Source organism: Thermobia domestica, unplaced genomic scaffold, assembly GCF_964235325.1.
Source record: "Thermobia domestica unplaced genomic scaffold, izTheDome1.hap1.1 HAP1_SCAFFOLD_755, whole genome shotgun sequence".
In the NCBI taxonomy this organism is placed as follows: domain Eukaryota; kingdom Metazoa; phylum Arthropoda; class Insecta; order Zygentoma; family Lepismatidae; genus Thermobia; species Thermobia domestica.
The window spans coordinates 25,445-88,012 of NW_027656465.1; the positions used below are offsets into that span (position 1 = coordinate 25,445).

Here is a 62,568-nt window from a genome sequence, read left to right on the forward strand (position 1 = left end):
CTTCTTTTTCTTTTATTTTGTGTAGAAAGAAAAGGTTGAAGAACGAAGAAAAGAATTTGGAATCGAATAAGGAAACTGAATAAGCATTACATTAGCTTTTCTTCCCTTTTCCTTTCTTCATATTTCCGTTTCCATTTTTATCACAAGTCGTTAGTTCTTTTGGTATTCTTTAGAATAAAGAAGAAATAAAATTGAGTAGAAATGGTGAGAACAATCAGTTTTTACCAGAATTTTTATTAAGGAAAAGGAAAAAAGGAGTAAGAATTGAGAGAAAAAGAAGAAAAGTTGTGAATATAACAGTTAGAAAATGTTCTAACGGAAGTGTGAACGTAGTTGCCAACTGAGATTACTAAAATAGAAATACTAGTATGTTTTTTGGAAAAATGCTCTATTTGAATGCATAATAAAATGTCACAAAGATTGGTGACAAAAGAGGAACAGTTATGGAATAAATATAAGATCTACATAAAGTTTGTGAAAGGTTTCAAAATGCAAATTAATTAGGCCTCATAAAGATTTTTGCTAAAATTATGATTGAAATTAAAGGTTTTACAAATCCTTGTGTAGCGATGCGGGTAATTATTTCTATAGCTCAGATGTGTTAGTCTATAATTTATTAATACAGTATCATACATTCTTAAACAAGGGAATGTAGATGGGAATTAGGACTGACAACTCATACGCAACTGTTATAATGAAAGGTTATGCTTTAATGCATGAATGAAACTCAACCATTTCAAATTGATAAAATAGCGACTAGATTAGGTGGAAGATATAAGAGACAGAGAAGAAGGGATTTAACTGAAGCAATTGGAATGATCACTTGCCTTAGTTATTCTTGGTCGTTGATGACATCATAATCACGATGAACGATGAGTAGGCTCGTTGAAATATTGTTTCACTACCTGGCTTGTAATTGAAGAAACCAAATGGATTTGTCGACTACTTAAATACGGATACTTGATTTATCCCGTTAAATCTATCAGGGCTATGAATGGTTCACTAGAGTAGCTCGATGATAATCGCTAGGTTTTGGCCTGGTTTCTCTCATGGACTGTTTCTGCTGCGTTGAGCTCTCAGCGCTTCAGGGTCCGGGATGGTGGCCTGGAGATGGTCTTCTGCCTCCAATTGGAACTGGACTGTTCTTCTGCTTCTAAAGGAATGTGGTGTGATGGGAAAGGAATACTAGTCTTTCGTTTATTGGCTAATTTCCTTAATGACGAAGTGAATATATGATTGTACGAATATTTGGCTGATAATGTGCATCTATAATCAAATGTTTTATGAAGCTGAATTAATAAATGAGATTTAAAATGATTCGATTTTAACAATGATTAGTCTATTAAAATGTGATTGTAATAGCTTTAAGTTATTTCACAATATAGCATGTACAGCACATCCTTGTGAGGTACTGCACACTTGTAACTCTGAAATGTAAAGAAGATAAAATGAAGGTTTATAAGCAGAAATCCATTTCGAACACAATATGCCGCAGATTAAGCAAGAAATATACGCATTTGGTTTCTTGTGTCCTTATGAAACAACAAGATTCAGTTACGTTCTTATACAGCTCCGAGGTTATAAAGGGTGGGATCTACTATTACCATGTCACTAAACCATGACCGTTACTTGAAGTTAGTACAGTTGGTGGGTGAACAAACTATAATAGAAAATGAGCTTTTACAAGATAGGACGTTTCTTACTCACTATTTCGCTTCCAAGGAAACTGTGCTACAGAATTACAGTACTAACTTTGGCTATACGCATTTGGGATGAAAGATTAAGCTGAACGAGCGAGATCTGGTTACCACTATTACGATGATCATCAAAGCTTAAACCATCCTGTCTAGTTCGCTAAGAAATTGCTAAAAATGAAGTTTATCTGGTAATGCTGAGTCTATGGGGCAATTTTCAGATAGGTTTTAGACATTCTTCAAGGACAAAACCAATTTGCCCCAAGTTCGTGTCCTTCATAATCACAATTACAGTGCAAATTTCGTTTTGTATAATTCAAACAGTTTCAGACTAAGAATGGAAACATCTTCAGTATAATAATGCTTATGTGCGACAAAGTTTCTTGGGCACTGGTCATCAAAACCACAACCAATAATCTACATTATGACCATTATTACATTTTCAACGTGCAAAGATTAATGACTGTAGCTCAAATTATCTCGGACTAATTGAAGCTTGAGCTCTACGCCAATCGCAAAAATAGGAAGAAAATGGGGAACAGTTCTACACTATTTACACAGGATAATTTCGTTTGAATTCATAAAGGCACTTTCATACTCGTGCCGATAAAGTTGAAAAGCTGACGAGTTTCTAAAAGCAACGGTTGCTAATATTTGGTAAACACGATGACTCATGAACACTGGAAAGGCAAGAAAGAATTTACTGCTGTCTGGCAGTTCGTGCTTGTTTGTTATCACCCTATGGGCTTTATAGCATCGTTCAGTACAAGGACTGATTCGGTCCTTCATGACTTCGCTGTTACATACGAACTTACAACATATCAGATTATATTTCTTACAGTTCTAAATTTATAACAAGTATCCAGGTGTGTCCACATGTGAGTTGTATGTATAATAAAAAAATATAACTTCTAGTGTAATAAGTAATAATGTAGGTAACAACTCTTAATATTGTTCGGTCACATCGAAAATGTTTAAACAACAGAGGATTTGTATGTCCTGTGGAACGTTCCGTGTGAGATTCCATTATAACTCTCTGAGGGGAACCCAAAGTATACAAAACTATGGGAGAATTTGGACATGTGTATGTAAATTCAAGAGAAACAATTGAATCATTCGGATGAATTAAGCGATTAAGAGAGGTTTGAATGGGTTATGATAGTGGCTGGTAGTGCTTGTGGTCGGCAGTCCACTATACTAGTTTAAGTTCCGTTAAAAAATAATCTTTATACACAGAGGGTATGCAATACAGCACACAAAGTGCAGCAAATATACGGTATAACCGTGCTTTGAATTGCTATGAATTCACGCAGAAGTCGCTTGTTTCATGTGGAGATGTATGTGTCCATGTGTGTGAATGTGTGTGTGCGTGCGTGTGTGCATGAGGAGAGAGAAGAGAGAATTTGTGTATGGGAGTATGTGCGCTCGTGCATAGCAAGAGAGAACAACCAAGCCTGGATTACTTGTTTCGGTAAGCATCCTACATGAGTGCCTGCGTTATGTGTATTCGTTTGTCCAATCAAAACGTATTAATGAATAGTTTATGTAAACAAAGACATATATATATTTAAATAATTCAAATTTTAAAAAAGCCTCTTATAATAACAACAAAATATTGAAATTAATTGAAGTATATAATTTCAAACAAAGTCCGCGAAGCTTTATGAACAATATAGTACTTCAGGCATTAAGTTTTTTTTTTGTCATTTAATTTGATTGCATTCATACTTTGTTTATTTAGCAAAGAAACGAATACTATTTTTCACTGTATACATACACACACACACACACACACACACACACGCATATATATATATATATATATATATATATATATATATAATATAATATAATATAAGGTACTTGCGGCAAATAAGTCTCACCTAAGTATAAATGCTTTATTACTTAAATACATATGATGTAGTAGACAAAAAATTTATTTGCACTTTATTTGTCAATGTTTCTTGTATCTTATGGTATATTTACTTTAACTTAAACATTGAGCTAAATGTATGGAGAACGCATTGAAAGAGAAACGTACAAAATGGCCTTATTATCCGCACGGTAGGTAAATAAGGCCCACCATTTGAAAAGGAAAAGTTTACAACCTGAGAGACCACTGGAACTCAATTAACACCTAACAGTTTTATAGTATTTCAAATACTAATAATAAAACGATATTTAGTAGCAATATGGATATGAAATATTAAGGATATAGGTAATCTCACTTGTGTTCTGCAGTTGTTAGTTAAGTTGCAACTTACTTAAATTTAAAGAATAAGCTTGGACACATAATAAACCAATATCCATGCGAAACAGATTTGACACTAACTTTCAACAATGTTTACACTTGATAACACTTGTAGCAAATGAATTCTTCATCATTGGTGTCGACTAAGCCAATCCATTCGCCGTGTACCCGTACATCGCACCCTTTACAGCTTCGCATGTCACCGATCCATTCTTTGTCGCATAATGAACAATACCACGATACCTCGAATGCTCAGAACCGCACTAAAATGTGCTTAGAATATATATATATATATATATATATATATATATATATATATATATATATATATATATATATATATATATATATATATAACAGTCGTATGAGCCATTCGCATGCATTAAAAATAGAGATTTACATTATGAAAGATACCAACGTAGAACTCGAACCTACAAACTCCCATAGTCAACAACTAGGCTCAAACACGATAGATTGCCCTACTACTGAGGCTAGCACTGCCCAGAAAGAATATCAAACTAACACACATTCAAGTTGCCAGTTTATAAATATTTAACAATGCATACACGTTTAGTAGGGTAATGAGGGCCAGTAGATTTTTGATGGGCCTTACTTACCGAGCATGTACTCGTCATTTTATAAATCATTATCTGCAAGTATGTTTCAAACTAAAACAAAGTAACTACTATCTCAAATACTTAACACTATGATTCTCACAAATATACAAGATGTTTCGTGTTAGCTTTATTATACACAGAAAAAATGAACTTACTTTGCTCCCCTAAATTATATCAACACATAGAAACTGGCACCTCGATGCTTCAACACTGCTAGTGTTCCGCCTAACCATGCACAAGAAGACGAACTCTCTCAAGCAGGTATTGTGTGTGTAATTGCTACTTATGATGTTAGATTTCTCCTACAGTGATTCTAACCTATGAAAGTGTGCATTGGGCCTTATTTCCCTCCGGACCTTATTTGCTGCAAGTATCTTATAGGGAGGCCAGATTACAGATCTAGAAAAAAAAGAGTACATTATTTTCTTTGTAGATTGAAAATATACCTTTCCCTTAAAAAAAAAAGCTTGCGAATCAAAAAAAAAAATTCGTACCAATCTCCAAACTAATATTTGTATTAATGGTGACTCTTGAGGAAAGTTATATTGCTAAAAATTATTCTTTTCGCTACAAGTCAAAGGGAGAATGGAAAGTTTGAAGAGAACTACTTACTGAAAATAAAATTAAAACTAACTCTTTTAAATCAAAACTGTTAGTTTCTAATAGCAATGTAATATAACATAATACAATATCAATATAATACCTTCGTTCGAGATTGCTCCGTTGTTCGGGATAATCCCGAATATATTTTTCAAGACAAACACCACTTTTATAAACTAGAAGTAATATTTTAATTTATTATATGAACAAGCTCATCTATTGTCTTCGGATTTATTTCAAAGAAAAGCTATTCATAAGCTAAACAAAAGCTACTCTATTGAAGCAAATAAATAAATATGAATTTAAGAAAACTTCCTTAAAAAATGAAGATATATCATTAGATCTAATTGCAGAAATCAAAGATATGCATTAGCCTTTAGCTTCCCAGAACTGGAATCTTCATGACTCCAATCCGTATATTCGACATTTGACTCCGGGATAATAAAGAACTTTTGGTGCAGAATTGCCCTGTAACATGCCGTTTTATGATTAGAAAAACTTTTAAAGATTAGAACTACTTGTTGAGTGCATTACAGCTAGTGATATTACACAAAACTACTGCTGAAATAGGGCATGAAATATATCCTGATCTGTAACATTCTATATATAATAAAGTAAACTTACTTTGGTCAAATGTAGACCCAACGTTATAAGGTAATCGGATAGACAACAAAATATGCGATTGTCACCAATCCGCTCAACAACTGTCACCAAGCTGTGAGCTACGGGTTCCCAAGTGTAGTGCAGTATCATCTCCGATAGAATGCAGTGTTATGGACTGATTTTTAAAGATCGTTCTTGGATCAAAACTGGATGTTCGGTATTACCCCGTTCTCCGGCAATACCGCGGTTTCCCTTATATATATTTACCGATGTCACTGCTTTCAAGTTTAGCTACTAAGTTGTACGCTATTAGTTTGTATTAAAAAGGCACTGAGTGGATTTTAATAGTTATTAATAGAGTTTTTACAAGAGTATAAAATTAACTTCTAAATTCTTAAGCATGATAGATAACTGCATGTTATCATTTTCATTCTGCTTTACATTGTTGTTTCATCGTCTTCTCGCTCTATCCGAAAGTCCCTTTCGTATCTACTTTTTCATTGTAACTCTATACACTGAACGCATATTTTCCATTCTAGCGTCTTTTAAGGCAAATTCACACATAGTTCGTCGTACCCATGCCATACTCCGTCCGTGCCACGGCGAGGGGCGCGGTGGCTCAATGGTAGAGCGTTCACCTCCAGTGTTTGGGGGTCCCTGGTTCGATACCAGCTCGCGCCGTGTGGACTTTGTGACGGAGAAACACCGTGTGCGTGGGTTTTCTCGGGGTTCTTCCGTTTCCTTCCATTTTCTTCATTCCACCATTTCATTCATTTCTTATCACCACCGTCTCCTTTAGCCTAACCGGCATAACCGTGAGACGTAAAACTTAAAGATTTCATTTCATTTTTCCGTGCCACGGCCGCGACCATTCACACATATACCATTCTGTGCTTTCTACACCATTTCTCAAGATGGATTGTAAGGAGGAATCTTTCGTGTCGTTTCATGTTTTCCGAAGAAAGCCGAAGGATCGCTGCTCACGAGCCACAACCGGCTGGTTTCTCTACACGGTCTGTCGGGGCACGACATATTAATGACACAGGTACAGCACATCATGTGTGAATTAAACAATCCAATTAATATTCCATGTCAAAGTTTGAAGAGAAACTTTGTGAATCACGGCATGGATGGGGGAAAGGCACACTATGTGTGAATTAACCTTTAAATGTCTCAATAGTATTATTCGGTGACTTGTAATAGCTGAAGGAGCCAGGGGAAGTACATGCTAACTCACACAAGTTGTATGTATGCTATTATTACCAGAAGATGATAAACAACAGTAGATATAATTCGCTGTTTAACAGAATATGTTATATATAGCTATTTCTTTACTTTTGTGGTATATAAATAAACAGTCTGTTCCAGCAGAAAAAAAAAACAAACAGAACAAAACGAAGGACATAATTTTTGTTTAGCGTCATACAATTTTTTTCGTGGATTTTGTGGAGAAGCACGCTTGTGGTTACGAATGTGACTCAACATGTCATTTGATGTTATCTACCGACTGATATTTATTTATACATATTTCTGTGTATTACTGTCATCTATGACCTTAAACCCGTCACATATGAGGAATGATGTTCCTTGGCGAGGATACTATCCGGAGAAGGGAGAAGAAATACAGGAATAGGGAAGGAAGGAAGAAGTCTGGAACCTGTGTATTAGAAACCTTCCCGCTAATTTACCTGGTATGAGCGAAGAGAAACCAGGAAAAACCTCACTCAGGATGGTTGATCTGAAAAACTGTTAAACTTTTCGACTGGGAATCGAGTCCGGGACCGCTCCATCAAAGGGGAAAGCGTTAGCGACTACACTACCCGAGGCCACAGTGTTATAACCAAACGAAAATTGAAGTTCAAAGAGAAAAAAATAGCTACATCTCATAAATATGTTGACACCTTAGTGTATACTGGGTGTATTTCTCAGTTGTAAACATTTTCTGAAAAGTTCCAGATCTATATTTTCCAGATTGCAATTACCTTGGTTTCTTGCTTGTTCTAGTCAACAAAAATATGACAATAATGGAATTTCACTGTATTAACATTCTTTTTAGAGTTAACGTAGAATGTTAATGCACAGTAGAATGTTAAAAGAATACATTAGTGGCTACTCGAATGCTGCCACGGTTACAAAAAAAAAAAAAAAAAAAGTTAATCTATTTCCATTGTGCACAGAAAATACAAGAGAGACTGTTAGCACCTTCCTTTGAATAATTGTACTCTTATATCTTTACCTTCAAGGGAGCAAGAAGTCATTTGGGAAGGGCAGGGAACGTACATACTTCTTAATCAATACTACAATAATATACTCTTGAAAAACTTGAAACTCTATGTATATCGGAGAGTCTTGTCCCCTTCCCTTTTCCCAAGCAAAACCTGAAATCACGCTACTGTCGATAAGTAATGTGATTCGCTGGTACATGTTTTAATAAATTTGCGCAAGTGTTAATCAACAGACTTAAAGCTCACTCCTACTTTTTCAACGTTACTGAATTCTCTGTGTCTGTTCGTCTGTCTGTTACTTGCGATTTTTTTTTTCAATTATGAGCCTGCCATTCGATAGATCATCAAAAATTATGTGGGAAAGTGATAGAATGTTTCGCGTCACTCTTACCGTTTCCGAGATATTGACCAAAAAATGGCCGATTTCGGGAGATTTAAGGAGCCTTATCTCGGGAACCATAAGTCCTAGAAAAATGATATTGGTGTTGCTCACTACCTAAGAGACTGGTGAATAGTTTGGTACCAAATAGTAACTGGTGGCCACTGGCCAACTGGCCAGCATTTCTCAGATATTGGCCAAAAAAAGTTCAAATTTCGGGAGATTTAAGGAGCCATATCTCATGAACCGTAAGTCATAGGGAGATGATATTTTGGGAATTTTTGCGAGAAACAAAAGAAGGTGCGGATAAAAAGATTTACTTTTACATGTAGGAACATTCACAGTTATCCTTCCCGCTCCCTCTCTCCGTTCCTTTAAGTTCGTTCTGGTAGTGCTCTTAAAGCATTCTCAACTTTTTTTTTTTTTTTTTTTAAGTGAATAGATTGAAGGCCATGAAAAATATCAAAATATTGTATATATAGAAAATAAACCGGGAAGTATCTACAAAATGTTACTGAATAAAATAACGGTTTCCAAACCTTTCCATATAGACCAAAAAATTTGGGTGCGTAGTTTACAGCATCACAATTGTTGGGCATCCAAAATATATCTCGAAAAAATTTACTAGCTCATATAATAGTGTTTTGTAAAGGCTTTGTTGCTTACTTTCTACGTTTTTGATATTCTTTGTTGTCTGTTGTACACTAGTGTAAAAAAAAAGTGGGAAAGAGTTTAGCTTAGGGATTAGAAGTTAGATTTCTGTGCTTTTTGCATCTATGGTCATGTTACCCTGTCAGTATGACGGATGATGTCCCTCGGTGATCACACTATCCGAGGAAAGGGAAGAAAAGAAAGATTGGAGAAGGAAGGAAGTGGCCTGGGATGAGTGAAGAAAACCCAGGAAAACCTCGCCCAGGATGGCTGACCTGAAAAAACTTCTACACTTTCTCAATTGAATGTACCCACCGGGAATCGAACCCGGGACGACTCGCGCCAAAGGCGAGAGCATTAGCGACTACGCTACGCGGGACCACCTACAAGGAGTGAGTTTATCGAAGAGACTTAAGTGTTAATGAAAAATTCAGTGTTCCCTAAATTTTCTTGTAACGTTTTATAACATAGTAAATGGACTTTCAACTTTACGTATGTGCTATTCGTCCTCTTTGAATGCGTACCTGGGGCAACCTGGCAAGGTAAAGGAGACCGAAGCGATGGTTCTGACTATATCATCTCCCTGAGTGCTGAAGTCAAGGAAGTATGCAGCCATTGCTTTCACACGCTGTCCTTCATGTCCGGTCCTCAAAGGGAGGCGACTTTTACTTCTTAAGAGGTGTTGTTTTACCAAAAACCCTTTGCATATTTTTCTCTATCTCTGCGTGTGTCCGTCAATCCGGGAGAAAGAAAATCTCAAGAACTTCTCGATGAATGTCCAGCATTTTTGGTCAGGATGTCAAAAGTTAGGAATCAGGTTCGTTGATGGAGGTAATATTTAAACCGGAAGTGGTAGAAAATCAACCATTTCCGGTTTTGACGATCATTATAGGGTAAATGTGGTAACAGGTAGTGAAAAGCGGTTTCCAGCAACCGATTAAGCGTTCCAGAAATGCATTTAATCTCCATCTTAAATTCCCTCTGTAAGTCCGAAAGTGTTACAAATCCAGAGCAACTTTTGATTTCAGTTTGATCAACACAGAGTAAAACCGATAAGAGACAGTGGCGTTTTATGGAAATCGCTTTAACATTCTAAGAATAGGCGTCCTCATCTCTCTCAACCTTCTATTCAAATCAAAAATGGCAGAAATCAACCACTTCAGTTTTTAACTTTGATCGCTGTACAGTAAACTGATCATAGATAACGAGAATCGGTTTTCTCCTACTAATTAATCGTCCAAAGAATATATAAATTAACTTAACTCCCGAATAAATTACCACCACTTCCGGCTTCAGTATTAATTGAGAAAATATCTGCTATACAAATCTAACTCCTTCATATGGTGTACACGTGACGCTTTTACTTGTTTTGGTCTGCTATTGGTAATTCAATGTATCTGATTTTTAACTTCGAATATTGTAATTTGCCATTTTGGTATTCAAATTGTGACTTTTTGTGTGACTAAGCGGTTAGTGTACACGCCTTTAGCGTGGGAGACCCAGGTTCGATTCCCAGCGAGAGCTCTTGTGGTTCGGATTTCACGTTAAACAGTAGGTCCTGTCTCATATAGCCTCACTGGTGAAAGGGACGTTAAACTCAAAATCAACTCAACTCAAATCGTGACTTGGAAACTAACTACTTCAGGAACATCAAAATAGAATATCTCTGACTTGATTTTCCCTGAAAAATAACATTTTTCTTCAACTTAAAGAATTGAAGCATACTTGTCTTTCTTTTATTTATTTATTATTTTAGTATTAGTGTTATTATTGAAAAAGTTATATTGTTGTTACACTGAATCTGTAAATTCATTTTTCCTCTTTTATTGTAATTCTAGGCACTTGTGTATAGAGATGGCAACCTTGTTTCCGGTTCTTTGGAAGCTCTGATCCAGCATATGGTCCCAACGGCGGACTACTACCCCGATCGAGCCTACCTCTTCGCATTCCTTTTGAGCTCCCGCTTGTTCATCAAACCTCACGAACTCCTTGGAGAAGTCTGCCAGCTTTGTGACAGCCAACAGAAACTCGGGGAGAAACAGCTCTCCAAGGTAAGAACATTTTCAGTTTTTTCTTCTTTTTTTTTAATTTTTAATCACAAATCTCTAGTGCTGCCACAGCAAAAGAAAATAGATTTTTCTTCAGTAAACTTGTGTGTTGTGGTAAGTTCTGTTCATACATATCATAAGGAAAACTCACTTTTCTCTTAAAATTTTGTTCTTCGTCTATAGAAAAAAATGTAACGTATTGAAGGTAAATTTTGTAGTATCTACAGGGAGTTTACCTAAATATCCTATCTACAAGCAGTGGTATACCTAGGATTTTCGAACATGGTAATGATTGTGCTGAAAGGGAGCTTCAATACTCCTCTCCTCCCCCTACTACTACTACTATTAACACTAATACTAGAAAATTTACCTATGTTGTATCAGTCTTATTAATTTTTACATAAAACAGTTTCATGAACAAATATTTAAACTAAAATTACTATAGTAGGCAGCTGAAAAGATGGTATTTTTTTTCCATTGGTCAGCGTTGTCTTCTTCCTCAACCTTCTGAAATCAGAGGTGGACTTTAAAAAAAAAGTAGTAGCCTTTCTTTCTCAAGGACGTTGAAGAGAGCAAGAAACATGTACTAACATCTCAAAGAAAATAGCAAGATAGAGGTGTAACGTAAACAGCCAAACGTCTACGCGGGGTTAGCAAGGGATCGCAGTAATCGAGTACCAGATGGTCCTGGCAGTCATTTGAAATGATTCATTATTTCAGGCATTTCGGTTTTGTGGAACTTAACTTTTGTTTAATTGCTTTCCTTATGAGGAGATAAAGTAGCAGCTCTGCGATTGAGCTCTGAAATGTAAAAATTCCTGTAATATTTAACTCGTAAATGAGACTACCAGACCTTGCTAAAGCGCGTAGACGTTTAGCTGTTTACATTACACTTCTGTCTTGTTATTTTCTCTGTGCTAATAGGTTATGCTCACCATCTGCTCAATTTCTTACTCTACACTCCTCTCCATTATTATTCTTAGAAACAACTTTTTCTGCTCTTGCTCTTTGTTTAGAATCTATTAAAATAAGCTCGTTTTTAGCACACTTTCTAAATGTTTTGGTATAAATTTAAAGGAATTAGAAAAATATATATATATGTTATGTTATTTTCCAAAATTGCGACTGCTCCCAGTACTTCTTTTCTTCCAACAGATGTTATGAAATTCCTTAATTTATATGTAAAATTACATTTCAATATATATATATATATATATATATATATATATATATATATATATTAAACTTTAATAGTTCTTTTAAATATGCATGTCCAATCTATATCTTAAACATACTGATTCACAACTCTCACATTAAAACATTATTGATAAAGAAAATATTAATTATACAGAATCAACAAACGAAAACGAAACCAAAAAAAAGTTGAAGTAATAATTCGTGTACACTGAAATTGTGTAAAAGAAACTACAATAAATGGAAAGTAAACAGAGAAGAATTTTTTAGTCAAATTTCAGTGAATAATTGAGATATATGCTGTTCTTACTTCCACTATTACAAGATATATCAGAAAGAGTATCGTTGATGTTAAATAATGACTGGTACGCTGTTATTAACTATCATTAATTTTATATCAATCATTGTTATTTGATATGATAACCATGTTTCTCATATTACGTTTACATGTGTTATAATGATGATATGATGATAGTTTTATTGCCAGAGATTCATTGTAATCTGGTAGTAAATCACACCGTGTAGTATATTATAATGGCAATTTATTGAGTTTTCACTTACACTTTGAGAGAACAAACATTATTTCAACGTTATAGTAAGTACCTTACCACTACTAGCAGGCCATTTGCAGCAAATTTAAATATTTTTCTGAATTATGAAATTAGAATATTTTCTTCTTAGTTTTTTAAAATATACTTTCCATCAAGTTCTTAACAAGATAATTTTTTCTCAAATAATGTTCCAGTCATTGTTTCTTTTTCTTTGTAACTATTTTCACTGTTACTTTACGTTTTGTGCCTTTTTCCGGAAGTGGGTCACGAAGGTCATCGTCTGTGTTCGTAGGTAGTCAGACTCATGACCTATCAGACCTTATATCCAGACACACCTATGACCAAGAGTGAGACGATGAAAGATTGTCATACACATATGGGCTGCTATGTATTTCTAACAAACCCAATTTTCTTCTCTGTCTGTGTCCTCTCACTAAATCTACAATGTTTTTCTTGCTTGTTCTGTGCGTCCGTGTTTGTGTATCAAACCATCGCACTGAAAGATAAGTATAGGGTTTAACAGAATACAAATGCGCCATAATCACAGTAAAGATAAGATGCGTGCATTTCTTATGGGGGATCGTCAAAGTTTAATAGAGCGATGTCAAGTACAATATAAAAGATGTTGCTGAGCCCAAACAGTGTTCTGTTAAATCTTTTGCGTAGTCTGTGTTCAAAAACCACTGTATATTATTTTTCAGTCTGAGAAGACGAATAAACATGAATTGAAATATTTCAAAGACATGGTACCCTTGATTAAGAGATGTCACGCCGGGAATCAAATAAATTAATGATCGAGCTCGAGTAGTAAATATCATAGATCCATTATGACATTGTGCATTAATGATGTAGAGTTGATATTTTGGCGGGTCACTGGGTCTATTTGGACCACCTGGTCTGTCTTGATCTCCGGGCCAGATCGGATCTAGAAAGACGATTCCCAGCCCCATATAGCTCGGACAAAATCATGACCCGGTGAGCTATGATCCGTTCCGTCACTGTTCCCATCGTACTTCCTCAGTAGTCATACTGAAGTTGATGTATACATTAGTGGTGGGCACAAAAACCGGTTTTTCGGTTTTCTCCAAAACCGGTTCGATTTTTAATCGGATCCGGTTTCGGTTTTTTTCAAAATTTGTTCTATTTCTGATCAGAATAGTGTTTTGTTGTTCTCCGGAAACGATTCCGTTTCCACAGGAATAGTTTTGTGTATTTTCCAGAAGTTTTCACCGAAACCGGTTTTGTAGAAAACCGTCGGTTTTTCGGATTGCGGTTTTTCTTGAAACCGATTTCCGGTTTTTTTATAAAAATCGGTTTTGCCCATCCCTAGTATATATATACCGTATAGTTTCTACGCTCTTATTGCTCGTAGGATTCATGTTGAAAGAATAATTTTTAAACTATTCTTTTCTATTTTTACAACACTCTCATTGCTAACTAATTAGTGTTCTGACTTTCGATTCGGGAGCCCATGTGCGATTTCGAGTGACACTCACGTTTTTCAAATCGTACGATAAAAGATGTGACTTCGTATCTCTGGTACGTTCCATGGAAAATAAACAAACACAAGATATCTAGACGGATTTCCACGTTACATCATGTCTCACAAAACATTCTTTGTACCCTTTGAAACTTGCAAAATGTTTATGGGGCATGAATAGGCAGTTTAACGTAACTTCCGGGTTAGATGTGCCTACCATGGAAGGGAATTTTGGGAAACATATTTCAAATAAAAAAGAAAATATTTATGTATCTTTATTTTATTAATGTTCAAAAGTTAAACGTAACTAAGATCAAAAGTATGGAGCCATGGGCCAACTCCATTATAAATAAAGATACGAGAAAATGGAAAGAGATGAAAGTTGTTGGAAATAGATGGTTTTTAATCTACGGTAGTGGAATTTTTTTCAATCGGATCAGCTGTTTGGACTCCATACTGGCAAAGCACCCTATGTTAAATTAAAAAGCTTCGAATTCAACAGACTTTTCGAATGGAACTTAGACGCACGCAAAAATAACACAAGGAACGTGCACATTCTTTTGAGAAGGAACTTACAACATCTTGAATCCGTATTGGTGGTAAGATGACGGCCCAAGGGAACAGTGTGCTGAACTGGCACAATTGAAGATTCTCTGTAGAAAATAATGTAAGTGCCAAAAACAAAAGTTACTGTAACAGTAGTGACAAAAGATAGTAAATTTTGCGTAAGCATCACAAAATAGAAAATATTGTTGCTTAGAAATATACCTAGCATATAACGAAGTATGAAAATCTAAGACACAAACGTATTAAAAAATAAAATAAGTGAAACAATTGTAAGGTGACACATTGTTTTCTACAGTGAGTTTTCAGTTGCGTTTTCGTGTAACATAGGATGCCCTTACTAATGTGAGGTCGAACCGGCTGGTGAGATTGGAGAAACTACACCATTTCTAGATTGAAACCCACTTATTTCCATTAAACTTCTCTCTCTCTCTTTCTTTTCTTTTCTTTTTTTTGGTATGTTTACTTATAACGGAGTTGGTCTATGGGCTGGACTTTTGATACATCCTGTATTTTATGAATAAAATGTCAGAATTGTATAAAACTTAGCAAAAATTAATCAAAAGGTTGTCTTGCGTACAATAAAGTAGAATAAAATTCGTTAATGTAGGTTCTAGTCAATCCTAATGGCCACGCACGCCCTGCAACGAAATTACATCCTCTATAGCAGTCGTTCCCACTTGGGGTCCGAGGTCTCCTAAGAGTCCCTGGAACAAACTTAAGGGTTCATGGCGTTATTTATGCTTTATAACTTATAAAAGGTGTAAATAATACTCTGCAATCTATTGTATGTTCTATACCTAGAACATAAATAGGTGTTTGTAATTTAATTCTTGTTAATGTTGCTACCTGTCAACCTGCCTATCAACTATTACTTCTACTACAACACAGATACCAAAGTTTAGGAATGTAGGGACCATACCTTCCCTTGGAAATGAAAAGAGGTCCGTAACTGAAGTAATTGGGGACCACTGTTCTATAGATGCTAGTTCAAAAGCTTTCAGGACAGCTAGTTCCATTCCTTACGTCGCGCTTTACCCATGAAAGCAATCAACACTGTGCTTCAGCTATAAATATTTTTCAGCTAGTCAATAGTTGGTCACTGACAGCACTTTCATCATCTCTTGATCTGTTCTCGTATTCTCTTTGTCCTTCTTTCCCCATTTCTTTTTCTTCATTACTAGTTTCCTCGTCTCTCTTCTCCCCATTTTGTCGTTACCAATAAATTACTCTTTGAATGCCGTCGGGATTTGTATTCCGAAATGGTAACAAGATGTTATTGTTTCAAATTTAGAAATTCATTTCTTTAAAGCGTCAAACAAAACAATCATGATACAATAGCAGGTCTTCTTTTCTTAAAACATCGAATTCTGCTAAATGAAAGATAGATACATATCAATCATTAATCTTTCTTCTTCACAGATTCCTAAACAGTAGTCAGATATACTAAACTTCATTCATACAAAGAACACACGCAGAATACTCGTTGCTCGACACGAAAATGGGCAATGTTTCAGAAATTCTCGATATAAACATAAGAATACGATTTTAAAAAGTGAAAAAAAGATAGTACACAAGATAGCGATAGTTAAGGAAGGTAACGGAGCAGGGAAAGGCGGTAGAAACCATTTCCTAAACACAATCATAAATCTTTATTGAGTTACTTTGAGAACAAAAAATTCATCGTTTCTATCTTCATAAGTACTTTCCGCTAACAAAAGAAGGGAAGAAAGCTCCATAGTGGATTAAAAACTCTGTCCAAGTAAAGAGTGATGGAAACAAATATTTATTTTTCGTTTCAAGTATATTTTGGCCTTGTGTGAACAATAAAAGCACTTTTTTTTTTACTAGCTTCGTGTGCATTCATGAAACAAGTAGAATTCTTACTATAAACAAAGTTACTTAGAGAATTGGCAGTATATTATAAATTAGAAACTTTGTTCTCCAAGAATGCAAGGTTCTACCGAATTTAAGATTTGACAACATTAATTGACTTAATTTGATGTGGCCCATCGGTTAGTGGTCGGCGATGTCAGAAGTCGGTTGGTTCTGACAATCTTGATGTCTTCACCTTTACACTTACTTGGTAATAAATCAGATTTTTATCATTTCATGGATTTAACTTAGTGTGATCAGTCGATTGACGATCGGCTATGTCATAAGTTGTTTGAGTCCCATCCATTGAGGGTTTACCATTTTGTTCTCTTCAGTTTTACGAACATTTTAATTTTTAAAAGATCCTAGCAGATTGTTCTTCGCACGGGGAAAATACGTTTTATTTTGGACATAAAGCACTGAATTTGGCTTTAAAAGGCACCAGAAGTGTCACTGTTTGTCTCAGCGACCCCGAAAACTATGAATTCGACACTAATATTGGTAATTTTCGATCACTTTATATATATCCCTTCTTAAACGGCATCGGAAGTGTCATTGTTTATCTCAGCGACTCCGAAAATTATGGATTCAACACTAATATCAGTCATTTTCGATCATTTTTAAATATCTTCCCCTCCCATCTCCTGAGCTACACCGTCAAAGTAAAATGATAGATACAATTCGAAACCCGAATCTGATCTATGTTGAAAATTTGATCGAGATCGATCGTCTGGTTCAAGAGTTTTTTTTTTATTTATTTTCATCTATGAACTTCATCTATGTTGAAAATTTGATCGAGATCTTTTATGTGGTTCAAGAGGTATGAAGAGACAAACATAATCACTTTCATTTTTATATATAATATATAGATTTATAAGAAGATAAATATGGTATGTGTACATATATTAATCTTAGTAAAGGCAGCTGGGCATAATTAATGAATAATAATAATAATCATACTAAATTATTCAATTTCTCTTACAGGATCGTCTTGGTCGTTTTGTTCCCCACCTGGTACAACTCCTCGCCGAATGGACTGAAACTTTCCCCTATGATTTCCGGGATGAGCGTGTTATGGCTCACGTACGCAGTATTACACAGAAATGCGTAACGATCGACCCTGGAATTCGCAAGGAAGTTTCCCAGCTGCTTCAAAATCTGTTGCATCGGCTTACAACGCTCGAAAAGTACGAAGAATTTCTGCAGAGAGTTAACGCCGAATCATCCACCCGTTCCATAGATAGCCTCAGCACGGTAAGTTGGATTTTCAGTACTGTAGAACTCTGTTTTGTAATGAATGTGTCTTTTCTTTCCCTTTTTTTTTATTTTTTTAATTTTTGGTTCATACGCTGAGTTCTGTACTTAAAACAAGGAAAGAAAAAATGACTGCTAATTAGTACGGTTTTCATTCATTACATTTGCTGTTCTAATGCCTGTGTGTATTTTTTCTTGAATTCATATACTATATATATATATATATATATATATATATCCTTTTCTTCATCGTGAAGATAATAGTCTTTATATAGGTTTTTATGTGTTGTACACTGGAGTAGCTTATTACTGGTATTTTCTTTTCTACACTGAATTCCCATTTTTAAAACAACTGCAGCGATATATATATATATATATATATATATATATATATATATATATATATATATATATATATATATATATATAATTCTTCCTTCATTTTGTTTCTAATTTTAGTTCTGCGTTTCTCTACTTTCTTTTATGTTTACACTGTTTCTTTCTTAAACATATGAATTAAAGATTCTACGTCTACCTCCATTGTAACAAACATTTCGTATAATGAGATCTCTTTTTGCTATTTCTTTAATTCTGTGTACGCTTGGTAGGCGGTTTAATTTTTTTTTTATTTTTTAGAAAATTTTGCGCATAGAATTACTACATTCTGACTCTCTTGTTATTGTATTTTAATCGGATAAACTATGCAGCTTTGGTCAGCATAGAAACCAAATGAACATGTTTAAAGTATAAACCGTTGCTACTTTTCTTCTTTCTTTACGGTTCAGTACAGAACAGTGGAAAGAGAAGTATACAAATCAATTTCACTTGTTAAGCTCTGTCAGTAATTACGGAATACATATATTAGGAATGAGATATTTGTCTTAGGTAATGCCCTGATGATTGGTGTTATTGATAATTGAATGGTAATGAAAAGGTGGATGGAATGAATATACTTGGAGGAAATGGGAAAACACGAAGAAAATCCGAAGACATGATGTTGTTCACCAATGATCTGTAATCGAAACCAGGTATCAACGTTCTCAAATAATAAGCCACCGTTCCTGCCTATTATTTATTATTGTCATTTTAAGAGGGCCTTATAAGATTGTAATGTTAGTGTGCGTGGGGCTTCTGGTTCGATCCCAGCTCGCGCCAAATGAAATTTGTGATAGACAAATATCACGTGCATGGGTTTTCTCGGGTTCTCCTGTTTTCTCCCACTTTATTCACTCCACCATTCCATTCATTTCTTACCATCACCGTCTCCTTTAGCCTAGCCGGCGTAATAGTGGGACGTAAAACTGAAAATTTTCCTTTGTAGTATTAGTATGTCCGTCCGTTTATCTGCACGATAACTCTTGAACGAAAACAAATTTTTGACGCAATTGAGAGCTTCAGCGATTATCTCAGCCAAGTTCGTTAATGGAGAAAATCCGTTTTCATCTTCACTGGTAACTATGATTTTAACACTGTTTGAGATATGTCAAAATCCATGACATTCTCTTATATGCAACCTGTACAGCAGCAGAGCGTTGTTGGTTGCCTAAGATAAAAGGGTATGTAGCTTTTCTTGTTGCAAAAGGTTCATTAGGCATTAGTTTCATGTACTTTACCACGTTTACCAGAGTTTATTATTGTACTTCTTTAAAACTTCTTTAACTTCAGTGAGTAGAGTGGCCCAGTGGTAGAGCGTTCATCTCTGGTGCATGGGGTCCGTGGTTTGATAAAGCTCGCGTCAAGTAAGCTTTGTGGTGGACAAACACTGTGTGCGTTGGTTTTCTCAGAGTTTTCCCGTTTCCTCCCACTTTCTTCATTCCACCATTTCATTCATTCATCATCATCACCGTCTCCTTTAGCCCAGTCGGCATAAGCGCGGGACGTAAAACTTAAAGATTTCATTTTCTAACTTCGGAGAGAAACACCTAGATGTCTTATACCAATCAAAATTATATTCTAGCAGAATGATCATTGACCTTACGCGGTTTGTGACAGTCACTTCCAGCTAAACTCTCTGTGACATGACAATTTGCTATTCCCCTTCTCTGTAAATCACACGGAGGGAAAGGAGTAGGCAGCAAACCTGACTTTAAGGAAAGCAATAGCGTCAGGCAAGCAAAAACATCGATAGAGTTGTCACTGGTTTTGTAGTCATATTATACGTGAATCTATAGCTACGCGTATACTGCCAACACTTGCTTATTTTATTCTCCCGCCTTTCTTCGTTCAACGTATTTTCTTGTATCTGCTATTTATCTTATAATAAAAATTCATTACTACGTCATACATCGGCCGATTGCAAATACCTGGCACAGATCTACTTTAAAATGACGAGGCACGATCGTAGAGTCCGAAAATAAATATTTACCATAAGTCAATACGTACGTATTGCTATATTTGACAACATGCCCCGAAGGGATTAAGATGATTGCTTTTCTCTTCTCGATGTTCGAAAAAAGGAGCAATAATAACAAACATCGAACCCGGGACAGCAGGACGTCTTTAAATACATTTCGAGACTTCGAACTTGTACTTCAGCTTTTATTGCTCCAAAAATATAATTTTAGAATTAATCTAGCATAACTTTCTCGTACGAATGTTAAATTTACCTATCGTGATGGGAATAAGACAAACAAAAGTATTTACAACCTGTACTCGTTTACCATAGCCACTGCTTTGGATACATACGAACTTCTCTTTCCTATTGCTCTTTCTAACTGTCTTGCACCAAGTTTTCTGGGTATTTTATATTTTTAAGAAATCTTGTAATTATGGGACTGCCAAACGTGTGTTAATCTAGTGACACATTACTGTATTTCACAAGTGAATGAATATCTTAACACACGCAATTGATATTAGTGGCGCAGTGTCAATTTCAAAACTAAGAAGTGCAAACTCATAGAATGTCATAAATCAATTATGTTGGGTACTATATATACGTATATATGAAGGTGTTTATATATATATATTACGTAATTTCATAAATACCTTCACCTAGTTTCTTAATTCTTTACACACAAAAATATTTATCAATCTGACTTAAAAATAAATAGTTAAAAACATTAATAAGAATAAATGAGAGATTCGTCTTATATGGTGACTAGGGTGGAGTGAAAAGAGGCCAAAAAAAAATTTTTTTCGAAATTCGATTTTGGATAGGGGGCAAAAGTTGCATCATATTATAGTACTTTACCATGGAAAATTTCAATTCTCTAAAATAATTTTTAGCCGGGGCGCAAATGGGCCTAAAGTTTGAAAGATTATGCAAATAAGTGAAAAGAAGCCATTAAAAAAATTAAATTCAAATTTGGATATGTTGCAAAAGATGCATCATATCGTAGTACTTTACCATGGAAAATTTCAATTCTCTAAAATATTTTTAGCCGGGGCTCCATGGCCTTAAGTTTCGTAGATTTTGTAAACAAATACATGTTTGTTGTGTATTTGTGTAATTATTAAACAGCTTTTCGCTTGAAGTAGACTGTAATTTGAGGGTGTTAATATTCGTTGTCGCGACGAGATGAATTTCTAAAGCTACCGAAATTCATATTCTATGTTACAGGCTACATCAACCCAAAATTTACCACTAAGAGGTGACTGCCGTCGAGTTCAATCCCACCCACCCGCCAACATTAGATTGAATTTTTCATAAGTTGCGTTCACGTCTTCCTGCAAAATACTGCGACTGTCTCAAAAGTAGGCATTGTTTTTCTCGAGTCAATTTTGGAACGAATAGAGAAAACGCTCTCTCGTGCCCCAGATACTGAAAGAAGTTTCACTAATTAATTTCACTAATCAATCTTTCCACTACTTGCGTATGACATTTGAACTCAGGGATATCAACACATGTATTTTCTGAAGCGCGAATTTCTTGCAATTTTTCGTATGTCTCATGAGTCAGTATTAGCGTTCTGTTATATTACACTCATTCCAGTTAATCATTTCTGTGTAATTATTAGTCTCGAAGTTTAATACTGGCACTTCGAAGGAACGAATTTCAGAAGGTTTCTGGATTGGAATATTTTATCAGCAGCAAGGATTCGTGTAGCTGATCTGTTTTCACCAATCATGGCAATGAGTATGTTTTAAGGGTTCGCATAGAATGCATTTCTGGAGATTACTTTATTGACTGGAGTCTTGTATGGTTCTTGCAAACATCGCGAAAGTTTTATGGTCAGGAACAAATGTTTAGCTCCGTATTTGACAAGAGGTTTCAGTTTGATGTTGAACCACTTCTTTAACCACGAACTTTGATGTAGTTTTGAGCTCCTCTGAAGGATTTGGCATTGATATACCTATAGACGCAAAACTCTGTAAGCCACTGTTAACCAGCGAACATGCCCAAGTTTCCCAGGTTTCTTAATCTGCTAGGCTTTTATCAGTCTAATCTTATGACAGATTGGAGTATTTCACACAAGTACCTCTGATCATAACTGAGATCACGCACATTTAGGAGTGTAGGAGGTTCTGAAGAAATCTTTTCGAAGCCGTACACTAAATTTGTTTCACAATACACTAATGATCTACCAATAGAGTCAGAGAAAGTGTAAGGGCCAGCACTTATACCATCGATTTCTTTTACTAAATGACGAAGTGGTAGTTCAATGAAATGCAATAAGCATATGCATCACTGCAAGGGCCTAACATTAATATTAGTGCCATCGCAGCCGATAGCTACCACATCTAATAGGTCCACATTATTTTCTTGTAATTCGCGGCAGATGAAACTAGCAATATTCTTTGCTGATGCTAATCCGGTCAAAGCATTTCCGGTATAGCCGAGAAATTTGTTACCCGTTTCTACACGGATAGAATAATGTTCTTCCATCTTCATCTTCCGGATATCGTGAGCGTTTGGTCTTTCTTCCAATCAAAATAGATGGCACGAGGTTTCACTTTATTAACAGTCTCTTAGTTCTTACACTTATACCATTTTTCACAACCTCTCTTTGAATTTTACTTCTGTCAATTATGTTTTGCGACTGCTCTAGACTCACATATTTAAAATTTTCCAAAACCGCAGTAGCAATTGCTGCAATTTTTCTTCTAGTCACGCCGGTTTTCTCCTTCACTTTTGCTAATGTTGGGACGAATTTTCTAATTTGCGTGCATCCAATCTGTGCTTGCTCTCTTGTCTTCTTCAAATGATATTTCCAACTAAAATATGATCTCCTCCAGCTTCAGTGTGTTCTTTATTGCCTTCCTATCTTGTTTCCGAAGACAAGTAGTCTGAAGATTCGATAATGTAACTATAGTAGAGTATAATACTTTTTGGTGGCTTTCCTTCCTTCTCTTTTCTTGAATTTCTTTGTCCAAGTAATATAAATAATACCGAATATCATTTTTTACTCACCACCCAGCGACACAACTAGGCTAGTTATCGTCCGGGGCAAGAACTCGCCTTAGCCCCCCCCTTCCCCCCGACTAACCAAACCAAAAGGCTCCGCAACTATATCTGATATTGGCATCAGACAGTAGTTGTCCTATTCCATTCGTTCTTCAAGTGATAAAGCTTGGTTTCAAAATTGTAGTACATATTTTAATTTTTAGTACAAGATAAAACACTAAACTACTTTGTAACTGATTGACAAATAATCTGAGAGTAGCATGCTTGACACATTCTTACAGTCTTAACGAAATAACTGCAAATCGCAATGTTTTCGGAATTATATTGGGATGTGGATATGTGTAGAATGAATCAACATCTTTTGCTTTTGAATAGAATGTTTAATTATGAAAAACAATATAGCTGTTGTCTGGAGTATTATACTCGGACATTTTACAAATCTCTTAAATCGATGTAAGTTAAATAAAAACACAAAAAGCTGGAACTAAAATTTAACCTTACAGCTTCTTTTGGATGCAAAGGTTTTACAATGTCCTCAAAAGATAGCTTGAAGCCAACATAAGCTCTATGGATATGATCCTAAGGTTGGTGAATCGTTGTTATCCTGTTAAGTTTCTGAGGTATTTTTTTTAATAATATTTAGTTTGCTAAAACTCCTTTCCTTGCTTTATAGTGAAAATAATTATATCCTCGGTTTTGCGGCTTCCAATTCGACGCCCGGGGCACAAGCCCCGTTCCCCCTACTTACATCACTGTCACCACCAACCAAACTATTGTACTATTAACAATACTGCCTAAAGTTCATTGTAGGATATCAGAAGTCTTATTAAATAGCAAAAAGCTTCTTTATGACAGACTCGCAAAATGCTTATAGTTGATCACTTTTCGTCTTATTATTCCCAAATTTCAGGACCATTGCGCCCCGGCTAAAAATAATTTTAGAGAATTAAAGATTCATGTTGTTATCTATTGACAAAGGATACATCTTTTGCCCTCTATCCACAATATAAATTAAAGTCTACTTTCAGCAAACATTTGCTAAATGGTTACATAGTAAACGGAAATTGATTTGCAAAATTTCAAATTTAAAGCCCCTTGCGCCCCAGCTAAAAATTATTTTAGAGAGTTGAAATTTACTATGGTAAAATACTACGATATGATGCAACTTTTGCCCCCTATCCAAATTCGAATTTCGAAAAAAAAATTTTTCGCTCCACCCTAATGGTGACACAATCAGCAGGCGAACTTAGTTTGGAGAATATGTATGTGTGCAACTTGTGACGAGTTTCACCGCCGTTATTTCTTCACCGTATCCTGGACAGCAAGTACCAACATTGTAAAGTACCTAAAATTTTAACATGTATTTTATAAATTTATTTTATTTATTGTAAAACAAAAAAGCAATATTTAAACTATTTATTAAAAAGTAAAAACAAATAATCATCACACCACAGTTATATTAAAAAAAATTATACAAAAATAATAAAATAAAACATTTTATAATTAGACCTGAGCTAAGCTCTACGCTACAACCAAACAACATCTAAATCCCAAAACGGGACTGTGCTGGTTAAATACAAAAAGTAAACTAAAAAAAAATAAAATTAAGATCACATAGTGAAAAAACATCAATTAAAAACTATGAAAACTAAACTACCGGTAAGTATTACATCTATTTACAATGTTAAAAAATCATCATAATTAAAGTTTCTATACCATTACAATTTAATAAATTTTTATAATTAAAACCATTTCAAATCCTAAAAGCTTATAATACAAAATCAAAAATATTCAAAAAATTAATTATTTCATTTCTTATTCTAAAAAAATTAATAAAATTCATCCTTAAATTATCTAAATACACGGTATTACAAATTTCAAATAAGTTACGCTCTGCCCCCAAAAATTAAAAAAGAAAATCTAAAACACTAAATCAATCCAAGTTAAAATTTGTAGCACACATTATTATTGCAGTGGGGACTTAGTAGGCAGATCTTTTTTGGGCTTTTGAGACAAGACTTTCTTTAGCCTAGTATAGTACTTTCACAATGTTTGGTCTAACCGGAAAAGAGCCCAGGACTAAAGAACGCTTCAGTTGCGCGGAGCATAACTTGTGTTTCGTTTCAAAAAAAAATCTCTGACGCTTGTCTATAGTTTGACTCGTAGTTGAGAAAGAACAGCTGGTTATCCTATTTTTCCATAAACAAATCATTTCAAATACTTTGTCACTAGATTGACAATAAAGTTTTCACAAAGTTACGAAGAAGAGAATTCGTTATGCGAATTAAGTGACAAACTATTATGCTCTCATAATTCTTGACAGTGATTAAAAGAATTAAAAAGAAAATGGAAGTGGAGAAAAAAAGTTCACTAACGCTCCAGCAGACTAAACGACTTAAGACGAAGGGGGAAACTCGTAAGAAGGATTAGAAGAGCACTTCTCAAGGATTTTCCTCGATTTGCGGTTTTATCGACCAGCTTTTCTTTTTTCTAAAAAAAAAAAGTGTAGATGATACTCTTCCTATCTTTTTCCTATTTCCAAGTTAAATTTACTGGAAAGTAAAATAGTTTTACCTTTATTAATGTTGAATATAAACAATTCCTTCTCAAAATTTATTAGATAGAAAACTAAAGTGGAAACTTTATTTTACTAAAAATAAGTAAGTAAATATATTAAAAGTTCTAAAAGTGTGGAAACAATGCTAAAATAATTCAATAAATAAATAAATAGGTAAAATTTAAGAAATACCTATAAAATCTGAAAGTAATTCTAAAATAAGTGAATAATATTAAGAAGTAAAGTAGCTATAAAGCCTGGGACCAATCATAAAATAAATACATCATGTAAAAGTATGGTAATTCGGTTGTAAAAGATTTTTAGTTCGAGGAAAATACAGAAATAAGGGTAGCTAAGTAAGAGAAAGATTACATGATACGCTGTGAAAGTGAAGACAAGAACTTTTAAACTAAATATTCAGATTGATATATTAAAAGATTTATTTTTAGCAACTGAGTTGTCCGGTTCTACGATCAATGACACACACACACACACACACACACACACACACATATATATATATATATATATATATATATATATATATATATATATATATATATATAGTACATTCATTGCGTAATTTTAGCAAAATACATACATTACAAGAGATATTTTTTGTAACAGGTAAATAGATATAAATTTTCAGTTGAAACTCGAATAAAAAGTTAGCAGTTGTCAGTTTGATGTCTTGCTCGGACGATGTTACTACGAGGTATGTGTGGATCTCACCCTTCTTTCTAACGACATCACTTTTTGGCAAGTAGTGACGTATTGTGTCTGCATAATCAGAAAGCAGTATCGCCGTTAGTTCCAATTTAGGCACGTGTATTTGATTACTGCGTTTGTGTAAGGTTAATAAACGCACCATTCTTTTCCTATAGACTTAATTGGAATATTCTTGAAGTTTCAGTAGTTTGTAATTTTTTTTTTTTTTTTACTATATTCAGTTTAAAATTGTTTCCGATGAAAATCGTCTCAACAACCTACTTACTACCTGAAGACATCCGTACTTTTCTTAGCCCCATCATTCTCAGTACTTCTATGAGTATTTTTTTTTTTTAAAGTAAGAAATAGCTTGCATTAATGTTGGCAGTACGTTTGATTCTGAGTTCAGTCTTTAAGGATATAATGTCTTTAATGTTATAATGTGTATTACAAATAGCTACCGGAAAGTTATTATGCTCCAGTCAAATAAGAAAACGAGATATTTAGAATTCATGCTGTGATTAAAACTTCTGCTTTAGCTCCAGAAGATTTGATTTTAAAATTTTAGGCGGCTTCTTTTTTTTTTCAGAATTTAACAGAATAAAATATGTTATAATTTTAAGTCTATTTATAAATGTATAGAAGTTACTATTGTTCAGTGCAAGTAAACGCGAATATCTTTTTGATAGCGTGTAAAGAAATCTGTCTTATTCGCTATAAGAAAAACAAAATACATGGCGACAAGTCAAAACTAATCAGGAAAGCAACGGAAGTATAGAAATTATGTTTACAGGATATGAATAAACACTTAGTGTATTGCTAACAACAAAATAACGATGCTTGTTCTATATATTCTCATCAGTATGAAAAGCCTTTCAGATGGGAGATCATACGTGAAAAATAACATTTAGCGTACGGACACAATTTCTGTCACAACAATAACAATAATTCGAGGAACTACATTTTTCATTGCCTTCTTTCTTGTGCTAGATCACTAATGAGAGGTAAGGTCACTGGTGTCATTATCTTTTTAAATCCGGGGAGAGGTTGCATGAATTAAAATCAAAATCCTCTTTCCGACAGAAATTGTATATACAAAGTAGTAGACTTTCTTTAAATATATTTGACTAAAATCTGGGGAGACGGTCCCCCCGACACCCCTCCTGCTAACGACACCCGTGGTGAAATGTCTCTTTCATTTCTGATTAATTGCTCGATACGGTAAGGTTCTGTCTCAGAATGCCATATTGGTTTGGGTGAAGAAGTTTGAACATACTGGTAGTGTGTTGGATGTGAAACATGGAGCTCCAAGAACAGTGCGAACTCCTGAGAACGCTGGGAAAGTGAGAACGTGAAGAGATCAACAGTAAAGTTTCGTCTAAAAAACGTTGCACTTCTGGCACAGACTTACAAGGTACATTCGCGAAGTGTCCCTTCGGGATTCGTGTAAAATTGATTCAAATGCAAAGTTCTCCGTACCCCAATGTGTATTGTACTAATTTTAGCGGCCCATACGGGTAATTTGCATATTTATGGGCCTTCATATATCCGGAATTCAATGATACAATACTATAACACTCGGACTCAAAATTGCTTAGAGTTTCTTTAGATGTATCAGGACATAAATGTGGGCATATGCAAAATAAATTGGATCAAGTACTGCTGCTTTGACACATGATACCCACCCGGCCACCATCTTGGATCCGCCATATTGGATTCAACTTTTGTTTTCTCAAATGGATATAGGTGCAAGTGATACATCAAATTCATATACGATTTTCTCGAAATTCCTTTGTGTAGAGAATGTTACCGTAGCTTGTAGCGTTTGGAAGGTATTCATGTTAAATGTCAGGGACATCACAAATATTGAATCAAATAGAAAGTTGTGAGGGCCCCGTGTGTATATGTAATCTTTTACGTGATTTATCGTTGACGAAATATTCTCTGAACGTACATACATACAGACACACAGACGTCGATACTGAAATCCTAGGTCTTTACCCAAATCTGGTCGTATCTGGATTTCCATTGTGCATTTTGAACCTAATACAATACTTCCTTGTTATAGTATAACACGGAAGTAATAACAATCACTCAAAGTAATGTAATAAGATTATGACACCAATCTTGTAAATAGTTTGTTTATACCTACAGTATTTTCTCAGTTAGAAATTGTTTTGATTTGGCAACATCAAAACGTAAACGTAACTGATATTATTCTGCAATGTCTATTCGCAAAGTACCTGGAGGGATTTAACATGCAATACCTTCCAAACGGTACAAGCTACGGTAAAACTGACTACACCATGAATTTCCGAGAAAATCGTACATAAATTTGATGTATCACATGCATCTGTTCCCACTTGAAAAACCGAAAGTGGAACCCAATATGACGGATCCAAGATGGCGACCGGGGTGGGTAACATGTGTTAGAGAAGCAATACTTGATCCAATATGTTTAGCATATGCCCACATTCATATCCAGTTACATGTAAAGAAACTAAAAGCAATTTTGTCCGAGCGTTACAGTAGTGTATTATTGAATTCCGAATATATGAAGGCCCATAAATATGCAAATTATGGGTATGGGCCGCTAAAGTTAGTACAATACACATTGGGGTGTGGAGAAGTTTGCATTTGAATCAATTTGGACACTTCGCGAATGTACAATGTTAGGTTCGTGACAACTACTAACTAAGGTAGTGCGATGTTCTGTAGCTCTATTGCGACTGACCATTTAACGTAGCGTTCTTTCCTCTTTCTCCCCCCCCCCGCCATTCAATATAAGTTATCACGCCTGCGCAATATTAAAGTTTGAAATGTGTCAGTCGCCTCGGCGCCACCCTGTATATACAAACATCAAATGAAGGGCAAAAAGTTTCGTATTGGTGTTTTTCAAGTTTCCTGTTGGTGTACAGCGTAAATCCGATGTGAAAATACTTCGAAAATTCATCCAACACTCCTAATACCAAACATATAAACATCATAGTGTATAATAGATACAGCAAAGTGTCATGTTTTAAATCTTCAAGCCTATTCTACATTAATATATTACATCTAATTTTTTCATTGAAATTGGTATTTTATAATTAGTAGAAAGCTATGACAGAATTTTCGTTTTAAGCACTGAAATGACATTATTGATAAAAGACGTTTAAAATGTTATAACACCAAAAAATAGATACCTTTGTTAAAACATTGGTCTTTTACTTTTAATATTCTGTACTAGTAGTATTCAGTAAGTACTAGTATTGTAGGATTATGTTGTCAAGCTCTAATGTTGTTCTGTAACTTTTATTTATTTATTTCAATATTTTGAAAACTTCATAGAAGAAGAAAAGCGTGACAGAGTATGGTTACTGAGGACCATTAAATTGCAGGGTCATTTGCTACAATCCATTTTCCTTTTAATGTTAGTTTTTTTCTGGCTACCATGCTTTCGATTTTCCTATCTCCTGCCAGTGTTGCCAACATGAAACAGCGGAAACTGCCTTCTTTAAGAGAAATATTTCCTTTTCCTTCTTGTGATTAAAAAATCAAATGGTTTTTAAATTCAAATATTCAATCTTAACATTTGACTTCGAGATGTAAACTTTCCGATAACTCCCGCAGTAGAACGAAATTACATGAATTTCAATATATAGGCTATCGTAAGAACATATAATAAGATGTTATTTAGATCCTATTCATATGTAAATAATTTAATTCATTGGTTTGTGTTTCACATTCTTTGTAAGCAGTGAGGCTATGCAAAACGAGACCTATAGTATAAAATAGGATTTGAACAATTGTGCTTTGCCGCCGGAAGTGCAACTTGGTATCTCATGCAGAAAAGGTACGCGTGGTAGTTATTAGACCAACGAGGAGGGCTATCAATCTGTACAGTTTTTACGTTCACATATCAAATATCGATATCGAAGAGTCATAACGATCGCGATTCGATATGCCTATATTTCGATATTTTTAACCGATTTAAAAAAGAAAAGAGGAAATCTTCAATTGAACCCGTTTCTGGTTTATGTTCACGCGTAACTTCCGTATTGCACGGTTTTGATTATTTTGTTTGTTTGTTTGGAAGAGTATACCCATCCCTATATAAATGTCTTTAGGATCTCATGATAACCTTTGGAGTTAGACAATGAAACACCTCAGTGGATGTTGGGTTTATTACACCCAGTGATGTGAGGTGGGAAATTTTCCGTTCTAAACAAACATCAGTAATCAAGTAACAATTCCTCATTAACCATAAAATTGATTGAATTCATGCATAGAAATGTTAAAAAGTGAAGTATGTTTTTATGACTCGGAAAATTTTCCGGAAAACTTTCATCACGGATTACACCAAAGTAAATGCTTATAGGCAACCATGCATTCTTTAGTGTGAGTATGGTTGCATAGCACCACAGGGTTTATACTGGAAAGTTTCAGAACACTATCATAACATTATATTGTCGTATGATCAGGAGGAAAGTAATTCCATTTTCGTATGTTTACAGCGAGAGAGAGCGAGAGAGAAAAAGCTTTTTTTTTTTTTAAAAAAAAATAAATGTTGTTTTAATAAGATGGTAAACATATTATTGCATAGCAGACAAGTCAATGACAAAGTTAACTTCAATAATATTCCAATAACACCCAATGGTGCTTTCAGAATTATGTTCATAATTCAAGCAAACAAAAATTCTTGGTGTTACGTTCCTTTGGTTCTCTTGCGATGATGTTGTCTCTGTTGTTTGTAACATTTGAAACAACTGAGTTGTGTGTATGATGTCCGTTAATATATATATTTTTTGGAGAGAAGATTTATAACTATTGATGTATCGGTATTGTCTAAATTTCGGTGTTTTAATATATTGTGGGATGTTAAAAGAAACATTTCGTCCCATTATACTAATCTTTCATTCATTCATTCATATCCTGAGTCCTAACTTTCGCATCCGTACAGATATATCATTTCAATCCATCTAACTGCTACAAATTGAAGTGTGAAGGGCGCGGTGGCTCAGTGATAGAGCGTTCACCTCCGGTGCTTGGGGTCCCTGGTTCGATCCCAGCTCGCGCCGTGTGGACTTTGTGGTCGTGGGTTCTCTCGCCGTGCTCGTGGGTTTTCTCGGGGTTCTCTCGTTTCCTCCCTCTTGCTGCATTTAACCATTTCATTCATTTCTCATAATCACCGTCTCCTTTAGCCTAACCGGCATAACCGTGAGACGTAAAACTGAAAGATTTCATTTCATTTTCCAAATTGAATTGTTTGAATAATCTTGTTACACAGATCATCTTAAAGTTTCCTTTTATATATATATATATTATATAAATCGTTACAAATAGCTCTACGAAATTGGAACCCCGATTGCCTTTTTGAATGCTGCCTGTTTTTATACATTATCAAATGAAATGTTAATATAGTTACTTTAGATGCTGGTCAGATTGCACTGTCTTTGCTCTGCCTTTTGTTTCATGGCTTTCTTGTAAATTTGATCGTTTTACAACACCGTATGTATAATCTATAAGTAATATAGAGATAGGAATTAGTCTTATTTCAGTTGAATAATTTTACAAAGTTAATCATAGTCGCTTTCATAAATGCAATTGCATGATCGAAGTTACTATAAATATTCTACATAGTAATTCAATCTCTCTAGTTGAGAGAATTTAACACAAGTTCCTTGTAGAATGTTTCTTTTATAATGTGCAACACTGTGGGTTGGGAATTCCTCTTTCACCATCCTTGCTCGCACGTTCCACTTTTGTGGATAATATTGACCATGACCCCGATAAAAGATTTTGGTAAGGGAAGATGAAAGTTATTGCAAGTTACAGACGCCATTTTATCTACTTTTCTTGCTTCCTGTTACACCCCCCCCCCCAAAAAAAGTATTAAAAAAAGCAAAGAAAGAATTACGTTCCGGAGCACAAGAAACGGAAATTCCTCTGTATATTAATTGAACCAAAGTTACTGGCAGGGCATTTGGGAGGAGTCTTTCGCGTTGTTTGGAAGATGAGCCAGGAGGTAATTTGTCATGAATTCTTGATGTTCGGGGCTGGCATTGGGTGCTGTCGGCGGCTTTTCGTGAATATGGGTATAATCAGCGGTAGATAAGGCGGGGAGAAGGGTGTGCAGTAACTACTAGCCGGAAGACGAATGGTTCTATTTGGCGGGAAAATGTTTTTTGGAGTGAAATGGGGTCAAAGGCGAGGGTGAAATGGCGAACAAAGGTGGAAGAATTTAGTACGTTCCGAGAAGTAGACAAAGATGCTGGGGTGTGGGGTGATATGGGGTAGGGCGAGAGAGCTCGCGTGAAATATTATGATGGATGATCATGAGGTTATCACAGAGGGAAGCACAGAGTAGGAAGAATTGTTGATAGCACGTGAGAAGATGACTGAAGATGCGATTATTATTGTTTTTTTTATTATCTATTTCTAAAGTAGCTTTCGCATTTTTATTTCTGTTGGAGTGGAAGATTTATTTCTTCTTCATTCATTTATTTAGTACAGTTTTGTAGGCAACACCAACTCAAGTCATTATATGGATATGATGGTGTTGCACCACGAGTAAAACATTGAAAAATAGCACTCAATACATCTACTTAAGAGACCGTCTTGTTATTTGACTCATTACTCTAAGAACGCAATGAATTTTTTTGGTAGGAATATATTCAATTATGATCAGCTAACAAACACAGCATAATACATTGAATAGCAAACTGAGTTTTATGTTAGGTGGTGGTTGGTGTATATAATACGACAAGTAAATTTTAAGTGTTCTGGTACTTGTGGCTATCATTTTCTATATAATCAGAAAGATAATGTTTATTAAATGAAGTTGGGACTTACTTACCTAACTGATATATCTAAAATTTTAATTTTCATGCCACTTAGGTATATCCATGGTTACTACTCAACAGTCACAGCTAGCACTTACTATTCGCTAATTCTATGGCCCGATTCATAGTTTCAAAGTACTCTGTATATCTCTGTGCTTCGGTTACGCCAACTGTAAGCTAATCTCTCTCCAAATCCTCAATATGGCTAAGGAATTATCTCTTACTGTTTATTTGTAACCTGTTGCAATACTGTGTTTGTGTTGTACGTAGAAAAATATAAATAAAAGGTTTTCTCTTAGTGCTATTTAATGTATCATTTTATCTGTGAAGATGTGGATTTAAAATGTTGATTGTAAGCTAATCATGTAAGTGACCGAGGTGGCTCAGTGGTAGAGTGCTCACTTATGGTGTGGCGTCCTTGATTCGGTCTCAGCTCGCGTCAAGTAGACTTTGTGGTGAACAACGTGGGTTTTCTCAGGATTTCCCCGTTTCCTCTACTTTCTTCATTTCACATTTTCATTCATTATCCTTATCACCCTCTCCCTTAGCCTCGAGCGTAATTGTACGACGTTAAACTAAAAAATGTAAATATTAAAACTATCGGATAAATCTTTTGTCTCATCTGTTACATACTCAACCAAAATAAGTTCACTTTTAAAATATACTGTATATCACCACATTACCTATCTATTGTCTTATATTTACATTCTCTGAATACCATATTAATTTCTGTGTATTACACATATTTAAATAACAACTTCACAAATCCCGAAACATCGCACAAACTTACATTTTAACTTAGCCAATCATAACTACAACCAAGCGACGCCTTCTTCTGAATAGCCAATTCCACAAAGTTATAATTTTTGTTCTCTAGATTACATAACTTTAAAGAATACTTGACCAATTTAATAACACCTTTACCAATATCATTACGACATTTTAGGACAATTACAAGCTTACATTTAATCACGCTTAGGTTCTAGGGATCTGATCAATAACGTAAAAAAAATGGAACAAGAAGACTTATGTGTTTGAAAACAATACCTTATTTCTTTTTATTGAATTCTATCGTTTCCGAAACTGTACTCTGGAAATACGCTGAATCGATCATTTTTGGGTGCGAGAAAACGATGTAGCTAGAACGTGACTTGGAAAGTGTTATGTAATAGTTATTTTGAGAAAGCTTCTTTCAAGTATAGAAGATATAATTTTGTGTAACAATCAGAAACTTCAGTGGAATTCAAACTCGTGTCATCGTAAGTTCATTGAGCCAGCAGAAGTCAGGAGGTTTGTACGTGTTTGACTATTTACCGGACAAAGTTGGCATATTTAAAATAGTTCGAATATCCATTACTCTTACTCTTATAACATATCAAACAATAGAATCTTCATTGTGTATTACCTGGGAATTATATATGGTTTACTAAGCTGTACACTGGGAAAAAATTCTGTATTTAAATTGCCAAATATCAATGTAAAATATTTTACCCTACATTTTGTAAGTTGATTTCCATTTCCTTACATTAGATTACAAAATTTGCTGTTTTTTCTTTTACAAATTTACAGTAAATTTATAAGAAAATATGATATTTTTATTGATAAAAATGTAATGTTACACCATTTCAAGCTAGTAATTTTACTTTATAGGTGTAAATTGATTTACATAGAGGATTGGCAAACAGATGCCACCGTATTTTGTAAATTTACGTATGACATTTTTTACAGTGTAGGTATAGAGAACAACGGAGAAAATTAACGGAATCGAACAGAAAATGGACCAAAAAGTGTTAAGAATAGTAGGGAAGAAAAGAAGAATTTTAGATGTTATTACAAGAGAGAAGAAGTAACTGGTTCATTGGTCATTGGCTGAGAAAGAGAGAAGAAACTCTATCATGAACAATAAGGTGGAAATTACGTTGGAAGTAAAAAAGGAAGGGAAAAAGAAGCTACAATTGTTAGGTGATACGAGGATATTTCCAAAAGTTTTAGTCTTGATATTGAAATATCCCGCCACTATAATAAGCCATTTATAGCATATAGTGCCATCTATGGAATAAATAATGTATCACTTTCAACTGTCTAGCTGTCAGTTCGTTGGAGGTAGTCATTTGAATTGGTCGCTGTGCGTGAAGTTCGCATATTGCATCATAATGCTCCAGTTCATACGGTTGTTGTTGCCAAGGCTGTGGTGAATGACTGTGGCTTTGAGGAGATTGCACTCACAGCATAGCAGAGCAAGCTTGGCAAGAACAGGCTAGTGGACTGGAGCAGTATCATACAGTATGCAGCTCATTGCACAGCGACAAATTCAAATGATTGACTGCCTCCATCGAACTGACACAGCTAGATAGTTGAAAATAATATTTACTCCATAAATGGCACTATAGCCCATGAACGGTGAAGCATTATCATACAGTATGCGAGCTCATTGCACAGCGACAAATTCAAATGATTTACTGTCTCCATCGAATTGACACAGCTAGACAGTTGAAAATAATATTTACTCCATAAATGGCACTATAGCCCATGAACGGTGAAGCATTATCATACAGTATGCGAGCTCATTGCACAGCGACAAATTCAAATGATTTACTGTCTCCATCGAACTGACACGGCTAGGTACTTGAAAATGATACATCATTTATTCTATAGATGACACTATAAGCCAAGAACGGCTTATTTACTAGTGGCACGATATTTGAATGTTAGATCGGAAACACCCTCATATAAGAAAACAAAATTGCTAAGTCTAAACAGGGAGTTAAGTGAATATCATGGTGTCTGGAAGATTCTCGTTTGCGGCAAATGAGTTGCCAGTAATGGTAAAATAACTTTGATGATGAGCATTCTGTGAAGCAACGTGGCAAAATTGTCAAATTCAAGAGCATATTACATAAACAACCTGTGAACGAGCAGCAATGCATGTCTAACAGGGTTTTATACGTTTCTCATTCCTGCTTTATGTAATGAGAATTAGCAGAAGATAGCACTTTTTTGTCTCCGTCTCCTTCCCTCTATCACTTTGAAAAATGTGTTAAAGTACTGCGACAACTAACACGTACTTCCGAAGAATTATATGTTTGTGTAAACTTCGGAAACAAGAAATGCTACAATGGAAGTGATTTTAAAGCTAAATACTCCTGCTGTATCCTCTAAAGCACTTATAGGATACTAAAAAAATTCTAAAAGCGTAAGCTTTTGTCACATATATTTCTGCTTGCCCCTTTATCAAGCTTCTTTTTCTTATTATTTTCTGCTCATTTATAGCCTCTTTCGCCGTAGACAAATCACCCAAGAAAGAGAGAGAGAGAATGAGAGGAAACTAGTCGCCTGTTCCTGCAGAATCTCGAATCCTGGTATCTGTCCTACACTCTTGACTTTCTTATTGGTATTCCAAGCTTACATCCTATTTAACAACCTTTCTGGAGCATTTTCGTTTTCTGCCATCAATTTCTTCTTTGCTTTTCTTCCAACGGTTGCCCACGGCGCGGCGTCGCTTTCCTTAAGTGCTTCTCTACGCTTTTTCCAACTGAAGTGCTGCATTAAGAAAGAGTACGGTAGAACGTTAGTCAACTGTCGAGCACAGATGGATGCTTGGGAGTGACACGACAGCATAAAGTTGCTTCCTTCTTTTCTTTCTCCAGAACGTCCCGTGTAGAAAATAAATATCGTTTGACGAAAAATAGAATATGCACATAATATAGTGACGTGAGTCTATGGAATTGTGCGCTTCACATATAAATACCTAGGTAGTAGAAAAGACTCCAAGGAATGCATCAAAAGTCTTTTTTATAGCATAAAAGGATAGGTATATGTGACCTTTCAACATCAAATTCAAATACAATACTATCAGATTTCTTCTACATGTGTAAGTCGACTTAAAAACCAAGTGTTTAAGTCTCTTTCAACCTATACGAAAGTAACATTTTTTTTTTTTTTTTTTTTGGTAGAGCGAGGGGAGTTGTGAGATATCACAAATAATAAAGGGAGTCTTACAACGTTTTATGTTATTGCAGTTTTTATCTTACGGCTAGAGTGGCCATAATCTTAATAACTAAAAGAGAGAGACATCTGAAAAAGAAGATTTGCAGCCAAAGCTTATTTTGAAATTTCTCTATATACTATTAAAAGTATATTTTGAAATTTCTTTATATAGTGACTGACTGATCAACGCGCAGACCGAACCGCTAAAGTCACTGGTAGATCTAGCCCGGGCCGGGAGGCCTAGGCACCTGAGTTTTTTGAGTGACAAAAATAATTCAAGCTATTATTTATATATTTTTGAAAATTTATAGTAAATGTATCTAGTATAAATAAAATGAAGAGTTTGTCTGTGAGTCTATGTGCGGCCTGGGAACCAGACGTGTGGATCGAGTGTTACCAAATTTGGGTCAGGGGTACCTTAAAAAAAATGAACCAGGAGGGTCTCAGGGGGACGTTCACCGGGACATGTAAAAGTAGTAGAAAATGACCGATATTAGTGTCGAATTCATAGTTTTCGCGGTCGCTGAGATCAATGGTGAAACTCCGATCGCATTAACTTCCAAATCCACCCCTTCGGCCGCGAGCCGAGAGTCACTGAGGGCACACCGAGACATGTATAATCGAAAATAATCAATATTAAGGTCAAATCCTTACTTTTCGCGGTCGCTGAGATCAATAGTGACCCTTCCAGTAGCGATGACCTTCAAATTCAGCTACCATTGTATGCTGGTCGGGGTTCACCTGCGGGAAGGGGGTTACTGATCAAGTGTTTCGATTTTTTAAATATTGATTTTAATTTTTTTGAGAGAATTTTTTTAGATACAACTTAATTGTTAACTTTGGCTATTGAAAAATAAATTAAATTTAAACAAAATTTGATTTATTGCGGGCTGCAGCTACAAAGTTAACAAATAGTATAGTGGACACAATTGAATATATTATCCCTTCGCGGGATGCCGATTTAGCTACCCAATTTACAGCTTAGAGATTGAAGAAAAGGAAAAATGACTTACACTATTGTTTCCAGTTCCATTGCTCCAGAGAAGATTTTATTTTTGATTTCTTTGCAGTGAAGTGATGAGATGAGAAGAGGCGCAATGAGAGAGAGAGATGACCCCGCTGCTTCCACCCACCTAATTTATTTGGAAGTTTATCTTTGTTTTTACCTTTTGTTTAATTATTAAAAACCACTTTAATAGTTATTTATTTAAAGGGTGGGTGTTAGCATGCGGGGTTAGGTTTTATTTAGTTGTATACTGGTTTTTGTTTGTTGTTAGTTATTTACTATTTTAAAATGTTTTTAACACTTAAAGTTAAAAAACTTTTCGTTCGTCCTTCCTGGCGGGTACGTAACACAAATAAAAATAATCCAAAATGACCGAATGACCGATATTAGTGTCAAATCCATAATTTTCTCAATCGCTGAGATGAATGGTGATACTACAACAGGCGTTTACTTCTAAATACAGCCCCCATGCGAAGAATGGGTATCAACTAGTCGTATCATAGTCTGGGTTCTCGCTGAACCCTTACCCCGGTTTTTACCTTCTAGATCCGCCACTGGCTAAACTTAGAAACTTCAAATTTGGACACTACGTAGGATTTGTGACGTGAGATACCACTAAGGAAAGATTTTTGAAAAATCGGCTTGGAAGGGAGAGGGATAGGGGTAGCGCAATTATTATATTAAAATGTCCATATCTGGGAATCTATTAAGGATAGAGTAATGAAATTTGATATTTGAACTTCTTATTTAAAATAATTAAAGTCGTGTTTTAGCGTTTTTCTTTTATATTCATCATGAAAGAGATGAGAAAAGATGGGAAGAAGAAAAAAGTGGATTGTTGTAATTGTAATAATAAAATAGCCATATCTCGAAATCCCTTAAGGTTAGCGATAAGAAATTCTGTATCTAGACTTCTCATCAGGCCCGTATCCAGGGGATCTAGTGGGGCCGGCCCCCTAAATTTTTGCTGCCCCCTAAAATTTTCACGGTAAGCTTGCAAATGAACTATAGTATGATTGGATCGCCTTCCCTAAATTCAGCCAGACCCGCCTACATTTTTGGGCTGGCTACCTCCCTGCTTCTCATTGAAAACAATTAATGTTCCAGCATTTTTTAAGAACAACGGTAGCACAGTGGTAGAGCATTCAATTGTGGTGCATGGGGTCCTTGGTTTGATTCCAGCTCGCGCCAAGTGCGCTTTGTAATGGATGAACACCGTTCCTGGTGTTTTCGGAGTTCTACCATTTCGTCCCACTTTCTTCATTCTGCCATTTCATTCATTTTTATCATCACTGTCTCCTTTAGCCTACACAACATAATCATTGGACGTAAAGCAGAAAGATTCAGTTTCATTTTTCAACGTTATTTAATGTTTCCCATATAAGGCCAAAAAAAATGCGGTTGCGAATATTATAACAACACTGTTATATCTCGAAATCTCTTATGGTTAAAGATATGTTTAAGGAGACGAAATTTGGTATTTAAACTCCTTATTCAATGTAAGTGGGTATGTGCCACAGCGTTACCGGAAATTCCGCTTTTAACAGCAATGGGAGCCAATTTCTGTTTCTATGTTTGCAATATATAATACATAACTTCGATGTTGTCTGTCTCATCGTCACGGACGTACGAGTGAACCATTTGAAATGAACTTTTGAACATAGTAAACACTTGGGCTGGCATGGGTTTTTACCATTTCACTTTGAAATGCGTATGCTAAGGAGGAAAAGGGTTTAAATTTTTCGCAAAGAACTGTCAGAAATGTATTCTTCCGGTGAGAAGAACGGGTATTTCAGCAAGTAAATTAATAATAATAACGATACTACAAAATGAAAATATACAACAAAATAGCCAAATAAATAATAAACTATGTTAAAGACATTAAATAGAAGCATATGAAACGTACATTTGTGAATGAATGGGCTTGTGTTTATAATAAGGATAAGAATGCTTAAATACGTATTATATATATATATATTCACTTAAATGTTTATATGCAACTCGCAACTCTTAAATGTTTTGAGGGTTGCATATTAGCGTTACGTGAAACGTATATTTATGAATGAATGAGATATGGATACCCACCGTTAAAATCGCGGTCACTCTTGACTCTATTAACGAATCCGTATGAGATAATTGCTCTAGCTGTCTATTGCAAAAAATAAATAAATAAATAAATAGATAAAAATTTGCTTTCGTTCGAGTTATTATGTGGGATAATGGATGTACTAACATTACAATGTTATAAAGCCGATTAGTATTATCCTATTAAAGCAATGTTACGTAATGAATATGTAATTATATTAAGGTAAAGTTAATGCATTTTGTAGTGACAAAACAATGTATGAGAAAATATTAAAAGAAAAGATTGGGACAATATTTTGCTAAAAAAAAATGGAACAAGTATGATCACTCTGCTTACGATAGAATAGCATACGGAACTCCTTCGTGGCTGAGGCAGGCGGTTAGCATACGCGCCTTTGGCGTGAGAGACCCGGGTTCGATTTCCGGTGGTAGCTCATGTGGTCCAGATTCCACGTTAATCAGTAGGTCCCGTCTCATATAGCCTCGCTGCTAAAAAGGACGTTAAACTCAAAATAAACTCAAATCAAGAATAACATACGACGTAAAAAATAATCAGATACACAGGTGCAACGCAATTTACTTGAAACTCAGTTTATACAAAATAATTTCTGTTTGATGCCACATAATCCCCTTTGTTAAGAGATGGTAGTATGTGTTAGGGTTTGTAAGCTTTATACAAGGTATTACTAATTGAAAATAATCGGACAAACTGTTAAGAATTTAAATAACATATGAATAGCGTTACTATATTATATTGATTATATGTATTAAGTTGTTGATAGTGAAACCATTGTTCAAGTTAGGATTTGAGCCATTAGTGGCTAATGTGATTTAAGGGAATAAGAGCCAAAAGTGACTGAGGTTAAGTTAAAACAGGGATGCAAATAAGCACTCGCCCGGGACGAGTGGTTCATCGGTGCAGGCGAGTATTTAATAACATATCGAAGATAATTAAATTATTTCTATTGTGGGATGTGGGCTAGTAGCTTTTTTCTTGGGCGAGTAAAATTTTGTTGCTTATTTGCATCCCTGAGTTAAAATATTAATTGCTGTGTTAAATGCGGAAATTGTAAAATAATGTGGTACAACAAATAAGATTGTAGAAGAGCATATGTTTGTTACTGAACCTTAGTGGTTGCGATAAGGTACAGCTAGGTACCAGAGGTAAATGCGGATATTAAAAGTGGAGAGATAGAGAATTGAAGTTTTATATTCATTAGTAGTCGCTTGCAAAGTGAACTGGTTAATTAATAACAATCAGCTTTTAAGTACACGGCGTAGGTCTTGAATAACCCAACAGTATGAAATCTTACATTGTTAACATTTCTGTATTTAGAAGTGAAATACCGTAGTAAGTATTGAATATGTGTTACTTGCTGCCTCCATTGAAAGAAGGAAAACCATGATATGTCAAGTAATGCATTTGATCGATTGATTTGTATTTGCGTTCGTTTGTCATCAGCAAGGATATATACAGTAGAACCCTTCTAATCAATTACCTTCGGGACTGGGGGTATGGTCGGAACGCAAAAAGGGTCGAACTATCAGAAAATACAGAAAAATACGGATTTTCAGCACAAAACCAACGAACAGTAAACACTAAAAACTGCACAATACAGTACAGAAAACATGCACAACGAAAGAAATGATACAAGAGATGACGGAGCACTAAAGCAGACAAGCGGTAACAGCAAGTAAACAACAATGCCGCGATGGCAGTAAAACGACAATGCGCCTCATGAGTCACCGACGAGTCGGAACAAGTTCGACTCAAGCACGGTCGGCTCAACTGGAATGGCCTACCAACCGAGAACGGATGAGAGGGGTTCTACTGTATTACACAAAACTGCAGTTTAAAGTGGGATCTGAACCACTGTAGTGCGTTCGATTCTCTCTCACCGAGATCTCGTGCACCAAAAAACACACGCGTTAGCTACTAGACCAGGGAGGAGAGCTAACTAATGTGTTTGTTCATTGAGTTTAATAAACCGTAATAATTAAATGTTGTTCTGTGTACAAAATTGTTTAGAGTTTACAAGAAGACTAAAATTCATTATCTAATGCCTTCTAGAAAATGTTTTACTTCCATTATTTTTTCTCACTATAATGAAAAATGTAACAATTAATCCCTAAATGTTACTTTCATTCATGAAGTTGCGCACCAAACGCCTGCCCACGTATGTATTAATAATTTACTTTAGATCAGTGATTTTCAACTTTCCCAGCGGCTTTGTGGGCCCAGCGTGGGTTAAAGCAGTTGAAGTAGACGGTGATAAAGCTCTTTTGATCTACTCCCACAAACTATATTTTTCATTGCTTTTCCAATATGTCAAAGGTAACCAGTTAAACTACGAAAAGAGATATTTTTAGTTACCTAGTGTAGTAAAAACATGTCTTTAGCAGAGTAGAACCGGAATCGCAGAAAATTTCCATTAAAGATAGGTTTCTGATTAACTTATGCTAGAAAAAATAAATCAAATACATGCATATAATGGGTATATTAAGATAAATATAATGCTGTACATGTCTTACTCAATTCCAGTATTTACCTAGGTATTTCTGCTGCGAATGAATACACACAAATTTTACAATGCACAGAAGAAATGACAGTTCTGTCTAACGTTCTGCAGATGAATTTCGTCCCTCAGACCAAGACCCCCCCCCAAAAAAAAAATTGTTGTTCCGCGCAATCCACACTACCCTTTTTGTCACCCTTGTATTTGATCTGTGCGTACTGTTACTTCTTGTTTCATGTTTCTAGACCACGGGTGGGAAATTGCAGCATTCTGGGCCTATTGTGAAAAATACTAAATTATATAACGTCCATTAAACAGTCCCTCCCTAACCTCTTCCGAATGTCACCAAAACGGTCACAAACGTTTGTACACGCAAAACTAGCGGTTGTACACAAAACTATATTTTAAGGTATTCTAAAATTCATGTGAGGGGGCGTCTAAACGGCATTCTCTCCCCTCACCTTCGCTGATTGGCGCCAAAATGGTCTCAATCGTTTGTGCATGTAAAAGTTTCGTTTGTACAGAACAAGAAGTTAGAAATATTAGCGAATTTAGTTTAAGCGACTGCTTCCCCACCAACGCCGAATAGATAGCACAGTCAAGTGATCTCAATTCCATTATTTTACTTTATTTTTCCCTGTATGGGATATTATGAAATCTGAGTTTTATGCTAAGAAAATCCTATATTTTAGGATATCTTCGCGAGAAAAACTCCAATGGATGCAGGTTCCTCACATGTTCGGAGAAATCAAAGAAAAATGGTAGAACACTTGAGAAAATATGTTGAGAAGTGTGACAGGCATATGAAAAATGTTTCGCATTAAAGTGTAAGCCATTTTGCACATTATAAGGGGTCTTAAGAGCAAACTTAACAAAGGCTTCTTTCTTAAATGTATTCTCAACTATCAAAATAATCGTTAATTTATTCTGGAAATGTATTTTTTCTAGTAGAATTGCTCGTTCTTTGTATGGGAAGAATAATGTTTGTGCAAAATCTTTGAAAGTAAAGCAATCTGTAAAATACATAACGACGTGCAATGCGTTCAGAATTGCCTCTATCGGTTCTTAGGCCAGCTGACATGCCTTGTTCTTCTCTCGTGAAAAATAATGTTTAATGCAAAATAAATAAATATGCAAATATCAGAAAAGTATGCAACCTGGACCACGGGAAAAACTGTTGGGTTGCCTACCTTATAGACACTATGGTTATACAATTTTTGCCCAAATTTTGACGCCCCAATCCTCCCCTCGAGTGAAAAATCGAAAAAAACAACTTCATACCCGATTAGGTCTGGTGAAGATCAATCTGTGTAAAAAAATTTGATGGTTTTTGATTATTGGCGTCCGAAGAAAATTTTCTGGGGAGTCATCTACCTGGTTACTGTATTACGTTTGGTATTTTTTTTATTTGTATTAAGAACATTTTAAAAAATTTAATACATCTTCGTGAGCCAGGGATGCCTCGCCTCCCCTCCTTTCGGGCGCCCATGCTCTTGGTAGCTCATTTCTATGTGAAAATTTGGTGACAGAGGAACAGACAGACGCACGCACAGTTTCTTTTATATATTAGTGTGGAAGAGAAATAGAAAGTACTCCTACTATAAGAATGAGAATTGGCTGCCACAGAGCAGCCTTGTATTACTGTTTGTACACTTCAAATGTAATTACCGAGCGTTCAGATAGCACGTAACTTTTGTTGAGTTCGCTCTTACTACCCGAAACACCGCATATGAAATTTAGTCCAACTTAGTAAGTCCAGGTTATAGGCTGAGGTCAAGACTGACAAAATACATTCATTCTATAAAGTCAATAGATATGGTCCTACGTAAAATAGTAGGAATGCATATAATTATATTTTTTCCCTATTGTAGAATATAGTTAGTGTTAATTTAGGATTAGGAGAAAAGAATATACCTTTTACCAGCGCGTTCTTCCTCTCTACTGACTTAGCTAGAACGTGAGAACGAACTCTTAACTTGATTTCTTGCACGAAAAATTTGATTTCGGTTGCTACAAGGAGCAGGAAATGAACCTAGCTGTCATCGTGTTAAGCCAATTCAACTCTCCTTTCACAAGAAGAAACTTTCTTCGTGTCTGATATATATATTTTTTTCTTCTCTTTCTTTACTTTTTTTTCCTTCTTTGTGTCTGCAGTAAAGTAGAATCTACTTTAATAAGCATATCGTGTTCATTTTAGAAGGAATTTGGCTTTATTTTTTGATGAAAGATTATGTTCTCTTGTTGAAATAGATTAGACTAGTGACGCTTTCATTTTAATTATTTTTTGAATTATATCAATTCTATCTAACGACTTGATAATATTCTATTCCGTTAATCCTGAATATGGATAATACTCTCGTATTTCCGTTATGTGCACAGGATGTCCAGGGAGGAAACCGCTCTTTGGGAAATGATAGGGGAAGACATTCTAGCATATTTGAATGATGATGGAATGACGTTTCCAACGTTATGGATCATGTGGCAATGATGTCTTTGAAGGGGAATTTATTGAGTAAAATTTTGGGAAATTCACTCAAAACTTTCCCTTTTCAAGATTATTTAAGGGAATTGGATGGCAACACTGCCGTCGGGGTTTCCCCAACAACTTCCCTTCCAAAAATACTATTGCCACATGATCCATATTGTTGGAAAGACCATTCCATAACTATTCAAGTACGCTATGTCTCACCTCGTAGAATAATTTTATGATGAGCAATAAATACTTTTAATTCAACGTAAGATCAAATAGTATAGTTAACAACCTGTAGTTCTCAAACCGTTGAGAATAGGGCACAGGGTTATATGAAATTATTATTATTATTATTATTATTATTATTATTATTATTATTATTATTATTATTATTATTATTATTATTATTATTATTATTATTATTATTATTATTAGAATAACTTCCCCAATCACCTGCTAAAGGGATGCGACTTACCGAAACATCCTGTATACCTGTATGTAACAAACTGAAAATATTCTGGCCGGCTAGACGGAGCGTACTCACCTGGACGAAGATGCGTGGTCAGCAACTCGGCCTTTAGTATTGTTTTTGACCGGAAAATACTATATTTTCGTACAGGCACTGGACAAAATAATATGAATACGTAGCCGTGAACAGGCCTGTAGTCGCCCTTGTACTAAATCTACAATATCCATCACAGACGTCTGCCACTTAGTTGCGAGAAAGGCGAAGATATCAGTCTATCATCAGCTGATATATGGGTTGCATGTGATCATTCTGCTTGGGTTAAAATCTCACTCACATTTTGGGGTTAAAGTCTGCGAAGAACGAAGGCGTTAATTCACTGTCCCTCAATTTCAAAATTATGTTCCACAATCATTTTCGTTAAAAAAAAAAAATGTTCGATTTTGCCATAATATCTCGTACATTCTCTTTGAGGCTCCCCAATCATGCTCTGTGCAGGAAGTTAAAATGAGTAAAGAATAAAGTTGTTTATTTATCCCCTCAGAAACCCCTCTCCATTTCTTTTAGAGCTCAACGATAAATTTTCTAAATAGGAGTGGTTTTGATATAATGTACGTTTTCTTTGACTTTTCCGTAATACCCAGTGCTTGGAATTAAAATCAGTCAAGAATGAGTGGGTGAACTGAGTCTTTTATGTGTGATATATTACTCCTCTCCCCTTTATTTAAAAAAAAAAAAAAAGTTTCACGATAATTTCCGTTACAGCTGTTCGATTTTGGAGTGATATATCAAACATTTTCTTTAAGACTTCACAATCATTTCATTCTGCAACAAGCTGAAATCAGTAAAGAATATGTATTGGTCCCCCCCCCCCATGATTTTTAAAAATACTTTAAAGATATCTTACATATAACTCATTCGGTTTCGATGCAATGTTATGTATATTTTCTTTGACTCTTTTCCGTAATGCCCCGTGTTTAGGATAAAAATAAGTCAAGAATAAGCGGTGAATCTAGTTCCTAATGTGGTGTGGATTACTCTTCTTCAACTTCCCCCTCCCCCCTGATTACAATACAAGATCCTATCTAACTTTTGTAAAAATACTACATATTCATGAAATATGGCTCGTATTTCGAGGCTTCACAATTATTTCGAGTACTTGTATTTAAAATCAGTTGAGAACGAGAGTGAACCCCAACCTCCCAGGTTTTGGAAAATAAATTACATATACCTTATGATAGCTTTCTTAAATATTATTCGATTTTAACATAATATGATGTATGGGGGTTTATTGAGGTGTTGACATAATTCCCACTATTTCCGTTGAAGTCATTCAAATATCAGGACTCACTTGACCCCCTTCCCTGAAGATTTAAAGAAAAACTATATGAATAACTTTCGTATAAAAGACAGTTTTGTCGGTATTTTTTTCTGACATTTTTCCAAACGTCTCAGTTGATTACAACTGAAATGGGCTAATAATAAGGAAGCACGTTTCCTCTAATTTTACATTTCCTGAATAAATATTAAATACACAGAGATTTGTATACAAAAAATTGTATTTCGTCAATAGTTTGAAGTTAAAATTAGTAGAAAAGAGGATCACTCGATCCAACAACGCACAATAGCAGGGATAAAAGTGGATCTGAAAATGTAGGGGGACGGTAGGTAGCGGCATGACGTCACGCTGTCCCTCTGCCTATCTTTGCCCACTGTAATTTCTTAGGAACTGAGGGGACGCCGTATATATCTTTTGGAGGTGGTGGATGGCGTCTCCAGCGTTCCCCCGCACTTTTATCCCTGCTAGTTAAAAAATACATGATGTATGTTATCGAGTTAAAACACGATCCGTCTTATGCAGAGTCGTTTTGACGTATGATTAGCGTCATACTAAAGGCCTGACTACTGCAGGAAACATATGTTAGTTGAACTCTTTAGAGTGGCACTAATCACGCGTCAGAACGACTCTGCATAAGGCCCTATGTGTTTATAGACATAACTGAAGCGAAGCAAACGAGCAATCATTCAATGTTGGTGGAACACGGCATACTTTTTTTCTGGATTCCCTATATTCTTATGGAGCTAAAATGATTAATAATGAGAGAGATAATCACTTTCCGTTTGAGAATGAAGTATGTCAGAGGGAATTTCGTAACAGCACTCCGATTTTTGTAGAACATGTGTTATTTTACTTGACTTTAGAGACTTAGTCATATAATTCGGGGTTGAAATTAGTGAGAGGCAAAAGGAAGGATCGCTCGCTTCAGCAATGGACAGCATCACTAGTATGAGACGTCTGTAGCAACAGACAAAAATACATATAACACTCCCCTATCCGACCAACTGTTATGGCACCCTCCCAATATGTGCTGCCGATCTTCTCTTAACTTCATTCCTTATCTGTACCACCGTCCTTTTTATGGAGTCAGTCCATCCATGTTAATGTCAGGTTTCCTGGGTACTCTGTGTTCTCTCTGTGTTGTTTGCTGAAAATGGCAGCAACTGTGACGTTACAGAGCACCCAGTTGGAAGTAACTGACATAAAGTGTAAATTACGGTATACATTTTTCATTTGTATTGGTTTACATATTGAAGCCCTTGTACATCATCTAACTAATTAATACCTCTCAAATGTTAAATATTCTGTATTGCACCGGTGCAGTTTCTTAGCAAAATGGGCATATTTTGAAACCGTTTATAGCGCGTGTAAATACCCAGAAGAAAGAAGTTACGTGAACTGCTAATGTCTGGTAATTTGCACATTTTCTGCGTTTCTCGTTGTGCTCTATCTTGCGGATCTAGAAATTCGTTATATCCTAATATTAAGGGTCTATTTTCGTACTTCAAAGAATCTTCGTGCTCGGAAGTAAGTGGCCTTTCTTATAAGCTTGGCCTCTTTTATTATTAATTCTGTTAATGCGAATTAAGGAACTGTTGTTGGAATTGGATGTTATCATGTATGGCGTACACGTTTTATAAATGAATGTAGAGGATATGTAGAAAGAAGAGCAACTACATTTTCAGCCGAGATAAGTCGTTTTCGTTGCCTCTGTGCGGGATAATCTCATGTTTTTTTTACTGTGTTAATTACGTTCTATGCGTGCAGAATATCTACTAAAAAGAAGAGAACATGGGGACTTGCTAAACTAAGCTCAACCACAAAGGTCAGTGTGGTCCAACATCATTCTTACCAAAATGAAATTGCACCGGCAGAGTAGAGGGAGTTGGTGGTAAGAGACAGGGGCTAACAGGAAGGGAAGCAGGGAGATTCAGTTGAAGTATTTCCCGAGAATATGCCAACAGTTGACCTCGGCAATTTGACCTCAGAAATCTCACTGATACACAAACACACACACACACACAAAGAGAGAGAGAGAGAGAGAGAGAGAGAGAGAGAGAAAGGAAGGGAGGTCATTCCTATTCATATTCCCCTCCCGTTTGTGTGATTTTGGCCTAGACGGTGTCAGGGTATCCAACTTTGGAAAGAGGCCAAAATGAAAATGTAAATGTGGAAAGTTTCCCCTGTTTCACCAACCAAAGCTTGATTTGTCTTTCCTCTCCACCGCAAACATTTCCGGAAGCTTAAATACTGTAACATGAATCTTCTGTGGTTCTTCCCTTATAGCGCCGTCTTGTATAACGTTTTTATGGTGCCAGTGCTTCCTTTAAATTTATTTAGTATATCTCAGTTGCAATGGGTTTGCACTATATTTGAAAAAATCCTTTCTCACCACTTTATCTTTCACCAAGATTTATACGGTTATTCGTAAATGTGCACTGTCTCAGGTTTTGAACTTTTTTCTCTAGATTTATACATATTTTAGCGACAAAGCTCTCTAAAAGGATGATTATCATAGTAGACAATTCATGTAGCTCACATTTCGGAAGCAAAACCTAAAATATTTTTAGAACTTAAGAAGAAATTCGTATGTCAAGTAAACTGCATTATTTCTCGAATGCGACAAGGAACAAATACGAAACGTTTTCCACTGATTTAGTGGCTAGTGCACGAACCTTTGTTGCACGTGATTCATGATTCGATTCCCGGTATAAGAGCATTGATCGCATTCCAGTAGTTCCGATTTCACCTTAAACTGTCGATCCATATCTCGTATAGCCTCGCTGCTGAAAAGGGATGACAAACTTTTAATAAATAAACAAATACAAAAACTTCAATCTTACGGTTAATTATTATAGCATTTATTTCGCTGACCAAGCTTCGTATTTTCTGAACGAGAGCGTTATAACCCCATGCTTATTACAACTTTCTAATCGTCCGCCGTGCAAGCTAAGAATCAATTTCCGAACGTTTATGTATTCATTACGAATATTGTACTTCTCACCCGAAGGTAATTCCGGGACTAATGTCCGAATTTAATTAAAAACGTCACAATGTCTTAGTGAGTTGAATCGTTTAATTAATCAAATGTCGTTCATTGTAATATAATATCTACAAAGAAAGGAGACATACATATTTCATTTTTTAACAAAATAATTTGTTAGAAAGACAAAATAGAGTATACTTTTTGATCATTTCTCCTGTCTAAGTAAAGTAAGTAAATTTGATTTTAGTATCCCTTTCAGCAGCGAGGCTATATGACATGTGGACCTAGAGCGTACACTAAAAAACAATTTTGTAATTAAATTGCCAAATATCAATGTAAAAATCATTTACCTTTCATTTTGTAAGTTGATTTCATTTCCTTAGGTGAAATTACAAAATTTGCAGTGTTTTTTTTTTTTTTTTTTACAAATTTACAGTAAATTTATAGGAAAATATTTTTATTGATAAAAACGTAATTTTACACCATTTCATATTAGTAATATTACTTTATAAGTGTAAATTGATTTACATAGAGGATTGGCAAACAGATTACCACTGATTTTTTTGTAAATTTACCTATGAAATTTTTTACAGGGTAAAATGGAAACCGAACCTGGGTCTCCCACGCTAAAGGCACGTATGCTAACCGCTTAGCCACAAGAAAGCTCATTTTTTCTGCCTAGTTTCGTCAACGTGATGAGAAGTACATTTTCCAAATCCGACACGAGAAGAGATTTTTTTTTTTTTTTTTTTTTCAATTCTTGTAGGCAACACTACTTCACCCAAGTCTTAGATTTCAAACATTGTTTTAATGTTACATATTTCATAGTATAAAAACTATAAATTGATAAAGTGATTATACGAACATAATGTAGGATATTTATCAACATGTAAAGATACACAATTCATTACATAATATACTTCAACAATAAATATTATTATATCGCACTCTTCGTGGACCTTTCGTGGCGTGGAAGGATTCTGATAACTTCTAGATGAAATTAAGAAAAATCAAGGTATAAAATTTGTATATAAATTTTTAAAAAATGAGACGAGAAGAGCTTATCGAGAAATCGAAACGAGAAGAGACGATTATTTGCCATTTTTGTCGATATGGATTAGGTGTCTCACGCTACTTCTTCGCGCCAAAATTCAAATATGGTTAACCACAATGACACTTCTCTTCTGATTTCTTGCCATGGGCTTACACTTAATGTATATCACATTTATCAAGAAAAAAATATTTAATTTTTGTGTAGTAACACCGGGAAATTCTGTTTAAGTAAATAAATGACGCATACATAACTATTTCTGTTCAGAAGAGTGGATTATGTTAAGTATACGAGCAAGTATGGTACTAGGTTTGACTCAAGAAACATTCAAAATAAGTGACACATGCACGTATAGTCCTTTATTGTTTAGATTACTAAGTACAACTAGAACATCTCTTCCGAAATAGTTTTGTTTCTTTTACGCACTTCAAAGTTGATTAGATTATATAAGAAAATATTTTATTTCAAGTTATGCTTTTTAGGCCAAAGAAGTCAGTAATAAAGTTGAATGGAAAAAGCGGATTAAAGACTTAATGAAATGGTGAAAACACAGAGAGAAAGAGAAAGAAAGTAATCACATAGACAAAGATCAAATCTGCTGCCCTTTCATCAGAGGTAAACATCTAACCTCATTTGGCTCCCTCTATTAGATAGGTGTTAAGTTTATTACATGAAAATATTTATATCGTATTGTTTATGATTGTTTAGTGTATTGTTTATGACTTTGTACATATATGACTTTTATTGAGTGTTTCTTTTTTTTCTCTCTCATTGCAGACTGATGTAACGGAGTTATGTGCAAGTCCTGGTTTCCTGGCCCAACAACTGACCCACGTGGAATTAGAGAGACTGTCGTACATTGGCCCCGAAGAGTTTGTGCAGGCATTCGCCAAAGAAAATCCTAACCTTGAGACCTCTTTCAAAGATATGAAGAAAACCAGAAATCTAGAGTCCTATGTGCAATGGTTTAACAGACTGAGCTATTTCGTCGCGACAGAAGTTTGTAAGGTAGATATATTCTGAAGGTAGCTGATTTAATTACTCATAAATGTTAAGATTGCTTCTATAGATTGCGATGTTCTATTTAAAATATTGAGAAAGATGGAATAATTTTTGGTTGTCAGTTTTGCATATTAAATACTTGTTCAGTAATATACCCCAGATGTAACTAGCTGTGCTGAGAAAAGCATAAACTGGGGAGATAACTATCAGGCCTGTAGCCAGCCAAAAAATGTAGGGGGGGCGGCTGAAGTTAGGGGGGCCCGATGCAACCATATTATAGTTCATTTGCCAGTCTACCGTGAAAATTTTAGGGGACCAAGCAAAATTTAGGGGGGCGGCCCCCCTAGACCCCCTGGATTCGGGCGTGATAACTATTCCCGTTATGTATTACGAGATTGAATTGGCATTTGTGGTAAAAGAAAGATCCTGTAAATACAGAAATTGAGAAGTTCTCTTGGTGCATGGTTAGCGTGTTTGCTTCTGGTGTGTGAGATCTTTGATGACATGTAGTAAGAATCCTAAGTAAGATCTCAATTCCCAAGTCGCCTTTTGATCCACAAACTTTATATGGTCTATGGGTTATTCCTATGCTAGGGAACAGAATACTTTTCACTCACTTCGATTTCTTTCTCATAGAATTAAATCGGTTTGTAAAGGTGACATCCTGCTGCGGAAAGAGAAATTGCCAACTCCGAAATGGCTGGCTTGTAAGAGCCATTGGGTCCGGAATGCATGTGCTATCTCAGCGGTAATAATCTGAGATTGATCAAGCCTTCTTTAGGCCATAACATTCTTCTGATCTTGGGGAGTTCCTATGAATGGGTTAGACACTGCTGGGTTATGGCCATACCATTGTGGGATTCGGTACATGGTGACATCGGGGTGCTTCGATATCATTGAAAGGGTGTGAGTTTAAATTAACGCTCCGGCATTATAGTAGAAATGTCGCTACACTCCCACTCGCTAGAGGAGTTCCCTCAATCGATAGACATGAGCTTAAATTAATTCTCTGGTCTATACCAGAAATGTCAACTAATGGCCCTAAAAGCAGTGAGAAATCTGCTGCTGCTAAGCTTTTGGTATATTGATTGGTAGAATGATTTGGGAATCCGTCACGTATCAGGCGTATCCTGATTATTATCTACTCGTCTTCGGGTGGGTGGCAGTGGGGTCATAAGATCTTTAGGTACCAACCGTAGTCAAGACTTGGACCAACCCAATGGAGGTGATCTGATTTGATCGTCGACTCAACCATACAATATATGTATATAAAGTCCACATATCATAGTGTTTCGGTACTTAAAAGGAACAAACAGTTTATTTTGGGGAGAATTAGCGAAACCTTGTAAGAATTCAAATTTAGGTAAATTTAGGTTAGTTTTACAACAATTTAATTGAAAATACCTCTCAATTTGGTGGAAATAATCTACAAACATATTGAATACTTTTCTTCTACGAGAAAACTTCATGCTCATATACAAAGAGCCGTAAATAGAGTGGAGCCTTGTTTCCTTTTTATACTTGGACTTCAAATTGAAGATTCGACTCTTTGACGTAGGTTTCAATACTATTGTTCTCCAGCTAACTTGCGTTAAAAATTGTAATCATTGTATTTGAATTTTGAAGATTTTTTTCTGCTTTTTAATAAAATGTACTATTTTCTTTATAGTATTAAAGTTTTCAGTTATAAATGTACATAAGAAAAACAGTATTGTAACACGTTGCAGTCCATTTCAGCTGTAATTTTCTTTTAAATAATTTTCCTTAAGAGATTCTGAAAGTATGATAATTATATTCTGGTCTTGACGGATTTTTCTTTCTAGTATATGAAAAGAAATGAATATGCAAGAGAATACCCACTTAAAGGAAGTATAAAGTTTTAACATGAATTTCGTTATATATTCACTTTTGAAAATACTTTCTTCTCTGTAGAGAAGGAAGTATTCTTACGTTTCTTTTAAAGAAAAGTTCTCTTCCTTTACTGCTTTCTTCTGCTTAAACTTTTTTTAGTGTGTGCTTAAGGCATTGTTTAAAATTATTTTTCTCGTTCCTTCTGAAAGCAGCATGTAAAGAAGAAACAGCGGGTAAAAGTAATGGAGTACTGGATAGAAACGGCAAGAGAGTGCTTTAATATCGGAAACTTCAATTCCTTAATGGCCATTATTGCAGGATTAAATATGTCCCCTGTTTCAAGGCTTAAAAAGACGGTAAGTTCTAATTATTTATTTGTCTCGTATCTTTGTATCTATGTATGTAAGTATGTATGTATGTACGTATGCTCAAGCATAGCTCTGGAATACCTGGAGCTACTTCACCCAATATATGGCTTACAATCAAGAAAAATACTGTGAAAGTAAGATACCTCTAACATCTTGAAAGATGAGAGTGGGTTACTTCTTTTATAAATTTAGCAACATTCCCTAACAGATTAGGCAACACATGAAACTTTAAAGGTTGCATACTTAACAGGGATAGCACTTTTATTGAAATGCATATTCTACGGGGAAAAGGGCTCAAATACTTCCATAAACTTAGTTTCTTCATGCAAGGAACGGGCATTTTAGACACTGGCAACGTCTATTTTACTAGTTCTTTATTTTCAAATATTTTACATAAACATTATTCTTCCCCTGCGAGGAATGGACATTTTAGCTAGTATAACAAACATCCAAGTACAGTTCTGTGATATTTAGACTTAGAGGTAAAATTTTAAAACGATTTTTTCTGAACGTGTTGTATGTATAAGGGTAAATTTAAAAGTTTTGCATATTTGGTTTTGTTTTCTTTTTTTTTTTTTTAATTATATATTGACAAACCTTTAAAGCTGTTCATTTTTACTTTTAAAACTACTATTGTTTTTCCAGTATGATATCTCCATTTTCTGACTTCCAACTATGCTATGCATAAGTACTAGTAGTCTTACAGAACAGCTTTGCCCGTCTGTCAACATGTATCAGAGCAAAAACGATAAGGGATATCGAGAAGCGTTTAAACCGGAAATGACAGAAATTTATAATTTCCGGCTTCAACGTAGATCGCAATAGAACAAAAATGATAAATAGCGACAAGCGGTTTTACTTGGAGTAAATTTAGCGTCTCAAAGTAAGATAATATTTTCAGCCGCTTCCCTCTACTAAGACCAGAAGCGGTAGAAATTTACTACTACTTCCGGTTTCAACATTGATCTCCATAGAGCAAAATCGATAACAGATATCGAACTCCTCCTCTCCGATTACCTATAGTATTTAAGATTTTATGATAACTTCATTTCCTTATAACAACTTCTGGACCCTTAAATATGAACAATAATAAGATACAGAATCAACGTAACAACTCTTTCAATTCAACTCTCTTTTACGTCCACTCTTGTAAAGCACACAACGCATACACATAACAGTAGATATTCCTGTCCTCGCTTTTTCCCCCTTCTTATTCACATTTCATATAATCACTAATAATACTGCTTAGGCATCGAACCGTTTCCAGAATGTCTGTTACGTGTTATCTGCATTTGTGGAAAAATAGAATCGAGTTTGCGACCTGCAATCGAGAGCTAACCACTGAGTTGAGAACATTATTGCAGATAGATGCTCTCGAGTTTTGGTTGCATATCTCATATTATCATCAGGATAAGGAGTCCCCTAAAATTTTCTTTGCCTCGACATAGAGGATCATTATTTACGTGTCTGCTATACCACGTATTGCGTTAACAAGAAAAAAAAGTGTTTGCAACAAGTGATCTGTAAGTTCCGTAAATTGGGGACAAAATGACTTGTCTCAAGTAAGACTGTTTTGTAATTATATTTACATAGCACCGAAATCATTTCTTGAATTAATGAATACAGTATATTTCAACTCGCGTCTCTTCAAGAATCCTGAAATATTACGTATGCCTCCCATTATTTAAACTCTGGTTTAGAAGGACATCTTTACTACAACGTTCATTATCTTGCTCAAAAACTTAAAAGTGCCATAAAGTTGTCGGAAGCGAGCTACCATCACCTGGTTCCCGCAATATGTCGTCTGAATATGCCTGCAAAAACGATGCGTGTATTCTGTAATAAAAGCACAGAAGGTAATAGAATCTTAAGTAGAATAAGTGAACAAGGGTTACTTCGATTCTTCTTCAGAGTTGCTTCCTTATCTACATCTAGCAAAATAAATAAATAAATCTTTAGAAATTGATTTGATAATGTAAATGTTTGGTAGTAATTGAAGTGAAAATTATAATGGTAATTATTTTACTTTGAGAGAAGGAATCGAATTTAACTCGAATATTTACAGTTTCATTAAGTAACAAATACATTTTAATTGGGTCGGGATTCGGGAATACTATTTATACTCGGGAATTAATATAACTGGTTATTCCCCCCGAGCCTTTGGCCGGTTAGGATAATATCATTGTTAATTAAAAGCACTAACTGTTTACCACCCGATTGCTTAGTGCGATACAGTTTAAACAGTTACACATATTTAAAAGATAAAATTAAAAGCATATGCTTACTTTGAAAAGCAAAAACTCACCTTAAGCATGAAGCAAACTGGGTGCATAAACAAATGATAACACGCAGTCGTCGCAGGCAGGCCAGCTATAGCGCAGGTGTCACACAAATGTCAGACAGAACGTCTGAGACGTCTCCCGTTTATAGATAGGATTGTATTGAAAATTTATCTTAATTTAATTTGCTCTAATAGTGAGATTGTAAATTTAGGCTCATTAATACGATAAAACAGTTGAAAGCACCAGTTTTCTTTCATTCATGGGATCATTTTAATAGCGATTTTGAAGAATCATTGCTCAATCTATTTAACTAGTATAGCACAATATAACGCCCTCATTAAAGAAACATTGGGAAAAAGTAACAAAATTCTACGCGACTAAGGAAAATCGAATTTATGTCTCTCACTTCCACTGAGTCACTACCGATAGTTACTTTTCGTCCTTCACTGTACTTTTCCCTGAAAAATCAATGACAAAGACATAATATATAGTACGAGTTCAACCGAACTCATCCGATCTGGTTCACATTTGGCATGATGATAGACAGTGGCGTATTTAAGATTTTGTTTCGGGGAGGGGGGCTATGCATAAGATGTGAATAATTACTTATATTGTTCCTTTTGTGTGCCGACGAACTTTAATGAAGGGTTGCATATAACAAATTGATTTCGGGGGGGCTTCAGCCCGATAGCCACCCCCTAAATACATCACTAATGATAGACCTTTATCTGTTATACAAGTTTGTGAAATGTTATAGTGTGTAGACTTTTGGTTCTTAAGATACGTAAAGTAAAAATCAAATGGACTATTTTCTATGAGTATGCGTAATTTATCTTCGTACTTGTCACTGATAACTTAATAGTAAAGCAGTTACCCAGCATAATGGGTGACCAGATTTTATCAGTTATCAGTTGTCGTAATTATACTGATATAGTGAGACAACTAAACCCTCTGGAGATCCCTAGTACTTGTGTGGATAGCGTTAAGCGCTTTTAGCGCGAGAGACCCCGGTGCGAGTCCCGGCGGGAGTTGATGTGATTCGGACCCCACGTTAAACAATAGATCCACATCTGATAGTCTCACTTCTGAAAGGGACGCTAAACTCAAATCATAACTAAATCCTGTGGAGCATATTGCTATTACTGTTAGATCTATTAAACCAAATAATAGCTTGGTAGTAGTGATCTTTCATGAAAGTCATCATTCAGTCTCTATGTATTGTGATATATTCTACCTACTTTCTGTGCAACTCATCTTACGGTAATCTCGTAGATTGCTGCTCTCAAGATGGGGCATTAATATGTTTATTAGAAAGTATAGTTTAAATTAGAAAGTATGGTTTTACATCCTTAAGCAACACCAATGTTTTGAGAAACAGGATTTACTATTAACATGGGTTCCGAACCAGGACAGGATCTTGAATCAAGTTGAGTTATCGGTTATGCAGACCATCATGTAAGAACATCCCTTATTTAGGCCACTCCTCACCACACTATCTTACCTTCAGTAGCGCTGGATTAGAGGACCAGCAGTGTGTTTTTATCTACGTATTACAGTAGAATTCTTATTTTGAATTGCCGTGTTTCAAAAAGTCAAACAAATCTTATTTAATTTATTAAGCGTTTATAATATCATTGAATATTTACAGTGTAGCAATTAGGAAACGAGACTGTTTTTTGTTTGTTTGTTTGTTTGCTGCGAAGTTGCAATAGTTTTGGTGTGAAAATTTTTCATAGTAGCGAATCTTGCGTATAACACCGTGAACACGCACAGAAGTGTCTTAGCTCGGTAGGTCGCCGGTGTGGCGCGTGACGCAGCTAAGTGCAGGCTGATGTTACGATATTTTATCGAATGGAACAAAGAGTAAATATCAAGTTCTGTGCATTTAAGGAAAACTCCAACGGAAACATTTTAGATGTTAAAAAAGGTGTATGGGGACATTGCCTTGCTTTTTTTTTTATTGCTGTTGGTGGATTTGGTACTTACTGTCACGTTCAGCACCGAGGTTATATGAAACGTGGATCTATTGCGTAATCCATTATCCGAACCACATGAGATCCTGCAAGGAATCGAACCCGGATCTTTCACGTCGAAAACTCGTGGACTAATTATGTACCCACGAGAGAGAGAGATGAGCGTGTTTTTGAATAACATAAGAGGTTCAGTTTTGGAAGGGAATCTGTGGAAGATGGCGAGCATTCAGGTCTAAGCAGGGATGTCATAAAAACTGAAATGATTGGCAAAGTTCAGGATATCAATTTGAATGAACGAGATGCGAGAGGTGAATGAGGGTAGTTTTACCAAATAATAGCGGAGAATTTAAAGAAATGGAAACCGCGCACGTTTTGTGCTTCATTCCTTTTCGCATCATTGCAGGAAGTTGAAAGTCGCTTCTGAAAGGGTGCTAAATCTTCTCCAGAACGTCATTGCAGAGGACTAACATGGGATTTCTAGTATGATCCGGAAACTAAACGACAAAATGCCTGATTAGAATAGTCCTGATTCACTCAACTCCAAATATTTTTTTTTTTTAAATCAAGACACTTTTTTTTTTTAAACTACAGCAAAGGAATTGTTCTCCGGGAATTTGTATACAGCGGCCAAATTGTCATTGGAGCCTTTCATGTGAAGATCTGAAAAGAATCATATGTGTGAAACCAGCTGCACTGGAAGTTGTTTCATGACAATCTCCAAGCACACAATAACAATGATCAAGTTTTTTGCCAAAAAATGTGTGTGTGTGTTACCCACTCCACATACTCGCAAGACGTGTCCCCCTATTATTATTACTTTTTTTTCTCCAAATTAAAAGCGCCACTGAAAAGTTGCTTTCTCAATGATATTTCCTTACTCCAGAAAGCAGCGACAGAGACCTCGTACACTATTAGATTCCAGAACCTCCAGAAGTCATTCCATAACTTACTGGATCGTGCAAAGTTGTGTGTGAACAAGGGAGGTTTCTCTTTTGAATGAATTGCGGAAAGTTAATTTCGCCTGTTATTCATTTACTTTTTATTTTTTACAGATCCAGTTTCCATTTCGTAACTGTTGCAACGTATTTTGATTGAGCAGAACTTTGTAGCTTTCTATCCATCATTTTAAGTATCGAACAGAAAAAAAAAAAAGAAAATTAGTATTATGAAACAATTTTACCTTTTTGACTTCAATTCTCTTCAAGTGTTAATGTTAGCTTCAATGCTCTTCTTTTACAAAACGTAGAAGAAAGAGAAGAGAGCAAAAAACCAGAGTACTTTTGTTAATTTTGTATCAGGGTGTAATCTTAAAAAAAAAAAAAAAAAAAAAAAAAAAAACTGAAAATAGCCATTTTCTTCCTCCCTCCAGTATCGGCTCAATCTTGTGGTGGAAGGAAAGCTGAGAGGTTGGAAGCTGGAAGAGAGGCCGAATTGCTTGGCTTTTCTAATTCCCTGTACATCGAATTCCTTTTTCGGGCTGAGAAGTTCGTGTCATTGAAATCGGTGCTTCAAGAGCCTCTTAACGTGAATGCCTTTTAACTCTTTTCTCTCTCTCTCTCTGTTTCTCTATTTCGGTAGCTTTCAGCTAAAATGTTTTCAGAAAAGAACACAAAATGAAAGATTCTTCTATTAAAAATAAGGCACATAAAATTTTTCTGTACAAAAAATCCACATCTAATTATAAAAGAAATGGAATTACATTTAAGAGTTATAAACAGGTTCATAAAGGAGTCGCATGTACTGAAAATGATACGTAATTAATATACAAGGGCTGTTCATTTAATTCCCGTACCAGTGCTGTAAAAAAAGCCCGAGGGAGGACGATTTACCACCTGTTCTTGTTTGTTTTCTTTAAATTACTTTCCTGCTGCATCTACCTAATACACATCGATTCTAGCGTTATCCTGGATGATCTCAGATTGTTTCCCGTTTAGGGTGGATTTCAATGTAGGAAACAGGAAAACAGAGCTGGAGGAGTGGTGTGCGATGGGAATGTTCTTTGTCGACATGTTGGACAGTATTGCTGAAATGTGACATGGAATAGTCTCATGGTACAAACGCCATTATCCAGTTGCTCTCTTATCTGGCCGTTTACGCGAACGGAATCATGTAATCGTAGAACACTGAATGTTTTAGTGGAAATCAAGAAAGCAGTGATTTGCATTTGTCTCAAATATATTAATTCGTAGTCATATTGTGTCAAAAGCAGAACCCATCTTTGTATTCTAGGTGAAGTAGTTGGTGGTAAGAATTTATTACTGAATAGTCATCTAACTACGCGTAGTTGTGAGTCGGTGATAATTCTAAGTGGTCGACCACATAAAAATTTGTGATTTTTTTTGAAATGGAATATACTATATCCAGTGCTTCTTCCTGAAAATGCGGATAGTATCGCTCCGCATCAGATAACCGTGTCCGATGCGCACACCACTGCATACTTTCCTTATGCGTCGGTAAATGAAACTCCACTCACACTGTATGGTGAGGCGTCTGCCATAAGAACCACCGGCCGCTCTTGCCTAAAGAGATGCAAAAACTTCTGGCGAAATTGACTTCTTTTGCTTTTAATCTTCATATTCCTGTTGGTATTGTATGGACCAAACCCATTTAATATTCGTTTTAAGCAAACTGTATAACTTTATTGATAGGTAGATGGCACTGGTAGAAATGAATCATTTCTAAGAGTGATTGCAACGGTCGTACGTTTTCAGGTATGGATACTTTTAATATGGGTTCTATTTTGCTTTGTGATGGAACTATTTTGTTTTCTTTCAAATTGAAACCCAAATAGATTATATCTGAGGGAAAAAAAAAAACTTTTCCGTATTGACTTTAATATTATGCAATCTGAACAGTTGAAGCAAACAATCTACTCACTGGTGGTATTGCTTAATCGAGGAATCTCATATTAAAATATCATCTACATAGAAAATTAAACCATCTAAACCTGTGGCGATTTAACATAAATGATTGAAAAACTTGTACTGAACAATTTATTTCAAACGGTAATCGTTTATGTCTAAACAATCTCTATAGTGTGTTAACCACCAAATATTTTCTAAGATTCGAGAGCACTTAAGATCACACGTATACTTGCCGTAAATCTAGAAGTACGAAGAGTTTAGTGTCCTGTAGTAACTCTTCAATTTTAGGCAACGGGTAGCTCACTCGTTTCGTCATTAAATTGGTCGTTTTCTTAAAATCCAGACATATTCGTAGACTATCATTACATTTTTTTTTTTTACCATGACTAACGGAGTACCTCAATCTGAAAATTGCATGTTTTCAGAAACATCTTATGCAGATAGTTTATCGTTAGTTTTAACCGTGCTGTTAAAGCATATCGTACTTCATAATATCTTTTGAAAATTGAGAGCTTCAATTCCGCAAATTCCAATCACAAGTATTTCCGAAGTAAAGACTTGTTTTGGAAATATGATATTATTTCTAGAATAGTAAGTGTTTTTTAGAGTACTAAAAACGCTTTTCATTGTAACATTCTGTGTAGAGAAGCAGCACAAGAAGAGCTTATGAAGCAAGAGAACTTAAAAAAATGACAATTGCTGAACTACGGACTAAAATAAAGTAGACAGCGTTAAGTCGTGAAGTTTCTAAAATAAAGTGGCGAAGCGTATGATGAGGCTCTGAGGCCGGACCTACCCTGTTTTCTACCGTATATTTTCTTTATCTTTTATTTCTTATAAAACAAAATACTTCAACGTTTCGGTTTTTTAAGTAAAAAAAAACAGTAGGTTGGAAACACTTGG

At 35.3% G+C, this 62,568-nt stretch overlaps 1 protein-coding gene across 1 annotated transcript; it reads left to right on the forward strand.

The window, feature by feature from the left end:
- Positions 1 to 10,864: 10,864 nt before the first annotated feature.
- LOC145677320 (ras-GEF domain-containing family member 1B-like) lies at positions 10,865 to 54,534 on the forward strand (the record flags this gene model as incomplete). Its single annotated transcript, XM_081747852.1, has 4 exons — positions 10,865 to 11,071; positions 17,717 to 17,986; positions 52,103 to 52,333; positions 54,388 to 54,534. Coding segments are annotated over exons 1-4 (801 nt in total), but the record flags the coding sequence as incomplete, so codon positions are not given.
- Between the last annotated feature and the right edge of the window lie 8,034 nt (positions 54,535 to 62,568).